The following is a 71,912-nucleotide window of genomic DNA, read 5'->3' as shown; positions in this document are numbered from 1 at the left end:
AATTGTTATTTTGTTGATTGAAATCATGATTTACAAAAGTCTATTGTAGCTCATGTAGTGAAGTCGGCTGCGCGACCTTTCAAGCGTTCAAATACGCCTGAATATTGCTAAATCTAAAATAAAGACACCGTACGCTGGAAAAAAATTGTCAAGTATGTTTCATTCGAAACAATAAAAGAAAATAGGCATTGTTGATTTTTTTAACATGAAAAAGCCTATGTCAAGAAATCGAGGAAGGTATTACTCATTTGATTTTACTTTTTTTTAGAATCAACGGAATATATTAATGATCCAAAGCAGTTACATCTGTGAAAAATTCAGGGAAGTGGCAAAACCACTCCTGATGACCTGAAATGGAACGGGCATACTGCGCAAGAACATGCGCTGCCTGATTCGCAGATCGCCTAACGATAACAAAAATAACATTACCGTACTGCTTAGCTAAAGACAAAGAATCATCAATAAGAACATTAGTTTCGGAAAGGTCCGGGTTTCTAATGTCAAGCACAACTTCCATCGCGTCAGACTCGACGATCAAATTTTTGCAATCTTTAAGCCAACTCAAAGCTTCTCGAATACCCATTGCTTCAGCTAATCTCGGAGATAAATTACCAGGGAACCTGATACTGCGAGCTTAAACTACTTGCCCCTGCCAGTCGCGAACAACAACACCGATGCCGGTACCAAGGCTGCCTGAAAAAGTGGCTGCATCAACATTATCCTTCAACCATCCTTGAGCTGGAGGAGACCACCGGATCTTTCCATCCTCCTTCAAAAGATTATCCAATCTTAAAGGGACCTCCGGAGACCTGGCCACTGACCAAGCTGCTGTTTGTGAGCTTGCTGCTGCCAGAATAGATTCCGGCGTACCTGGTTTTTGGTTCCAAACAGAGTTGTTTCTATTGAGCCATAGGTTCCAACAAGTGTAAGCTATCATGACTTTATCTTCCATTACCGGACCTGATGACCATTTAAAAATCCAGTCTGCTACACTCATATCATCTCTCAAAGCTGGAACCTTAATAATTTTCCAACAACTTGCAGCTGCCGAAGAAAAGAAGAGGAGGTCTGCAGCATTATCAATCCCATCACCGCAGACTGAGCACCGGTCATACACAAACACATGCTTACCAGCGAGAGCTTCGGACGTTGGAAGAAAGTCTTTGAATACCCGCCAAAGAAAGTTGCGGATATGGAGCGGGATAGACATCTTCCAAATATAACTCCATGCACCATCCGGATCGCCATCAAATTCTCCGATTACAGCTCTATAGCAGCTTTTAACTGTGAATTTCCCCTTTAAGTCAAACTTCCATAGCCAAATATCATTGACATCTCTGATGCTAATAGGGATGCTAAGGATATTAACTAAATCACTGCCAATGAACACGTCTCTAACAAGTCCCACGTCCCAAGAGTGACCATCTACTTCAAGAAGAGAGTTTACCTTTGCGTTAATAAGACTTTCTGGCATTGGAGTTAAAATCCGACCACTGTTGTTGCCAGGAACCCATGGACTGCCCCACACATCGGTACTCTTACCATTGCCGATCTTTATTCTAGAGCCCTTTTCCATTACCGATTGCGTTTCGAAGATACTACGCCATGTATAACTCGGATTCGAGCCCAACTTTGCCTCTAGAAATGTAGAATTTGTAAAATACTTTGCTTTTAGAACTCTTGTCATTAAATTATTTTCCTCATTAATCAAACGCCAAGCTTGACGGGCTAACATAGAGATATTAAAATCGTGAATTTTTGTGAAGCCCATACCGCCAAACTTCTTAGGAACGCAAAGACGATTCCAACTTGCCCAATTAATTCCTTTCTTCTTTACTTGGTCTCTACCCCACCAAAAAGAGTTTAGCATTCTCTCTATTTCCTCACAAAGCCGTAAAGGAATTAAGAAGACATTCATGACGTAATTAGGCATAGATTGGGCAACCGTTTTAATCAAAATCTCTTTACCCCCTCTCGACAAACACTTTGAATTCCAACCTTTCACTTTGTTCCACACTCTATCTTTGATAAAGCTAAAAATAGAGGTCTTATTTTTCCCTACCAACGAAGGGAGGCCCAAGTATTCGCCGCTATCATTCACCTCCACCACACCCAAAATATCACTAATAGCCGCTCTATCATCTAACTGGACATTCGCACTATACATGATATTGGATTTATTGTAGTTAACCTGTTGGCCCGAATAATGTTCATACAAATCAAGGACATTTTAAACCACATTCATCTCCAATTCCGAAGCTCTAAAGAACAAAAAGCAATCATCCGCAAAGAAGAGGTGACTTATAGAAGGGGCACCTCGACAAATAGACACTCCATGCAAATTACTCTCCGACTCTTCATGGGCAAGCAAAAGGCTAAGGCCTTCCGCACAAATAATAAAGAGATAGGGTGAGAGGGGATCGCCTTGTCTCAAACCGCGACTAGGAATAATGGGGTCCATACTCGCACAATCACCAATACTAGTATATTTGACCGATTGTAAGCAAAACATAATCAAGTTAACCCAAGCATCGCAAAAACCCAATTTCTTAAGCATAAATTTGACAAACTCCCAACGAATCCTATCAAAAGCTTTACTCATATCAATTTTAAGAGCCTCCATCCCGAACTTGCCTCTACGCTTACACCTCAAGTAATGCCTATCTCATAAGCAATAAGGAAATTATCGGTAATTAACCTATTCTCAACAAAAGCACTTTGATTCTCTGAGATAATTTTAGGCATTAAGTTCTTCATTCTATTCGCCAAGACTTTAGAGATGATTTTATACGCCACATTACAAAGGGAGATGGGTGTGAGATCGAAAACAGTTTCCGGATTATTAACTTTAGGAGTTAAAGCTATATTTTTATTATTCAAACCATCTTTAAACGAACCAGTGGCAAAAAAAATCTCTACACAACTTTATCACATCCTTACCCACCACACCCCAATATTTCTTATAGAAAGCGGGATTAAAACCGTCAGGCCCAGGCGATATTATGCATACTAAAAGTTGCATTTCTAACCTCAAGATTAGACAAAGGACTCAACGAGAATTCATTATCCAAATCAGAAATACAAGTTTCAACATTCAATAGATCAATACTGCCAACATGTGGTTCTGTGAACAAAGTTTCAAAATACCTCAAAATGATGTCGTCAACCTCCTGCTTCGTGTCTCTCCAAATACCTTGCTCATCACGCAACCGGTCGACTCTATTGACTCTCTTCCTGCCTGTTGCAAAGTTTTTAAAATATCTAGTATTGGAGTCCCCTTCTGAGAGCCAAAATCTCTTTGCCCTCTGTTTCCAATAAACTTCTTCCTCCCCAAGCAAATTATTATACTCCTTCACCAAGTTGTTATACTGCTGCAAACCCCTAGTATCAGTTCTTTTTTGGAATCTTCTCATACGATCCCGAATGCCCTTCAATCGAGATCTGAACTTAGGAGCACAGTCACCGCTCCAACTTTTGAGACCCTCCATTGTAAAGGACAACTTTTCGAGAAAATCAGCCTCAGGCCTGCATCTCCACGAATTTTCGATGACTTCCGCACTATCTTTTTTAACAAGCCAGACGTTATTGAAACAAAATTTTGTCGTTCTTGTCTCTCCTACCTACTGTTTCAGGTGTAATAAAATAGGTAAGTGTTCTGAAGTGGTGGATTCTAGATTCACGACTCCAGCTTAAGGAAAAAGTTCAGACCACATATTTGAGCACAAAACCCTATCAAGACGCTCCTCTACTTTGCCCTGATTACCTCTACCACGGGACCAAGTATATTTGTAACTTGTGGCTCCCATATCGCTGAGACCACTGTTTAAGATAGCTTCTCGAAACCCATTTACTAACCAGCTAGGCTGACGAGCACCTCCACGCTTTTCATCATGCGAAAGAATATCGTTAAAATCCCCTATAATACACCAAGGCAGGGAATTTACTAAGCTTAGATCTTGAATGATCTTCCACGAATCACGCCTTCTATTCCTCTCTGGGCAACCATAAAAAACTGTTAAACGCCACACTTGCTCTACTACGGACTTTACATGCAAATCAATGAAGTTACAGGACGATCCAATGACTTCTACTTCAAACTCCGCCTTCCAAATAAAAGTCAGACCTCCTTTCCGACCTATGCTGTCGACCGAAAAAGAATTATCATAACCCATAGCTTTTTAAAGAGCTGCTATTCTAACACCAGACACCATCGTTTCACACAAGAAAATAAAAGAAGGATTCATCCTTCTAGCCATGTCGCGGAGGAACCTTAATGTACGAGGGTTGGCCATACCTCTGCAGTTCCAACCCAAACAACTCATTGTTTTGGGCCGGCCTGATTACCAAGGCCCGTCGGTCTGTAGCATTTAGGATCAATAATCATGTCTGAAACATGAAAACTTGGCCCATTAGAATTCTGTCCTCCACTTGACCCATCAGTAGTTATCTTCCTTTTAGGGTCCAATGCCACCTCATCGTTTAACTCATTAGGCAAGTTGACAATATTGAATTTTAAATTGGCAGTATTAGATCTTCCAGCTCCTCTAACCACCAAATCAGTATTCTGCCTATCTTCCTCCCCCTTATCACTCCTTTTCCTCATTTGAAATTCAAAATTTGTGCTGGAATTAGCAAGAGTAAGATTCTCAGAGATTTTCGCATTCAAATGTGCCACCTCATCACCATCATCAACCCCTGCACTTCTTACTGAACTTGATCCTCGAAGCCACCTTTCATCCATGGTTACCGGCTGTTTTTTGAAAACGTATCTCAATAATAAATCATATGGGAGTAACTCCCTCGGGATTGGATTGTCAAAGTACTTTTCGCAGAATTTGTCCGAATGACCCATGATTCCACAGTAGAAACAGAACATAGGGATCCTTTCGTATTGGAAACTAATCCAATTCCATGCATTAACACTTCTTTTGAACTTCATTCTTCTCTTTAAAGGTTCCTGACATCAATGCTGGCTCTTATTCTCATAGAGCTCCCTTCACCTGGCTTTAAAACTCGATTATCATAACATATAAATTTTCCAAGAAAATTTCCAACATCCTCTCCAAGCCTCCTAGAAACCATACCCAGCGGGATGTCTATGACATCAACCCATAGAGCAGCATCCCATAGCTCAATTTCTGTCATTGTTTCTCCTACTACCAACTGACGGCAGATAAACAGGTGGGACTCGAAAGTCCACGGACCATCATCCAAAACACGCTTCATGTCCAGTTCATGGAAGAATTGAAACAAAAATAAATTTGGCGCCGCCTGCGTAATGCACACTCCCTTCACTGGCTTCCAAATAGGCGGAAGGACTGACTTAACCGCGATACAGTTTACTGTTTTGTCTGTTAAGAATCTCCCAGCCAGACATAGTTTGTAATCATCATTCTCGTCGTTCAAATCCACCCCAGAAAAATCTAGGCCAATTTCATCCTCTTCCTCAACAACCAACCGTGAATCATAATCAACAGTACCTTTATGACCCGCCATAAGAACTAGAAAAACAGAAAAAGGTAAGAAGGGAGAAGAAAAGAAGGAGAAGAGAGAAAGAATAGAAGAAGAAGAGAGAAAACCCTAAGTTCACTTACTTGGGTTAAAGAACGTGAAAGCAGAATAGAGAAAAAACTTTGCAGCCAATTAGGAAATGAGTGGGGAACAAATCTTGCTGGTATTAAAGGAAAATGTAGGGGACTAGAAACCTATAGAAAATAGTGAAGCAGAAGTAAATGATTGATACTGACAGAATTAAAGCACCATGAGAGATTCACACCACTTGTCGCTAGAAAGCACAAGACATCAACTTGCCAATATGCAAGACTTTTCTCTACATTGTTTAAAAACACTCAATTCAGATCAATTAATAAGCATAAAAACATATTTTTTTATTATTTTAAACTGTGGGTAATATATTTGATTTTACTTTGTATAGTTAATTTTGTTTAATTTGTAGTCATTGTTATCTGGTCTATTATTGTATGTATTTTGTATTTTATTTTGTTATATTTTCAAAGACTTATTAATTTTTGTCTTTTCACTTGTTGACATGTTGTTGATATGATGTTGATTGTAATAGTCACGTAAGATTAGGTCAACTTTTAGTTTTTCGAAGAAGAAACGTTCTAATGAACCTGAAAAGGATTTGGATGATGCCTTTATTAAGTTATTTCATCTTTGCTATTTTGTGAAATAGAATTGTATCGTACTCGAGTTTGTCAAAACTTGATTAAGTGTGAGAGATGTTGAAGGAACTGTGCAGCTGCGAAAAGAATTGAGTAAGCAAAATGTTTTGAAATAGATTTTTTAATTTACGAACTATTTGTGTTGATTGTATGTATAATATATATTTTGTTATATGTAAGGATGATTATAATTTTTTATTTGAATTATTGTTGTTTTTTTTTTCATATTGTTTTGAGTACTTACTCTGATAATTTTTTTGTATCTATTCATTTATTTTGAATTTTTTGTACTTCTATTGTTTTTTAATAAAATTACAATTATCATATTAACAAGTTATCAACATTATGTCAACATCATATCAACAGTTAATGCTAATTTAGTTAAGATGTTTGTACAATGAAAACATTGATTGATTTAAGTCAAAAACAATCAACATATTAGCAAAAGCATGTCGACAGCTCATCAACACAATAATTTAAGACTAACTTTATTTTTCTTTCAGTGATTGAAAAATCACCATGTTATCAACAGTATATCAACAACATGTCAACATAAAACTGAAAATGAAAAAAAATCGAAATACTTATTAACATAGTGTCAATAGTAAATCAACAACGAATCAACATAAAGAATAAAATAAAACATATATTTTTGAAAAACTGTGACAATCAATAAAATATCAACAAGAAATCAACAACATGTCAACATGATAATGCTAACATATAATTATCTAGTCTCATTTAACATCTTATCAACATAATGTCAACAATAAATCAACAACGAATTAACATAAAGAATAAAATAAAATATAAATATTTGAAAACTGTGACAATCAATAAAATATCAACAAAACATCAACAACATGTCAACATAATAATGCTAACATATCATTATTTGGTCTCAGTTAAATTTTATTTTATTAGGTTTATTTCACGGACAAAATTATCTGATTTGTCAATATTGTTTTTAGAATAAAAAATTTCAATATTAAAATCAAGAATATACCGAATGATTACCAACAGAAAATCAACAACACTATAACATTATAATATTTCAGCAATCAACCATCATCAACAAATCAAGCTGCAGAATAAAAAAACACAAAAATACAACCAAACACAAAAATGCAGAAATAACAAAAATATTATTGCATATAACCATAAATTTATATTACATAACATGAAATTCGTATTACATTCTTTAAATATAATCTTTATACATGTTTAATGGTGAAAAATCAGTAAAAAATTGTAGATCTGAAAATAAAAAAGAAGAAGAAGAATAAATAAATTGTAGATCTGAAATTAAATAGATGACGACGACGAGCAGAGGAGATGATGGCGTTGGCGAAGATGACAACAGAGACGATGATGAGAACGATGACGGAGGAACAGAGGACGACGCAGCGGAAGACGGCGGAACAGAAAAATGAAGAACGGTTAAAAAGAGAGAGGAAGATGAGCTGAGAGAAAGAGAGAGAAATATGAGTTGAGAGGAAGAGAGAATTCAATAATGAGGAGAGAGAAAATAAATGAAACTATGATAGTTGTGCTATTAGGATTGAATATATAAGATCCATAGAAAAGTTATAATTAGCTCCGTGTATGGTAGTTTAGTAAGTGAAAAGTAAGACATTTATAAAAATAAATAATTAGCCAATGTAGGTTGTTCGTGTAAAAAGCCCAAAAATAAACGATGAAAATTGGATAATGTTAACAAAAATGGGATTTCGCTACGTTGAGCAAAATCGGTCAAATCAATTGAATAATATGTTAGCTAAAATGATATGAAAATATAGGAATGAAAGAAATACATATGAATCGAGGAATAAAGTTTCATCGTGTATGTGTTTGGTTAAACATATGTATTTTACTTATGATTTTTATGTTTTGTAAATTTAATATGTATTAGTAGTAATATGTAACACCTCGTGATTTTTAATGGTCAGAATAGGCCACATGTCAAGATATTTTTATTAGCTGGGAGTATATAAATTAATAAACGGATTAATTGGGACTAAGAAAATGCTTATATATTAAAATAAAATAATGTATAAGTCCCGAGCGAATATTTTGGTGTCAATATTCGCGATATAATTTTAAGAAGGTATCGTCAAATTTTCATGAAATTTGGATGTAGTTTTTATTTCAAGCGAGACTGATTTAGACCTAATAAATCTTCCGGGTTTTATTGAAAATAATATATAAATCAGATGCGAATAAAAATTATATTTTTATTAGTTTTATATCTAAATGAATTTTTGGGTAAAGTTTCGCAAAATTTGAAATTCGTTTCCATTTTAGCTACGGACGGATATTTAAGAATTTGAGTTAGATTTTAGCTAATTAAGTATAAAAGAAGGACATTTGATTTCAAATGTAAGCAGTAATTTCATTTCTCATAAATCACACATTTTCTTCACCTGCTTCCTTTGTCCAGAGGCACACAAAAAAACTAGGTTTTCCGCGGTTCGATCCGTTTCTCGATTCCAACTCAACTTTCTTCGATAACCCGCCAGTATTCAAGGTAATAACCGTTAATTTGAATTCAGGTTTTTATAATTTAGATTATAAGTGAGTTTATAACAGTAATTGTATCGAATCGATCGAATTCGAATTCGAATTGATTCTACATTCTAATGTGGAAATTTGGAGCCGGAGCACGCGGGAATGCCTGGAAATGGGCTGAGCACAGACTGCACATACGTGCAGCAACCTACCGTGGCTTACATGGAAGGTTGGTTGTAAGATAAATCGGCTGTTTTTTGGGCTTTTGCCCTATTAGTTCGACGTATTTTCTTTTTGTCCGAAAACTTTTTAAAACAGAACTTTTAAGTTTGAATTTAACGGACCGTTAGCTGTTAACGGGGGTGTTCAGAAAGTTAAACGGGATATCTAACGCTGAGCCGAGTTTAGATTTTATTTGATTAAAGAAAAGAGTATATTAAGTTATATCGAGGAATGTGATTAGAATTTTAAAAGGGTCGTCTATAGACGAGACTTGTTTAAGTCTATAAGATATATGATACGAGCAAAGTTTGAGATTCGATGTTTGATTTTACTTTGACGTTTGAATCCTAATTTGATCCAACAAGTAGTCGATCTATCGAGTCAAGACACCGAGATGTTTGACTAACGAACTATCAAGAGCATACGCTTTAGGGGATATCGGTTTTGTGAGTTTACAGTTTACTTTTGCGTATTAATATTAAAAGTTTTTTTATTACATTATTATAATAAATGCATCGCTTTATTATCTGATATTATCTATTTTGATTGTTATATTATGATTTTGTATAATAGTATGAAAACCAGCATAGAGATTTGAGGGAACAAGCTACCTATTGTGTGTCAATAGGACTGTGTGTTCACCGATGATAGGTCTATGACTTATGTGTCTATATCTTGTTATTCGTGAGAGTATAAGTTGGACATCTTTTGTTAGATATGAGGTAACTCGATAGAAGTTATCGGGACTGAGATCTCGGTGGAAATGAAATTATCGGGACCTGTAATTAGTGAGTAAACTCGGTGGTATTCTCGGGACTCACAATTTTGAATTAAGTAGTGGTATCAGTAACTCGGTGGAAATTCTTGGGACTGTGCTACATGGTTTAGTAACTCGGTTGATATTTTCGGGACCGTACCACTTGGATTAATTTTGAATTTGATTTGATTTGATTCGATATGGTCTGGTATGAGTATAGAGTGTGTACTTTGGATTAGGGTGTCGATCAGATTGAATATTTGGCTATGGTTATAATGATTTTGGTATATTCTATCTTATTTCATTTAATATGCATTAGTAAAGTGAACTCACTAAGAAATATATATATTTCTAACCCCCCCCCCCCTCCCCCCACTATTTTCCCTTTCAGGTTATAAAGCTATGAATTCAGGCTTCCATGATAATTCAGGAAGTCAATGTAAACCATACCTCTAGATTTGTAAGTAGTTGGGTACCGGGAAGTCCGTCTTTGTGTTTACAGTAGTTCACCCTATCTTTCTAAACTCTAATTTAAACTATTGTATATGATATATGTTTGAAAAGTTGTGCATTTGTCTAAAATGCTTGACCAATTGTTCAAAGAGGTACGATGGTCTTCTGTTAATAGCATTTTAGTATTGTATTAGAAATAGAGCATGTACGTCATAAGTAGGGCTGAGCTCGGTTCGGTTTGCAAAATTATGAAACCAAATCATCCTAATAAATTAAAAACTAAATTTTAGGGCTTCGATTGTCGGTTATTTTAGTTTAGTTAACAAATTATCGGTTTTTGACGGTTCAATTTGGTCAGAATCGAAATTCTGAACTCAAAATTCAATTATCTATATCTACAAAATTAAATCAAAACAATCTAAACCAAAAGACATATTAACATTTAAATAATCATATATTTAATTAATTAATTTATATTAAATGAGTAAATTTGTATACATTATTTTAACATGTGAAATGAAGAACACTGCTAATTTCTTCTATTCTGCAGGTATTCATCATAATTTCTCCATCAAAATTTGTAGACTTAAACAAATCAAAAACATCATAAACCAAAGTTAAATTAAAATCAATAAGTAAAATCTGATATATAAACATTCATTAAAATCAGTAAATAAAACTTAAAACTAATTAAAATTATTGAATCTCAGAATTATCTTGAGAAGACAAGAAATTCATCCGAAATTGTGATAAATTTAGATCAACCATAAACAAGAAAAAAAAATACAAAAGTTAGATTTAAAAGAAAATAGTTATCTTATCTTATAACTTTTTTATTTTCTTCCGCAAATCACAATAATCTGATATACCTTTACAAATAAATAACTAAGAATTGATGAGAGGCACTTAGGATTTTTATGATAGAAATAAAAAATGAGAGGGGAAAGAAAGGGGATGAGTATGGGTGAGGGAGTGAGGCGGCAGTGAGAAAAAAACAGAGAGAGGGAAAATTAGGGTTTTAAGATAAAACTAATGAATATACATTATAGATAAATGACCAAAATAGCCCCTTATTAATTTGGTTTTTTTGATTCAGTTCAGTGACTGAATCCTAAAACCAAACCAAAACCAAAAACCAAAACTTTTTCTAAATTCTAAACCAAACCAACCCATATTAACCACATTTCACTTCGGTTTGGTTTTTTGATCTGGTTAGATTCCTTGGTCTGGTTCGGTTTTTGCTCACCCCTAGTCATAAGATATTGATGTTTACACTCTGGTTTTTTGAAATACGATAATGGTTTTACGATCGCATTTTCAATAAAGGTTTTAACGTGTTTCTGCAAGGAGGTTGTGAACCATTTTATGATTTCAAAACGAGAAAAATGTGTAAAGGTTTTTAGGCTTGATAAGGGTTTCAGAGCAACCACTCTCATTCTCTAGCACCGGTCTCGGCTCGAGATTTCGGGTGAAATTCAGGTCATGACAATGGTGATATCAGAGTAAGGAAACAAGGTAACTCGGTGGAGCGGAACTCCCGGGACGTATATCTAATTCTAGGGAACTCTCACTCATGATCATGTGACAAAGTGAACATCTCTGTCATAGAGCATATGGGATGAGTGCTTTTATAAATACCTATGGATGTCACCCTATGGAATAGGACTGAGTCCACATTGGTTTACAACCTCACATTAGAAATGTTGGTAGTAGAGCAATGGTTTAGTGTTTCTAGGCCATTATTATTTTGTAATAGGAGTATGGAGTATGTGTCATAGGTACTCATAGAAACTAATGCAGCACATAGGATTCAAGTCATGTCTTCTACACATATTCTTACGTTTCATAGGTTCTCAGCCTTCATTTTGGGGATATAAGATTGCGATATACATATGCATGAGGTCTAGACGACTCAATATCGACGCTTGAATATTAAGCATAGACTAATGTGAAGACATTTTCGAAGTCATTCTACAGGAGTAATAAAAGACAATTAACGGAAGAAGTATGAATTCAGAGAAGTGGAGTAGTTATGGAGGAAATCTTACTGGTTACAGAGTTTAGGGTCTGAAGAACTTACAAAACAAATGTTTATAACCCATTGAGGTTATTTCTTTGAATGATTTTGAAAGCCCTAGACTCGAGATAGTTATATATATATATATATGATTGCACCAACATTGATAGAAATGCATGCATCATTACATACATGAATCAATGCATCATGTTCATTTGTTCAGATAAAAAGGTGAGTTGTGGCAACTCTTTGGAGATGAGAGACGTCATCACCCTAGTGCACAATTATACTGATATTTAAAGGGTTTCAAAAGTGTATTTTTCAAAGAGTCATTTCATTCAAAGATAGTTGAAATGTTTTGAATCATATTTGTTTTTTATGTAAGTATACCAGGTCCAGAACTCTATACCAAAAGTAAACACTTGAGATCAATATATAAGTGATCCTCGAGGGAGCAACGAAAGAGTACAAAAATAGAAGTTGGAGAATAAAATTATGGTCTAGGAAGTATGAAGCGAGTTTGAAATGATGTCTCAAAACCGACAGGGTGTAGTAAACCCCTGATAACTTTTGATTGAACTGATGGATCGGTTTGATTTTAGAATATGGTATCCTTGAGACGGTTACTTAAATTTTAACAGTTGTGATCGTCGAACAGAGAATTAGACAATATTGTTTTGTGAATGTATTGGTAGAAGATTTGCGTGAATTTTGGCAATGAGCTAAAAGTACAAGTAACAAAAAAAGAGAGTAAGGACTTTAATCAACTTAGATTTGTCAGCGTATGCTCCATATAAAGGTAAATGTTTTGATATATATGGTAAATGAAATTTGAAATGTTTTGTGAAAACTGGTTTCAAAATGTGAAAATTCTGATAACCGGGCATTGTGATTATGAAGTCTTGGGCGACTGGTGACGGAATATATATATATATATATATGGTAGATTCATTTTGAATATCGAGCCAAAAATAAGTAAAGTCTGGCCGACAAAAAAGTATTATTTTCATATGAAATATTTTGAAAGCGGAGCTAAAATTGATAGTCAATTAATTAAATCTGGTATAGTGATTGTGGCAATTAATAATGACTCGTAGTTGTGACATGGAGAGGTGAGACGTGTTTGATAGTGGCGATTAGATCAGATGTATGTAAGGTTTAAGAGTGATGATCATCGGGACAAATGAAGAAATTCTGAGTAAGCTAGCATTTGAGATAGATGGCATGTTAAGAGCGGTATCCCGAGAAGGACTCCAAGATAACGACAAGGAGAGGAAGAGTACAACAAAAGGAATGAAGTGAATAGTATTATGGAGTTATTTGAATCACATGGCTTAGATTTGAAATTCGATGACGGATTTTTATAAGATGGAGAAAATGTAACACCCTGTAATTTTTAATGGTCAGAATAAGCCACATGTCAAGATATTTTTATTATCCGAGAGTATATAAATTAAATTTAAGGATAAATTTAATTTATTAGAGTCTCTAAAAATGTATTGAGGCTATAGGGACTAAGAAAATGCTTATAAATTAAAAACAAATTATAAATTCCGAGCGAATATTTTTGGTGTCAACATTCGTGGTATATTTTTAAGAAGGTATCGTCAAATTTTCATGAAATTTTGACGTAGTTTTTATTTCAAGCAAGACTGGTTTAGACCCAATAAATCTTCCGGAATTTATTAAAAATGAAAAATAAGTCAGATGCGAATAAAAATTATATTTTTATTCGTTTTATATTTTATTGGATTTTTAAATAAAGTTTTGCGAAATTTGAAATTTGTTTTCATTTTAGTTACGGACGAATATTTGAGAATTTGAATTAAAGTGGCATTTTAGCCAATTGAGTATAAAAGGAGGACATTTGATTTCAAATGAAGACAGTAACTTCATTTCTCGGAAATCAAACATTTCCTTCACCTGTTTCCTTTGTCCTAAGGCACGAAAAAATTAGGGTTCGTGCAGTTCGATCCGTTTCGCGATTCCGACTCAAATTTATTCAATAATCCGCTAGTATTTAGGTAATAATCGTTAATTTGGATTCGGTTATTTATAATTCTGATTATATTTGAGTTTATAACGATAATCGTATCGAGTAGATCGAATTCGAATCGTTTCTATGTTCCGATTGCGGAATTGGATTGTATGGAGAGTTATTTAGTGTTCGGGGCAAAATTTTGGAGCCGAAGCACGTCATAATTCCTAAAAATGGACTGAGCACAGACTGCACATACGTGTAGCCCTTGCTGCACAGACGTGCAACAACCTGCCATAAGTTACACGGCAGGTCGGCAGTAAGACGTGTTAGTAGCATGTGTCCTAGGGCCACTTGATCGTGTATATTTGTAGAACTAATCCCAATGACAAAGATATATATGTTTTATTTGAACTAAATGTCTCATCAGCTAAGTGTTCATTTATTACGTATTTTCCTCATCACATTGTGATAGGATCTAAGCTTAAGGTGTTAAGAATATGAGTGACAGATTCTATTATACAAGTGATCTAAATAATTGTTCACGATTGATGGGGGTCCTATGAATAAGGGCATTGCATTATCCCGAAAATATCGTCACCTCTGTTTATTTTCCTGATTAGTAACGAGTTACTAATTATAGGAAGTAGTGAGTCTCATACTACTTAATGGGGATCATAATAAACATGTGGACACTCAAAGGGTTAAATGAGTCGAACAAGTGATGTTGAATGACTTATACATGGTATTTCATTAAAGTCAATTTAATGTCATCTAGTTCATAATTGTATATGTCCTTTGACTTGCGGTGACACTATCTTGTATATAGGTGATTAGAGTTTGATACTCCTTATCCCTAGATCTTTCATGAGCTAGGATCGCAGGATGTGTTGGCTCTGTTTAGTTGTATATGGAGATAGGGGTTTAACCTAGAGAGGATTCATCACTACGGATGAATGGAGATAAGATTCTAAGTTATCTTGAATTGTTCTTAATGGATGATAAAACATGCACAGGTGTATATGACTTATTTAGAAAAATATTTCTGGTGGAAGTCATATTTATCAAAAATAAGAACTGATAGATAAGGTAATATGATCAAGACAAACAGTGTTTGACTTAACCGTGACACTAGTCGAGATCGGATCTTAGATCAAGGGAATTTAGAGTGTACATTAATTATGATAATTGGTTCATAAAGAATGCATCGAAACATTCATCTCTATTGGGGGGCAGTGATATGTTGCTAAACGTCACTCATGATCCACGAGAATTAATAATTAATGAGATTTAATAATTTAATATAAGAAAGGTGTTTCTTATGACTCTCTTGCCATATAGAAGTAAACCTAGTTAGTCACACAGAATAGGGTATGCAACCGATTGAGTTTATGAAAGATCGATTTCATATAGATATCTCGGAAATTAATCTAAGATGAAAAACAAGTACATATTAGGGACTAATTTATAAGAGTCATAAATTAGTAGGAACCTAATAATACTTTATCCAAGTTAATTAGGAAGTAATTTGTAAGAGTCATAATTTTTTTGTTAATCACCAAAAGAAGAAAATTTATTGCTAAAAAAAACGGCCCAGGTACAACAAGCCTGAGAGGTTAAGACAGAATCGAGACTGGCAGGCTAAGCTAGGAACAAGCCAACAAAACAACACAGACTAAAGGACTCTGATCAAAGCCTATTCCTAATAATCAGCAATAATTCTATTGAAAACATAGTTTGTAAACTGGGCTTCCTGGGCAAAGATGAGCTTGTTTCTAGCCATCCAAAAATGATAAACAGTTGCATTAAAACACAACTTTTTTCATCTTATCCCTAATGGATTTCCCTTAGCTCTTCTAACAATATAGCTGACTTCTCCTCTCCAAGTGAACTTCTGTCTAGAGCCATCATAAACCTGCAAAACCTTCTCCCAAACACTGGCAAAAAAACTACAGGCAAAGAACAGGTGCTCTGTATCTTAAGTCTGCTGATTACACAAAGAGCATGTACTACTAGGAACTACTCCCCATTTCAAAAGCATGTCCTTAGTATTAAGTCTTCCCATCAAAGGAATCCAAGTAATGAAAGCATGTCTAGGAATCTGACCTGAAAACCAGACAATTTGATTCCAGGATTTCTATACACCGAAAAAGTACCAATTCTATGAGCCTTCCAAATGGCCAAATCATTCTCATTAACATTAACCTTGCAATTCTGCTTCAAATACTCCCAAGCTGCAGCTGTTCTATCATCCAAAGGGTCAGGCAAAGACCAGTTATTATTCCTCTAAATACTAGCCACGTTAACAGATTTAGACACATTAGAATCCTTAATGTTGATACAAGGAAATTTGTCAGTAAGGGATAAACCATCTACCCAAGGGTCATGCCAGAATGAAAACATCTCACCAAATCCCAACTTATAGTCAAACAGCTTCTTAATATTAGTTTCGAGCTTTAAGAGTTGTCTCCACACCCAGGAACAATCATAGGGCTTGTTAATTCCCTAAAACTTAACCTCTTAAGCTTATTTGCTGAAACCCAAGTGGCATATAACGAAGGCTTATGAAAGATTAAACCCCATATATGCTTAACTAAGGCTGCTTTGTTCCAAACAAATACAGATTTAATCCCTAAACCCCCCAAAGCACTTGCCAATACAAACATTCTTCTGACCAACTAGCCCACTTTTCCTGTTTGAATTATGATTATTCTAGAGGGAGTCCCTACAAATAGCTCCAACCCCCTTAATTACTGCTTTGGATTACTGACAAGGATTCACTATTTAGGAAGCAGGAACACATAACACTAATAGATCTGCATGCTTAGCAACACATAATTAATTAAGTGAAGCCTTCTAGAAAAGGACAGACTTTTAGAAGACTAATTACTAACTCTAGCAGTAATTCTTTGGATTAACCCATTGTAGTGAGCTTTTGACAATTTTAAAGAGACCAAAGGTAACCCCAAATACTTTACTGGTAACACCCCTTCTTGGAACCCTATTAGCCTAAGGATTTCACTCTTACTCGTATCAGATGCACCATTGAAAAAGATAGTGCTCTTTCTGTGATTTGGATACAAACCAGAACACTCAGCAAAGCCCTTAAGGGTCTCTTTTAACAATCTTAATAGAATTGTTATCAGCATTGAAAAAATAAACATGTCATCTGCAAAACAGAAATGATTTAGAGAAATCACCTTGCAACCCTGATGGAAAATAAAACTAGTACCAGGTCTAGTATTCTGCAGCATCAGTCTGGAGAAATACTCCATATAAAGGACAAAGAGCAAGGGGGAGATAGGGTCCCCTTGCCTAAGCCCTTTTCCACCAGGAAAATAGCATGTCACTTCACCATTGACCATAATCGAGAACATAGAAGTTCAAATGCAGACCATGACTAGCTTAATGAACTTAGCAGGAAATTCGAGACCAAACAGAACATCTTCAATAAAATCCAAGGCTAATGAATCATAGGCTTTCTGAATATCTACTTTGATAGCACAATTGTTTCCCTTCCTCCTATAATAGTTTATGACAACTTCATGAGCCAAAACAATGTTGTCTGCAATACATCTATTGGGCACAAATGCAGACTGACAAGGATTCACTATTTTATTCAACACCAGAATCATCCTTTTCGCAAAAATCTTTAAAATGCACTTGTACAAGATATTGCAGCATGCAATTGGTCTATATTCACTAATGGAAGCAAGACAATCAACTTTAGGGATCAAGGTAATTATGGTCTCATTGGTCTGAGCATGCTACTAGTAGAGAAGAAGTCCATAACTGCCAGAGAAATATCTTCTCCTAAAATATGCCAATAGTTCTTAAAAAGGCACTACTGAAGCCATGCAGGCCAAGGGCCTTGTCAATATTTATAGAGAAAATTGCATCCATAATTTCCTCCAGGGATACATCTCTATTGAGCTTACTTTTATCAGTCTCATTCAGCACAGGACCTTCATTAAAAAGGAGATGATCTGCAAACTCTCTATTAGCAACTTTAGTCCCAATAAAACCTTCAAAGTGACTCACAATCTCAGCTTTAATACTCTCCAAACCATTACAAATACTTCCATCACTGAGTTTCAAGGATATAATTTCTTTCTAGTGTTTCTTTGAGATAAGCTTCTGTGAAAAAATTTAGAGTTATAATCACCTTGCTTAATCCAAATCATTTTGGATTTTTGTCTCAAGATGCTCTCCTCCCAATACATAATCTTATGAAGATACCTGCAGACAGATCTTTCTTCACCCTGTAAATTCTCATTGAAAGGGTTACTCACCAAATCTGTTTGCAAACTATTTATAAGAAGAAGAGATCACTTTTGCAGTAATGTCACTAAATTCTTATTTACTAAGGAGTCTAAGGTCTTTCCTAAGCCTCTTCATCTTTTGATAGACCTTAAACATTTTAGAACCATGGCTATGACAGCCTGAGTTCCAGCACTACAACACCACCTCTATAAACTTAGGATGCTTGCACCAGATATTAAAGAATCTACAACAGCTCTTCCTTTTAGTATGATTGTTTCCCATCTTAATCACCAGAGGGGAATGATCAGAGATACCAGGGCTTAAAATATCACAGTAGGAATCTCCCTACTGATTAAGCCAAGCTTCATTCACAAAACACCAATCCAACTTCCTCATGATCATGTTCTCACCCCTTTGATTGTTACACCAAGTATAAGCCATTCCTTGATGCTTGATTTCCACAACATTAGATTGACAATTCTAGAGTCTAAATCCATCAGCTGCTTCGTAATCAACTACATTACCCCCAATCCTATTTGCATCAACCATAACTGCATTGAAGTCTCCAAGAATAATCTAACTCTCCATCATATTCATGCTTAAGCTATTCAACTGATCCCATAACACTTTTCTTTGTTCTGAGATCTAAGACCCATACACCATAGTACAACATACAATTTATTAGCAAACTCCAAACTGCAATGAATAAATTGACTGTGAACAGACAGCAACTTAACTATCAAATCACTTTTTTGTAAAGAAACCAAACTCTCCCCATAAGAGAGCAATTATAGTTATGAATAACTTCCCACCCTTTCAACTTCTTGCTAAGGGAACACCACACCTTATCAAAACTATCACTATTGACTCTAGTCTCCATTAAACCCAGGACTTTCAATCTATTATTACTAATCAGAGAAAACACCTCTGATTACTTGAGGGTATTTACCCCTCTCACATTCCAGCACCCTATCATACAATCAAATTTGAAGGCTTAGTAGGTCTCATCCTACCCTCACCAATCACACCAACATCCAATTTATTACCATAAGAACAACCAGATCTCAAAACAACTTTCTCACTGCCAATTATTAAAGCATTGAAAGGATTTGAGGTAACTTTTATACAATCAGCAAGCACCTCCTTCTTCCCTTTATCAACAGGTTGAATCGACGTGATCTGAGATTCATTCCCATCTTCGTGGAAAGGATCAGATCCCATAACTTCTATAATATCCCCTTTAATAGCCTTCTATATACTCTTTCCTTTATCCTCTAAGTCAGCCTCATTATTATTGGTCATCTTTTGCTCATGACCCCTCAAGACTACTCTACATAATTTCTTAGTATGCCCCAACTGCTTGCAATTTTCACAAAATAAAGTTTTACATTCATACACTATTCTCTGTTTGAAACTGCATTCCTTCTCATTTATCAAAGTTACAGACTCAGGGAAGGATCCAAAAACATCCATTTCCAATAGGATTCTGACAAATCCTAGTTTAGTCCTATGAATGGTGCATTGATCACAGTAAAAAAGGGAGCCACAAATGCTTCCTATCTTACTCAAAATCTCAGGGGACCAAAATATCCCAAGGTAATCCAGGTAACTGAATTTTGATTGGGATTGTTTTGATCTCATATGGGTCCATAGTCATTCTAGGATGCCACTTCTTAAGCATTAGAGCCTTATGATCATAAGTGTATGGCCCGGACCCTATAACCTATTTACAATCTTCTTTAGACTTGAATTCAAATAGGAGCACCGAGGCATTGATCCTAACAACTTTCACAAGCCGAGAGTTACCCCGTCTATTCTTCACAAAGGACTCAATTCTTTCGAATCTTGGAAAGGTTCTAAAAACACACCCAACCAGAGCATTTTTCCTCTTCTTTGATTGTTTCATTATAATTAAAACTAACAACGCGTTCATCATCTATAATTTAAGAGGGAATAAAACTGAATTCTCCATTAACGCTTCTTGATCTATTATCAGCAAACAGATCCCTCCAATTCCTATGCTCCACCACATTATGTGTATCAACTTCATCAATCACCGCATTACTATCATCAATTCCAGAAGAATCCCCCAATTTAGTTTCATCATGAAAAAAATTAAGGTTACTCTCAATAGGCTCTTTTTCCTCATTCGCAACTTTCACAAATCCCAATTGTTCCAACGAGATATCAATTATTGTATCCTCTGCTACTATAGGAGAAGAAATCACCAGAGAACTAACTTTTTTTGAGCTTTATTTCTCGCCAATGAAGCAAGAACGTGATCTAAATGGAGAAAACTGTTATTGACATGCATTCAGAGAAAAAAACAGGAGAGAGAAAAAAAGTTATGTAAGAGTTATAAATTAGTAGGAACCTAATTATATTTTAACCAAGTTTTATAATTCTAAATCTTAACTAATTAATTAGTGTAATTAATGATACTTAAAACACTAATCATAAGTTAGTGGTATGAAGATATCATATGTTGATGTCATGTGAATGATGTCATGGTGATGATGTCATAAGTGATACATATGTAGCTAGGTGTCACATGGTGGCAACACCTAAACTACATATGCAACACTTGTCTTGACATGTTTCTTAAGGACACTAAACATCCAAGCCTATATATAGAACATGGATGTTAATGCAAAAGACACAACACACAATAACTACAACACCAAGTTGTGGAGCGAGAAAATGCTAGAAAGAGTTCAACTAGTCATCAATAATGGGAAAAACTTGGCGACATTTTTCATACATCTGAGCAAGGATGTAATCGCGGCGAGAGTTTGAGCTTAGGATTGCTAGGCAAAAGGAGCTCTTGCAGATTACTTCAAGGCAAGGATTCAATCGGACGCATACTCGTATGGACGAGCTTGAGGTCGCTGTACTTTTGGGACCATAAGAATCGTTGGAGAATCGACATAGTATTCTTCTTACGATTCCTAGATGCGTGCTATAATTACTAAATGATACGACGATCCATTTGTTATTGATATGATCAATTTTTGGATCCTGATTGTTGGAATTTTGATTTTGAATTGAAATATACGATTCAGATACTCGTGTCCCGCTGTGCCAACAGTGGTATCAAAGCAAAGGATAATGTGTATAGAGATGCAATACATGGAGATGTGTCGATTATCCAATTCTAGAGAACTCTCACTCATGATCGTGTGACGAAATGAGGCTCTCCTCCCTAGAGCATATGTGATGCGTGCTTTGATAGGTACATATGGATTTCACCCTATGAGATAGGATAGAGTCCATATTGGTTCACAATCTCACTGTCACCAACACTGGTATCAGAGCCACCGTATCATCGAGTATTAACGCTTTACAATATAATGGATGTTTGCATGAATAGATGATCATGGACTTAGGAATTATTATTGGTCATGTAATTTATAATTCTTAGGGCTTAGATCTTGTTTGTAAAAATGAGCAAACTCTATTGTGACATTAATTATATTTGATTAAATTTTGTATAGGAGATTGGCACTTAAGTGGTCCGCTTGTGGCCCTCCAATCTTTCTTGAGAATGTTTCTAATGTGATTATTTAACACAATATGTGACTTGCTTGTGCATTATATTGTCGTCAACGGAACGTGCAGAACTAGCAAAACAAAAAAGTTTCTTTTTTATAAAATCGAACTGAAAAGAGGTGTCTCACACCTGTGACAAAGTTTCTGCCTCGAAAAAATGTTCTTTTTTTATAAAAATGGGAATACTAAAAAGAGGGGTATCACACCCGTGACAAAGTTTTTACCTCGAAAAAAACAAAAAATTTGTTTTTTTTTGGTTCAGCGATTGATCAAGGCTTTTGGAAGTTCTAGGATAATCCCTTGATACCTAAAGAAAGCTAAGGTTACATAGTAAATGATTACAGAATTATTTTCGAAATATATAATAGTTTGCTCATTATTTTGTGGCTAAAGAATTAAACCTAGGAAGTCCATGATTATACATGTGTGATTACATGATCCATTTTAGTTTTAATATATATGAGATGCATGCTAAAATGTGTTGTGTGCTTAGTGAGACTAGAATAACTTAAAACCTAAGGAATCTTCCTAAAAGTTGAAAGATTAAGTTTATATTATTAAATTGATTTATTAATGGCTCTCCATTAGAGTAATAAAGTAACACGCTTTAAGTTATCATCTAGTCGACTATAGATACATTGGGGTGAGATGATATCGTCAAGAGGATGTTGTTGAGTTTATTGTTAAGAATGAGATGTTGCAGATGTATCAAAATAGTATACAGCAATATCGGCAATTAGGCGTACCTGAGTCGTATATTATTCAAATTGATGCATCTTAATTGATTCAATGGGCTAAAATTAACTAATGGCGGAAACCCAATATAGGCAATTAGGTGTACCTGAGGGTGAAAGCATTAGGAGCCAGAAATGATTGAACCTCATATGAGATTAAGTTATATTCACGATAGCAATCGGCTAGTGGTTAAATGCCATTTTTGATTGATTAAGATGCCTCTAAGGCTATTGTGAAAAACAAATGCATATCGGTTAATAAAGAAAAGTGTTTTCATTATTAAAATGTAGAACACTCGTTGCCAGAAATATTTGGAATATTTGAAATGCGGTTTAATCAATAAAAGAAAGTATTTTTTTTTAAACTGAAAGACATTGAAATGGAAATTGCGTTAAGTATTGGGAATACTTAAAGGGAAAGTGTTTCTTTTATCAAACCGGAAAACATTAAAATGGAAATTGCATTAAGTATTGGGAATACTTAAAGGACAATGACGAGAGGAATGACCATTCAATTGACAATGTGTCTATCTCGTGTTCCAATGTCGATAACTCATTTAAAAGTTTGGTTATTGAATACCGATGTTAATCCTCACATTTGTTTATCCTTTCCGGATTTAGTAAAAGTGAGAAATATATAAAAAAAAAAGATGAAATAATCTTAAAGCTCAGAAATGACGCAAGCGTTGAGACGAGAGCTATATGATCAACTTCTATTTTTTAAAATAAACATAAGTTGTTCTTAAACAGGTTTGTTATACTTACCCAATATATATAAATATCATGTCTGAATTTGTATGACATAATAGTTGATTTCTATCTTCAAAGAAAGTTTGTAGTATGATGTTTGATAATATGGAGTTGGAGTTGGATATGGATATGTATAAAATGGTCTTTATTGTTTGAATAAAGATGTTTACATATAAAAGATGTTTTGAAAATTAATACTATAAAATATCAAACCACTAAACAACTTTGAGACTTATGACTAGGACAAATTGCGCAAAATAGACTTAACAAGTTAGATTAGATGGGAATCTTGTGCAATCACTATTTCGCATCGCTTTCGGCTTGTAAGTCATATCTTAGGTAAAATGACATGATCATATTTTGTGGGACAAAGTGGAAGAGCCAAAGACGTTTAAGAAATCATACATAGTGTTAATTCCATATCACATCACCACTTTTACAGGTTTTTTCATTTTAATCATGTCCTTTAAAAAGTGTCAAATAAAATCACCATCTTTCTTTTTTTTGCAAATCTATCACGAATGTGAAAATTCGGTGTATCTTTCTTGGCTCGACAACCAGAATCAACAAGAAAAGAGTAAAATGAAGGTATTTTTTGTGTTAATTAGGACATTAGTCAGATTAAGACATTTATTTGGAAGGAAAAAGATACAGGATTTTCTCATCGGTGATAGATTTACAAAAAAATGAAAGGTGATGATTTTATTTGACACTTTTTAAAGGACGTGATTAAAATGAGAAAAACATGTAAAGTGGTGATTTTATATGGAATTAACTTTTTATAGAAAAGCACCAAGGTAGATACTTGTACTTCATTACCTACATCGATGTGTTATCACGATATGGTTAAGTTTGTCTTGTGAAGAACAAACTTGAAGATTTCAAAATGTTCAAAGACTTTAAGAATGAAGTAGAAAACCAACTTGAAAAAGGTATTAAGACTTTATGATGTAATCGAAAAGAGAAAAATACTTGAGTACGGAATTTGGTACGTTCCTAAAAGGAATATGGTATTGTTTCTCAACTTACTCATCGGGATCACCGTGATTGAATGGTGTGTCTATCAAGAAGTAGGGATCGTACATTGTGGGACATGATACAGTTAATAATGAGTTATATACTGACTTATCAATATTGTTATAGGGTCATGTACTTTTTACCGCAAATGAAATTATAAATTGAATTCCAAATAAATCTGCTCCATAAATATCTTATGAGATATGGTATGGAATTAAGTCTTGAGGATGTTATGATTTGAGGATGTTCAGAAAATATCAAGACACTGATATCCGATAAAGTTGGAATCAAAAGCCAATCATGAAAAGGTTTGTTGGATATCCTAAAGAAAGGTTAGGATATTATTTTTATATTCCAACCGAACAAACAATCGTTGTTAGTTGATGGTAGTCTTTGTGAGATGTGAAGGTTGTGATATGTGAGTAGGGTGTAACTGATGGCTGGCATGAGGTAGGAGACCGTCGGACCTTCTGGACTGACTATCCAGCAGGCGCTACCAGCGTGCCGTAGCACGGTGGAGTTGAACCTCAACAGCTCTGGTGCGCCAGTCCCTCCCTTTGTTGAACAGGGGAGGGAAATCCGAAGGGAGAAGGGGTTGAGCCATCCCTTCCCTCTTGGTATAACGCACTCGGTTTTATGTTAAACGCCAATCTATGAAGCTAGAAACCGATTGTAACGTAAAATAGTTTTTGAATCAAACATTTTTATTAAGGCATTATCAAATCAAAATTGATGGAATGTTAATATATATGGGTTGTTTTAAACTTTTAAAATGCTAAGGACTATGAGTTACAGATTAAGCGTTTTAAGTTTAGAACGTAAAGTACGATATTAACATAAAAATGTGATGGAATGAGTTTGAATGTTTAAAATGAGTTTGGTTGCTATAACCATTAAAATGTGATAAATATTGGATATTGAGACTCGAGCTAGACGTATTTAAAATATTAAATAGGTAATCGACTTTAAAATATGGATATAAAATTTGAAAGGTTAAAGTCGATATTCAAAGAATATCAGGTTAAAGTATTTAAAAGATATCTATCACTTAGGATTTTATTGTCAGTTATACGTTTATAAAACTTAAACGTTTTTAAATTGTGATAGTGATAGACATATTGACAAGCTACGGGATTGACGATATCGGCTTAATGAGATTCGGCCGAGGCATTAGTATCCTGATATAATTTGGATAGCAAGACGTGAATTATATTTTACTTACGTGTATTATCTTATTAAAATTATTTAATGTACTATATGACTAATAGTAAATGCATCGCATAAAGTATACGCCTTGATTGAATTGTATTAGATTGGATTGTTTGTATATGTGTCACGACCCAAATTATTGAGTCGAGACCGGAAATAGGGAATAGGAGTGGTAGCTCCAAATCCCGTAGCAAGCCTAAAACCACTATGAATTTTTCGCGAATTAAATATATTGTTTTATATAAAACATTTTCAGAAAACCTTTTTAACATTATTATTATAAATATCAAAATATCTTTATTGCTTTCTGAAAACTATTGCGAATCACTCTTATAGACGAGGGTCTTACTGAGCGACATCTCATGTCCAGCACTGCCCTGTCTCTAATCATAATCGTAACCAATTCCACTAATGGTAATTGGTTAAAGAAATCAAACGGTTAAAATATGATCTTTATAAACAAATAATATATATACTTTTATATCAAATCAGAGTTGTCCATTTAAATATACCATTTGAATTGAAATCTCACATTACATACAGACATCTACCGACTACTGCAGCTCTACGAAGAAAATGTTCCTTGACATGGCCTTTCACTATTGTGGACTTCCGGAACAAGAAAATGAAGTCCTTCCTTCAAAATGCTTTAACCTGAAAGAAAGACTGTGAGGGGTCAGTATATAGGAATATACTAAGTGAGTTCATACGTTTACTAATAAGTATTCATATAAAATATAAAACAATGCAATAACGTTCAAACCTCGTGCAGCCAAGTACAAGATCCGATTGAAACCCTAATTCTCGAATATGTTAAACGTATGTACTCAGAGAAAACTTATCCAATAGTCCGACCCGGGAGTATTCACACTCAACCACGTCAGTCGCGACAAATTTCTTAATTCCAATGGTGGGTCCAACCCACTGGTAGGTCCAACCTACTAGATACGGGGCTCAGGTTACACCGTAACCGAGTTCACTCTCGCATCGCATTCGTATATCCAACTTCAAAATTCTTATTCTTAATCGTATTCATAGCTGTATCAAATCAAAACCGGTGATCACGCAGTCCTATTTCCACTCAATAGGTAGCACGTTCCATCGGATCAATACTGGTTTCAAATAAAGCGTATATGCAATTCATATAAATATTTCGCACTATAAACATGCAAATCAAACATAAAGCAATATAAAATAATTGCTTGTGTAAATACTTTAAAGGTAAACTTGTATAAACTCACAGTGACCGCTTATTCCAAAAATACTCTGATGCTAAGAAACGTCTACCTTCTCGAGCTCCTGGTCCAGCGGCTCCTTACCTCGCCGGATCTAAAACTATTTTGAAATAATTGACTCACATCAGAATCCTATTCTAGGATTGATTCCAGACTCGAGACACGACGCATTACTCTTATCGAATATTGTGCTTCTCACGTGCATCCCAATAAACGGTTTCTAACTCGTTTACGGATCGAATTTCCCTTTTAAATAAATTCTCTTTTAACCTCGTTAGGTTAAATAATTTGAACTAATCGATTATTAGTCGTTAAACTAATCAATCCCGATAATTTTACGCAAAAACGGGCAAATTCCCCAAAACATATCGATCGGCCAAACACTGTGCGAGCGCACGTCTCACTGTGCGTTCGCACAGTGGATTGTGCTTTCGCACACAGGACTGTGCGTTCGCACAGTCGCACAGTTGGACCGTGCGGCGCACAGCTGCGGGGTTTCACTCTGGCTCCGTTTCCGACGTGCTTTCGATATAAAAACGATCCTAACGCATCCAAAACGCTTAATCTATATTCAAAACGCTATAATTCAATTCCAATATCGTTTAAAACGATATAATCGTTTCGTGGCCTAAAACTTTGACTCAATATAACTCCAAAAATATTCATTCAAACGGAAAACCGTCAAGCTTACCGTGATTACCCGTCGAAATACGATCAATTCGAGCTATAGAACGTCGAAAACGGACGAGAAACGGAATCAAGCGACGGAACCGTTCAAAACCAACGAGAGAAATGAAAGAAGGAGAAGATGATCTGATATAAGGTTCTGGAGCTTTCCTTTCCTATTTCATTTCTTATACATATATGGCTAAAGTACACTTTTAATCCTTCATCTCTTTAACTTAAACCAATTTTCCTTTAAACTTTCTATTTTAACTTAACGTTTAACTATTTACTTTAACTCAATTACATACATACTCCCTCCATTTTTTTTAGCTGTCCATTTAGCTAAAATTGTACATATTAAGAAAGTGGAGTTTTTATCTTAAATTATGAGAGTAGATACTTAAATAACTCTACTATGTAGTAAATGCTTTTGTAAGTTGAGTCATAGAGTCATTTATTAGGGAGAAATAAATTTGGAAGATAATAGCTAATGTTATCTTGAATTCCTAAAAAGACAACTATTGATGGAAAAATACATTTGCCTAAAGTGACAATCAAAAAAATGGAGTATTATTTATACCCAAATAAATAATACGACTCCAAAATTATTATTTTCCATCAATAATCTTTTAATCGCTATTCTCGGGCTTAATTGGCTAATTTTTGTTTTGGTCCTTAAACTTTTCCAAATTTACAATTTAGTCCAAAACGCATCCGCGTCCAAATTTTAAAAGGTCTCTAATCGACTCGCAACTTTTTCCATAAATATTATAAAATATTTCGCAGACCTTGGCGAAATAATTATTATCTCGGAATTTATATTTTATATTATATACATTCTCTCCGTTATTTCTTTAATTCCCGATATTCCGCTCAATAAATATTATTCTTTATTCCCGATATAATTAAATTAAATCCTTCTTAATTTAATTTATCGGAATTCACAACACGTGGCACGACTTAATTATTCTAAAATATTTGGGGTATTACAATATGATTGAATTGGATTGTATTAATTTATATACAACTTGATTGTATTATTTTGTATATGAATTTGGTGATTAATTGTAAATGTGGTGATTTGTATGTGATCCGAAGAAACGTACTAGTTGTGTGATCACAGAGTCGAGTCAGTCATAGACAATAAAAAGTAGAAGTATACGAACTCTTCTATGACAGACATGAGTTTTTTTGTGACAGACACGAGGTTGAACTCGGTAGAACTATCTCGGGACCTGTGTCTAGGGAGTTTAACTCGGTGGAACTATCCCGGGACTTACCTCGATTCGAATGGATATTGAGTGTGAGAGGAGTTGAACTCGATGGAACTATCATGGGACTGTATCACTTGGTATAGGTTGAACTCGATCGAACTATCCCGTGACCTTACCTAAAAGGATAAGAGAAAATTGTACTCTCGATAAATCAAGGAAGATACCTAGGTTAAGATTTGTTTCAAGATTAAGGTTTTGATCGGAACAAATACTTGTCGTATATACTGTGGTTGTATATGTGTGAAATGTTTTAAAATGCGATGTTATTTTGATAATATCTCAAGTAACGTATATCTCACTCAGCTTAAGTTGACCCTGTTGTTAAAAATGTTTTTCAGGTACCTAGACTCTGGACTAACTAGAAGTCCATCTTTTAACCGGAAGTCAATTTTGCAATGTACAGTCGTAACTTCCATGTCTGTTGCAATAGTATAATGTTCAGACCAAAATTTTGGCCTAGTACAACAATATGATTTTATATTATTTATAGTTGCTGTCATTGTGTATATGTTTTGTTGGCTACGATAAACATATTTTATACCACGAAGGTAGATGCTCGTGATGTGACCTTAACACTAGTATGTGTGGGGCTAGCACGCACGTGATACGGAAATAATATGCGTTTGTATTTTATATTATGCTTCCGTTTGTAAGGTCAATGTTTATATGATAAATGCCGAAAAAAGTTATAGTGAGTTTTAGGAATCTTGAAGATCCTTGGCTCCCTTCTAATGAGTCTTTCATCCACATGGTAAAAGAAAATGTAGATCTTGCTTTGATTCCTGTCTAGGTCAATAATTTGATTTGTGACTGATGGATATGCAGTTGACTTAGATTCAGAAAGTCAACCACATAGAAGGTAATGGATGTCAGTACACAAACACTTGATGGTATAACCAGTCAGCAGATTCAGAATAGCAAGATAAAGCTTATAACTGAAGTACTCTTCAGAATCCGGAAAGATAAGGATTACTCTAATCCATATCGTTCCATCAAAGTCCGTATTAAACACTACCACAGGAAAATGACTACAAGTCAATAACTTGGACAAGAATTCTATAAATAAAGATTGAAGGTCAAGGTAAACCCTAATTCATTCTCTTTAAACTACGTCATTTATCTTTAACCTTACAAGGTATCTGACTTAGGCATCGGAGTCTGGTCGGACAAAACATGTACAACTCATTCTGACCTGTGTTCGTGATCTCAGGTCATCAAGAGAAGATCCTACCACTCGGAGAACCATCAGTGACCAAACTCAAAATTGGAATGAGACTTTAATTAGAGATCTATTTACTGAAGGAGATGCTCAAATTATTCTGTCTCCCTTTGCTTCGCTCTAGAGTTCAAGACCAGAGAATGTGATACAAAGTCTGGTAAATACAATGTGAAATCAGGCTATTATATTGCCCTCAACAACACCAACACATCATCTCAGGCTGAAGATAATTTTCTAACCAACCAGCAGTGGAAGCAGCTCTGGGGAATGGCCATCTCAAATAAGTTGAAAGCATTCCTCTGGAGGTTGCTGTTAAATGGAATCCCCACAGCCAAACTTAAACTCAAGAATCAATGGTGGGCTCTTATGCCCTCGGTGTGAGACTAATGAAGATAGAAATCATCTATCTTTTCAGTGTGATTTTGCAAAGAGAGTATGGTTTGCTCTCCACTATTACTTCAATTAGGTACAATTGCAGAAAGTCTTTGTCACCATACATGGTCCAAGATTATGGATGACCTTCATAGCCTAGACGGGTCCAACTCTAGTGCCAATTTGTTTTGTTACTTGCTCTAGGCAATCTAGAAAACGAGAAACTCAGCCATGTTTAAAGATAAGGGCTTTTTATCCAATATACTGAAAAGTGGCTCAAGTTTATTTTTATACAGACCAAAGTCAAAGTTTACATTTCATACAATCCAAAATTAAAATTGTAACCTAATTTCTTTGAATTCTTACTTTCCTACTGTTTCTTCTTTTTCTCTTGAATTTTGGCGGCTCCTTCTTCTTCTCTACGATTCCAGCACAGTTTCTCCACGTTCTTATTCCTTCGCTTCCGTCGTTCCGCCTCCGCCGTTCCCCTTTGTCTCGCCGCGCCATCTTTCTTTTATCTTTTTGATTTTAGATCTGAAATTTTTTGTTCATTTTTTTTATTTTCAGAGTTGTAATTTGTTTATCTTTTACTGTTTATTCACCATTGAACATATATAAAGAGTATCTTTAAATAATCTAATACTTATTTCATGTTATGTAGGATAATGTTTTGATTTTATGTAATAAAATTCTGTTATTTCATCATTTTTTTGTGTTTTGTTGTATTTCTGCGTTTTTTATTCTGCAGAACGATTTATTGATGATTATTGATTGCTGAATTATTGTAATATTACAGTGTTGTTGATTTTATGTTAACTTGATGTTGATGTTGGATATTGCATTTTCAAGCTTATGTTTATCTTTTTTGTATGTTTTATTTATAGTAATTTATGTTTTAAATTAGTTATTAAATTTGTATATTTTTTATTTTGAAATGGTTTGATTTTATATGCAGGTTGCTGATTTTGAAAGACTTATTAATCTTTTATATTTTCACTTGTTGACATGTTGTTGATATGATGTTGACTGTAACAGTCACTTAAGACTAGGTCAACTTCTAGTTCTTCGAAGAAGAAACCTTATAGTTTACCTGAAAAGGATTTGGATGATGTCTTTATTAAGGTATTTCATCTTTTCTATTTTGTGAAATGGAATTGTATCTTATCCGAATTTGTCAAAGTTCCGTTAAGTATGAGAGATGGAAGACGAAAAATAATTACACAAGTGAAGTTGAAGGAACTGCTCAGCTGCGAAGGGAATTGAGGAAGCAAAATATTTTAAAATAGATTTTTTAATTTACGAACTATAGTGTTGGTTGTATGTATAATATTGTTTTATTTTTATGTGTAAGGATGATTTTAATTTTTTATTTGAATTATTGTTGTTTTTTTATATTGTTTTGAGTAATTACTCTGATAATTTTGGTTCATTTATTTTGAACTTTTATTCTTTTTTAATAAAATTACTATTAACAAGTTATCAGCATAATGTCAACATGATATCAACAATTAATGCTAATTTAGTCAAGATGTTTATAAAATGAGAACATTGATTAATTTAAGTCAAAAACAATCAACATATTATTAAAAACATGTCAATAACTCATTAATACAACAATTTAAGACTAATTTTATTTTTCTTTCAATAATTGAAAAATTAACATGTTATCAACAGTATATCAACAACATGTCAACATAAAATAAAAAATCAAAAAAAGTTGAAATACATATCAACATAATGTCAATAATAAATCAACAACGAATCAACATAAGAAATAAAGTAAAACATAATTTTTTGAAAAACTGTGACAATCAACAAAATATCAACAAGAAGTCAATAACATGTCAACATGATAATGCTAACATATAATTATTTATTCTCGGTTAAATTTTATTTTATTTAGTTTATTTCATGGATAAAGTTATCTAATTTGTCAAAAAAAATTAAAAAAATAAAATTTTCCGATGTTAAAATCAAGGAAATACCAACTGATTATCAACACAAAATCAACAACAAATCAACAACACTGTAACATTATAATAATTTAGCAATCAACCATCATCAAAAAAAACGAGCTGCATAATAAATAAACACAGAAATACAACCATACACAAAAACAAAATACATAAATAATAAAAAATTATTTCATATACTCATAAATTTATTTTACATACCATGAAATTAGCAATATATTCTTTAAATATAATACGTACACATGTTTAATCGTGAAAAAACAGTAAAAAAATTGTAGATCTGGAAAAAAAAGAACAATAAATAAATTGTAGATCTGAAATCAACTAGATGACGACGATGAGCGGAGGAGATGATGGCGTTGGCAAAAATGACGACGGAGACGATGATGAGAACGATTAGCCGTTGATCGTGAAATTGAGCGCTGGTGAATGAGGAGAGAACGGGAGCTGAGAGAAAGAGGAGAGAGAAAATAATTAAATTGTGATTTTTTTAATCTTATTAGGGTAGCTTATATAGAAACCGTATTAAAGTAATAATTTATAGCGTGTACAGTAGTTTTGATATGTTAAAATAGACACTGTATAAAAGTAATATATTAGAGAAAGTATGTTGTTTGTGTAAAAAGCCCTAAAGATAATGTTCGGTCCGTTGAGGACACACTACCAAATGCCTTTTAATATCGTGAACAATTTGACATTGCCAGAGATTTAGTCAAGAAATCAAGAGGAAATCAAGAGCTCCAGAGACGAAACTTGCAACCCTATATTAGTATTATCCAATCGGCCATTCCAGAGTATCAAAACATGGTCACTATCTGGTATGATGCAGGAACCTGCAAGGAGTTGAGGTTTGGCTCAATTAAAGGTGTAGCTTTCAATGGTCAAGGGCAGTGTTTAGGCAAGTTCACTTCTATTTTCATAAACAATTGGTATCTGGGCATATTAGCATTCTAGCCTTGAGAGAAGTGATGTTATGAAGTCTGAATTCAAACTGGAATCGGGTAATTTTCGAATGCAATGCCATTCTGGTATGCCAATCAATTAACTCGAGGTATTGCACCTCGATTAATAATTGAGGTACCTATCAAGATATATGACAACTTGTACCGCTCTTCATTTATTGTGTGACCCGTCACATCCCTAGGAAGAATAATGTGAAAGCTCATAGCCTAGCTCAGCAGGCAAAAACCGAGTTTTCTTTTTTATTAATCCTGTTTTGCCTCTGTAAACGTTTCTTCCCTATCTATCTAACTCAATCTGAGAAAAACAAAATCACAGCGCTGCCTAAATTAGAAGTCCATCAGTAGAACTGAAAGTATAAAAATATAGATATCCTAAACTGTACCACAAAGACGAGTAAAAGAAAAAAGATTATAAAACTGAAGCTAATACTATCTGTAGAAATCATTATATAATCTCTCGCAAAAGTGCATATATTCAAAATTGATCATTTGTATCAAACTAGAAGCTGATATAATCAAAACTAATTTCTGCAATTATACAGTAGGCCTGCCGCAATGAAGCAAAATTTCCGTCGGCTGAATTCAAATCTCAAGCACCTTCTGATGGAAGCGTGCTCTGAATGTTTGAAGGCATCAAAATATTGAAACCATCCGCTGCAGTAGACACAATCATACCTGGAATCTGATCGTGCCAATGAAGTTCCTTCAAATCCTGTTGCCCCTGTTTCAAGTTGCACGCAAGTTAAAACGAGTGAGGGAAGCATTTTGAAATTGAATAATCTTAACGGAAAGAAAAAGGTTTGAAAAGAAACAAGAAATACCTGATGAACAAACAGAAGTTGCGGAGGCAAATCAGTTGGGGCATTTACTATCTCATTTGTTTTAGCTTTAAACTCTGCTTCTTCTTCCTCGTCCTTCTCTAACGAAAGATCCCATATTCTGTCAATGTCGAGGGAGTTGCACAGTTAGTTTCAAACACAGGAAACTCAATGGGAATTGGCAATTTTAGACTCCAACATATAAAATTTTGATCTTTAGATTGGATTATATATCGATATCCTTAAACATTACTTACGTTAGCTGATTGTCAGCTGATGAAACGGCCAATACAGAAGCTTCATGCGGACTCCATTCAATAGATGTGATCGGATGTTTATGATATTCAAAGTGTGCTACCAAAGGTTTATCTTCTTTCTGCCAGGACAAAAACAAAACTTTAAAATCAATAATTTGCAGTTAGCAGATAGCACATGCTTTGACGAAAATACAATTTTCGCACTGCTCAACACCACCATGTATACCACCAGCCTTAACCATCCACAGATAATCTCTCTTAGCTCTCCTTAGGAGATAAAAATTCTATTTGAACATACCGCCACTTCATCAGCATTTCCAGTTCATAAAATTGGACATAAAATTTGATAACAGCTGGACAAGCCAATGGTTCAATCATACCACCAGACTAAGCACAATAATCAATTCCTATCATTTCATTTAAAATGAACTCTATACTTCACTATTTAGCATATCAAATACAAGAAATCCTTTATAAATAAATTGAATTTAAAATTCATTTAGAAATGAAACGGATTCTAAAGTAGAATTAGACAGGACGCTGTGTTAAGTTCATTTAGAAAAAAAATCTCACAATTCCAATAGAATTAATTTGAACCAAACAAAGAGCAGCATGAGTACATACAGTGGTAAATTAGGTCGTCTCGATGTATTGCTCTTGATTCTTTGCAATTTATTTTAAAAAGCAGAGTATAACCCTAGAAACCATTCTCATTGACCTAAAATTTGGCTATGTACACCATTCAAGAATAGAGCGGTTTGAAAAATTCATTTTTCTCAAAATTTTGGTTCAATTTTCAAAAATAGAGTAATTTCGGTTTGATTCGGTTCGATTTAACCGAATGCAACACACCCCAGGCTGGACAGGGATGTGTGTTGCATCCATCGGTTCGCTCCACACAGTAAGATTAAGGGCTTCTTGGTTCGACATACTAATTTTCTCTTGGCAGTTCACAATTTCCTTGTTTACTATGTTCAAACAGCTTAATTATGTATGTATATTTAAAGACGGCCTTGCAGAATATCATCAATCCTTTTAGGAAGACTTCACTAAGGCATACAGATCAAATTAAAATATCTAGCATCTTCTTATGAAGAACAAACTGTAATTTTATCTGCTGACAAAAATTAAAGCTACCTGGTCTTGAGATATTAATCGAAGATCATGAATAGAAAATGTCCCATCGTCGCTTCCAGATGCCAGCATAACGCTAGCCAACCTATCACAACCAATGAAAAGAAAATGAGAGATCAGAAAGTAACAGATAAGCAACATAATGCTAACGCAATGAATAAGACTTCACGAAGATGGAAATACCTATTCCATGAAATAACATTCACATCGGCATTATGTGCCTTGAAAGAAATTACAGGAGTCTTTCCCATGCGGATATCCCATATTGCAATTTTTCCATCCACAGAGCAAGAGGCAAACACATCAGCCTCAGTAGGACTCCACTGTGTAGGCAGAAGACAACAAAAATTACTAAAATTGAAAAAAAATAAAAAAACTTAAAGAGCCATTCTTATGGATTTCCAGTAAGTCCAATACTTGTAGATCTTCCACACTAGCATCATGTCCCACATATGGGGCCGCACCAACATTCCATGTTGCATCAGATGGCTCCCATAAGTGAATACAATTCTTGCAGTCACCTTCAAACAAGTAAACTCTTATTGGTCATCAAGCAAGTAAGCATTGAAGTTATTTAAGAATTGCAGGAAAAGGACTGACATATACAAAGTACTATTCAGCAGTACCAGATACCAGCCTTCCAGTGACACGAGGACTCCAATCAATTGCATAACCTTCATCTTTGTGTCCTCCAAACTTGACCAAGGGAGCTTGATTAATAGCTGCAGGGACTCCCTGGTGCCCTGTTTCTGACTCAGCTAAAGAATTCAGATGGGAGCTAAAATCCCATATCTGCATAAAAAAAAAAGATACAATTTATAACATGTGAGAGAGGAACCTTATGTCCATAATTTTACCTACTTGTATGATATGTAATGTTCCTAATTTAAAGCTAACCATCCCATAAGAAAGGAAACATGTATACATAGAAACAATTGGATTCACAAAATTTATATAGTAAGAAAAGTTTAACCTGAACATGACCAGTATCAGACCAAGAAGCAGATATATGGGGATTTTGTGGCATTGAACGTATACGATTCACACATCCTTCATGCGCTACATTACGTATCTGCACAAGTACACATGGGAATGAAAATGAACAGAAAGAAAAGGCGCAACAGGAATAGACCAACTAAGAAATTAAGGAAACGAAACATTGCCTGCAAAACCAGCGACTTAGATCCACCATCTTCCTCATCTTCACTGTCTTCATCACTATCGCTGCTATCAGTATCCATTTCAGAGTCACCATTTGTAGTTTTGGTTGGTACCAATTCTCGCCTTTTACCAGAAATATTAGATATTTTAAATATTCCTATTGTGTTAGAAGAAGCTTTATCCGCCTGTAGATTATCAAAAAACAAGTGTATATAAATGTGATAGGATGAACAAGCTAGATGAGAGGGTCATGTAACACGATTTCGTTTCCTTAAACTCTCCTCAGTCCTCATACTTTTGAGACATTTTGCTAATTGCACCTTATAGAAAAAATAAAATGGGGTTAAAGTCCAGCAATAAGTTAGAGATATAGTTTGACTTAACTTGCCATCTTTCCTATTGTTATGTTAATAAAATCAGTTAAAGGACTTAATTGATATAAATAAAGTACAATCTAATCGCTTAACTTATTTTCAGTTCAAATTAGTATAAATATAAAATAAAAACAAGAAAATTCATTTACAAATCGTAGTATTTTCAAATAATTTAATACATAAAAACAATTCTAAATAAATAATTATTATAATTTATTCACATGCTTTTATATTTCTATTTATATTCGGACTAATTTAGACTTAAAATAAGCTAAGCGATTAAATTCTAATCTATTTATATCAATTAATTCGTTTTTACCATATATGTATTATTTATTATCGTTTTTGCTAAAAAAATATTTCACAAGATCTTTTGTGATGTCAAATTCATAATATCCTTTGTCTCTAAAGTCGAAACCACATAATAGTTAAAACTTTCCCTTATCCCTGCTAGTAATAGGTATTTGAGTTGACATAAACAATCATAGGAATCCCTGGACTTTATCCACACATCACAAAATTATGTTCACTAGGTAACTATCCAATTTCAATTGTGAAATGAATTCTACCTGAGTGCCAGCGACGAAGTACACTGTGTGGGGAAATTCTGTTCGAAGCAAGCCCAATTTATCACGCGCTATATCAAAACTGTCAAAAGTTGAGCAATTAAAAAATTCAATAAAAACTCGCAATCTTAGAGCTGTGGTTTTGGACTTTATAACGAAAAACAATAACCCGAAAAAACAAAGCTGTTCTTTTGCGTCTTCACAATCACAAACAAAGAAATTGTAACCAAGAAAATCACTATTTCTAGGTATAATTTCAAATATAAATTTGCTTGCTAACCAAGTTAATCCGAAAGCAAACTGAATCAGTCCTTGGCATTGGGCTTATCGCTTTTGTAAGACAAAATTGAAAGTTTCGGATCTACTTGAGAGCCCAATAAACAAGGGACAATGATGTGCTATTGACTTATAAATTCAAAGAGCAGACTTGTAATTTAAACTCAATTAACCATAACAAAGGATCCTGAATAGTGTGAATTTTTGTTCTAGCTTCATAAGAGGTTCAAAAATAAGAAAGAAAACAACTGAACAAGCAAAGGTTAAAACATTTCTTTTTTTTTTCTTATCATCAGATCAGTAATATCCTTCTAAGCTAATTGAACAATTCCTAAGCTTCCAAATTACCAACAGGAAAAAAAAAGCATCCAATCCAAACAAAAAGAATACAGCTTCATATTAAGTTAGCCTTCTAGCAACCAAAAATACAATCTTAACAATATCACTTTTGAAGTATGTATACGTGTATATATGTTCTAGGTAGCACGGACACTTCATTTCATCAATGTATCCCGTTTCGGACACTTGACGTCGTTTTGGACACGAAACTTCATTTTTACATAGGGAACCTTAAAATAACACCGTTTCGCCGTGTCCGAGTGTCCCGTTTCCCCATATAATATGTTCATTTATCAGAGACCCAGAAGAGAGAAGAATTAAATAACCTCAAGCAGGGCCAGCCAATGTTAAAGCCATGAAGAGAGTTGTAAGCAGATGGGTCACACGCAAGCTCCTCGCCTTCTTCGAGCTTGTCAACTCCTGGTTGCCACACCTTTGTGGGCATTGTTGGAATTGACGAAGAAGATGATCCATCTCCCTTGTTTGAACCCTGTCACGCGTGATTTTGCAGCATAAATGATAGTTAATTGGCATCATAATAACTTATAAAGAACAGAGTAAAATTAACCAGTGATTAATTACAAACCTTGTTCTTTCTCTTGGCTTTCTTAGGATTCTTAATGCTGCGAACCATTTTTCTTGTTTGTGTTTGGTGTAAGAGCTGCTGATGATGATGCTGCTAGGGTTTTAGCAATTTGCTAAATAAATTCAATTTATGTTAGAGTCGACCTTCTAATAGTTAATATTCTATAAATTAATAATTCTAATAATTAATAGAAAATTGAGAGAACCAACTTAGTTCCACGTCGGATAATTAATAATTCTATTATTTAATAATTAATAAAATTTTAAATATATTCTACATGAATATTAATTATTAGAGAGATTTTTATTAAAAAATATATAACAATTGATGATTTATTAGTGGCAATATTAACCTTAATTCATAAAGTGGAAGTCAAAATACCATCAAATTATAACTTTTTTATTCTTTTGAGAAATTTTAAAAGAAGTTATTAAATAAACAAATTAAAGTAATTAAAGTATCTCTAGTATAAAAAATATTAAAAATTATTTTATTTTATGAATACAACTTCTTAATAAATATTTTTTAATTTGATATCAATTGATATTTTTTAAATTGAATATAAAATTATTTCTTTTAAATTGAGTGATTGTAAAATGTATTTAGTTAGTTTTTTTATAATATAATATTAATATTAGGTCTATTAATGTAGATGCTTTAAAATATCTTTTATAATTTTTTTTATATAAATTCAATAAATTAATAATTCTAATAATTAATAAATTTTTGATCCACCATGTGTATTAATTATCAGAGGGTCGACTGTATTTCAAATTTTTTAATAAAGCTTTAGATAATTAAATAAATAAAGGTTCATTTTGGCCCTTCAATTTGGAATAAATGATCAAATAAGGCTAAATTTGCAGCTTTGAATAAAAACACCTTCAAAAATTAATAATAAAAAATTAAATAATAATTACTATCGCAAATTCTCATCGGCTTGTTGTAAAAATAACATGGCACAACCAATGTATGGAATAAACACTCGAATTTTAACTTAATACATTTTACGCATATTCTTATATTCTTCCTCAATTGATCGATTATTATTCCTTATATCCATTTTATGTCTTTAAATTACAAGTACAGATTTGGGTCACATTAAAATCTCGACGGATCACATTCACATGCCAAATGCTTTTATCACGACTATACGAGATATTACATATTTTTACACATATTTTTTCATTATGGTTTTTTGCAAATTTTAAATCCACTTTGTACTTTCATATTAAAAACTAATTATGCAAATATTTTCAATATTTGCGCAAGAACCCAAAGCAAATAAAAAAACAAGTCCATGAAATGACCAATACAAAGTATACTTTTATTGAAGGTGATCAAATGATCAGTATAATTCTTCCGTTAATGTTTTCTTCAACAAAATGAATGCATAAAAGCAGAAGAAAAAAAAAGCAGAGTCCCATTTAAGAAATGACACCGCTACCGTGGGTCTAGTTTTATCAACTGCAAGTTAAATGTGAAGTGCAGAAACATCTGCTGCAATTTTCTTAATTCTGGGATCACCGCTTTCTAAACAAACGCCATTAGGATCTTCTCTAACCAACAATGCTAGAACATTGCGCTCACTCCACATTTTCGTTACCATACTGCTAGAGTTCCCCAGCGTAATAGCAAACACTGCGTCGAAACCACCTGCTCCAGGAACTCCACCCATTACAACTCCCTCCATTTCCATTGTAGCGTCTAAAAGTTGTGTCTGTGATTCCGGCTCTATCTGCAACGGATCATTCATGCCCATTGACAATCGCTATAAGCACTTTATATGGAAACAAAATATAAGTGTTTAGTTGAGCAAAGCACAACTTACTGGGACACCTGCTGCCTCACCCATGTAGCGCATATGGTGTCTGATTTGAAGCATGGCATCTCTTGCTCCTAGTAGCGCTTTGACAACTGCTTCTTGGCTGGGTTGAGTTACCACCTCAATCCACTAGTCATGCAATTATTAGATTGTCCATTAATAAAATGTTAAGAGAAAATAGAGAAAAACACGTAAGAAATCTGGGCATCAAGAAATGGCAGAGCCAACCATTTGTTTTAGGTGGAGAACTTGAACTGAAACTTAAAATACTTTCTTCTGTCTAACTGTTTATTACCATATTGAATATTAAAATGAAGGAGCTTTAATTGCGATGATACAGTTAACGATCAAATGTTCGTATTTAAAAGAACTAATTGACATGACACATGTTACTCTAGTGTAGGAAGCATCTGCACAAGGCACTAAAAGCTTTATAATTTGATTACTACTCCAGATTTAAAAATTCAATTTGTAGTTGTCTATATTGAAATACTCTTCAAATTGGAGATAGGGAATATAGTCAGATGAAAAATGAAATTCATTTTTCTCGACATAAATTGATCTTCCATCTTTAACAGAACAGGCCTCTAAAGTAATGATGTAAATCAATTAATTTTAATTGTTGGCAAGCTTCGTATGATCTTATCTCACAATTCCACAGAAATGTTCTTACTAATCAAGATTGTTTGTTTCATTATGATAAGAGATTAACTAGCAATTATTTCTTAACATTACCATCAACATAGAAATGAAAATCTGAAGAACCAGAAATACCTTCTCTGGTTTTCGCATGCTACAGCTGTCTATCGTGCATTTATATGCCTCCCAATGTTCTTCTGCAAGCTTGCTTAAAACTTTGAATTGTGTTTCTAGTGCTGAATTTGCCTCCGACAACTTTCTCCATGTTTCTTGGGAATTTATAGGGTCAGATTTCTGCCATCTCTTTACAGCACCTACCATTGATGGTGTGGAGGAGCCCCCTGTTCCCGGTTCTCCTAGTAACTTCAGAAAGAATTATATCTTCATCAGCAAACAGCTATTATGGTTTCTATAGATGATGAAAACACTACATAAAAATTAGATATGCTGTTTATTTTTTTTTTAATTTATCAAGAATAGCTGTTCTCTAGGGGTTTCTTTGGTTTCCTTCTTGGCCAATGCATGTTCATTTCGTTAATGAAACATATCATATCATCTTTGGTTTCCTCCACAATGCAGAACAAGAAAAGGGAGAAAGCTTACGGAAAATAACGTATTTTAAGAATTTTATTTTTCACTAAGAGGTAAATTGCTAATAAAAAATAGGTGAATGGATTGGACCATCATAATGTAATTGTCGTGCTTGTTAAACACATATGGGAATAACAGTAAATAAGAATTCATATACGGCCCATCAGATGGTATATGCTCAGATGTTTACCAGGCTCATCAGTGGTGGCAAAGAGACGATAGCCCTTTCATGGTCCCAGTTTCCCTTTAGTATGCCACCGATAATATCTGGTAATGGCACTCCTCTAGTAGCATCCTGCAATTTTTAACAGGAAGAGAGAAAATAAATATTGGTGGAAGTTTCCATATTTACTCTTGAAACTTTGCATAACAATTGTAAGAATTTCAATAGCAAAATCTAGCATCTGATGCCAGTTGCCACACAAAACTCGAGAAACAACAAAAAGGAAAATATTTGTGTACGTCTTTTTAAAATCCACTATTTTCTTACCTTCATACATCACACAATAGTCATACCTTGGATAAAATGTTCAAATGTGAAACCGAAATGAGGACTGTAATTATTTTTTTCTTTTTTAATAAAGATTGAAAGGAAAGTCGATGAAACATGCAGTAGAACATGGGTTAGTTAATTAATAACTAGACATCCGGTGCATGATAAGGGAAAATTAAATATAATTTGTGGTTTTAATCCATTTGATACAGTTGACTGAGACGATCATAATGGATCTATAGCTGCTAAGTTCATTTCACAAATTTTGGGATGGGGAAAGCAAGAGAGTTCATGAGTAAAAGAAGGGAAGCAAAACCTGAGAAGAGGAAAGCACTTCTGGTGAAAAGCGGACATAGCGATGACTGCCATAAACTGCAGAACTGACATCAAAACCACTGCCAACTTTTCCTTGGGCAATACAGTGGGCAGTTTGAGCGATAATATGGACGACATCAAGATCATGGGATTCCTTATCTCTGCAAAGGGTTGAAAGATCAACCACTCCAAGGTAATGAAGTAAAGCAGCAACCACAGCAGTGGTCATTGCTGCCGATGAACCCAATCCAGTTTTAGCTACCTCAGGTTTGCAGTTTTCTCCATTTCCTTCCACTGCGTTGAAGGTGATTGAGGCAAAAGGAGGAAGTGTAGCCAATGTTTCTGGTGTCAGAGGGAGTCCACGAGCTTCAATCTGGGAACAAGGGCAATCACAATAACAATGTTAAGACAATCAAGATAATCAAATTTTTGAATCAAATTCCTGAAATTCCTTTAGCAATTCATAAATCATTAAGCAGTAAAAGTAATTTGTTTGACCAATTCTTACAGTCAAGCTCATGAAAGAAAATTGTCTGACAACATTGTAAGGAATTATAAAATGTCAAATGAATAGGGATTTTCATACTAAGAAAATGACATAAAACGTAAGCACAAAACAAATAATAAAGGAGATGCACAACCAACACTGCACTGCTGAGACCATGTATTGCAAAAGAGTATGAGTACCTGGTTTCGGTAAGAGTAGAAGTCATTGCAACCTAAAATCGTAATATCGAGACCTGCATGACTAACCCAATTTACACATCAGATTCTTAAGCTCTTAGTTCTCTATTCTTCAAAATGGAACAAGAAAACATGAACATGAAATATTACCTTGCAAGAGTAACTTGTTTAACGAATCCTGCTTATCTTTATCAAGTGTAGCATGAGCAGCTGCGACAGCATATTGCACAGCTAGTTCCACAAAAGGGTTCCTCGATTCACTAAAATATCCAGTAAGAATCACATCATAAACTATTTAACCATATGCTTCTCCAACGATTTGTAATGCAGCTCAGCTGAACTGGGCATAGTTATCACTTAAAATGTATAAATCAACTATCCGAGACCTCAATTTATAATCAAAACTTACGTTGAAGAAACACACTGAAGAGTCGAATTCTTGAGTGACAATTTGTAAGCGGTTTCCCTAGAAAGTTGCGGAGAAGTTAATTTGACATCAGTCCATGCCTGAAAGTATATGGAACAAACAATAAAAAGAAATCAATTAATAACCTTAGAGTCCAAGAGACAATCATCAAGATCAGTTCCACGGACTTATTTGTTGCCCAATAATACAACAATTAACAAGCCATTAACACAACTAACATTAACAAACACACAGATCACATGAAAGTGAGAAGAATCGAAAAGAACATACGCACCCAGGCCCAGCTATCGGGTTTAAGTTCATCAGTAAGAGGCTTAACAATGGCGTAAAATCGAGCATTAGTGCTGAGTACAATCCCTGCATTGGGTCTTTCTAAGATAAGGTAACCCCCAGTGATCAACACCTTACCGGGAGCAGAAGCAACAACTCTGCATCAGATTACATTAATCAACAAAACAATAAAATAAATCTCTACCAAGTTGCAGTCTTTTCCAATTAACAACAAAAGGAACTATTTTTCTACCAAAAGATCAAAGTAATAGAAACATTAAAAACAAAGTGATCAGATTGGGAAATGGAACTTACTCAGACATTGGTCTCTTCTGATTCAGTCTGCTAAAATCTCAGGGAAAAAATGGTCAAAGAAGTGAAGTTGTTGAGACAGAACAGAACAGAAGCAGCATGAACTAGTTCAATTGAGCGACTTCGTCTCGTTAGTTTTGACGATCCTACATTTTAAAAAGTCCAAAACTTTTACATTCTTGGACTGGACCAAACAGCATATGTACTCTTGAAATTGCATTTGGCTGTGGGCAATTTCGTCTTTTTGAGTTTGAGTTAGAAAAAAAAAAAAAAAAAACAAATCCTCTCTCCTTACATTCTTCATTGTTTTTGTGACGAATTTGCTGCTAAAAAGTTTGTTTTCGTGTGTTGAATTTACAGTGATGTGAAGAAGTTGATTGTTCTAGTGATAAAGATGCAGAATTTGGGTGAATTCAAATTGCCCCACTTTTTTAATTACCCTCCTTACTTCACGTAATTTCTCTCTGCTACTGCTAGATTTTATTTGAATTTTTGATTCTTATATGTTTTTTTTAATTGGGGTTTTATGGTTTTGTTAGTTTGCAGACAGTTAGGGACACTCGAGAGAAACAAATACAGCTCTGGAAAGAACTTATCATTGACTATTGTAGAGCTCACAACATATTTATTATTGAATTGGACCAAGATTTTCCTTTGTTCTCCAATCCTGTTATTGAAAGTGAGTGAACCCTTATATTTTTAGTTTATAGGTTGTAATTTACATATTCTATGTGTAATTACAATTTGTACTTTGACCTTCATGATCTGAAATTTGCTTGAGGTTGAGTTTCGGGAACTATCGGACCGGAGTTTGTGTTGAAATGGTGAAGCCTTTAAGCCATTACTAATTGAGTCTTACAACGAATGCATGACATTGAACTGCTCAGTGAAAGCTAGTGAAATTACACTTCTTTTAGAATAAATTGTATTTAGATGTGTATTAGTCTAGCGTCTACTTTTTAATCCTGCTCACCACAAGATTGTGTCGTAAACATGCATCACCCACATGTTTGTGTCCTTTATCTGAGGCTAAGTAACCAGAAAGATATAACTTAATCATCATGGGAACTAGTCAATTGTTGTTGTTAAGGTTCTGTCTTCTGTGGTACTATGTTCTTACAATGAGTTTGCTTTCTAAGGGAATGGCTAACTTTAGAGGACTTTGAGCGTCCCCTTTTCTGCTGTTATGTGGATGTGTTAGCTAGAGTTTGTTCATTTTCCTGTAACAGTATTTCGTACTGAATTGTGCCATTTTATGTAAGTGATCAGTGGACGTATTTGAGTTCAACAACTGTTCATAGGACCATCTCTTTCGTTTTCCCAAATAGTTATTGTTGCTTGGATAAGCTACTCTATTTAAAGCTAAACAATTTTATGAATTTTGTTTCCATCTACTTGGTCATTTATCTGTTCTTTTTCCTCTACATTTGCTGCAGGATCTCTCAGTCATGAAGCCAGGGAAGTGTTTCTTTCTGCATTAGTTTCAGAAGGTTAGTGTCTTGCTGGCCTCAACCTTCATTGTCTTTCTTCAAGACTTGGAAAATAGACTACATGGTTAATTGGTTATCCTCATAGACAGTGAAAAGACCCTTATTGTTTGTCTTTATTTCATATGTTGTATCCCCAGTTGAGTCCTGTTTATTTGGAAATAGTTCTAAATGTTCTGTACAAAGTGATAATAAAGAATTAATAATGGGGCATTAATGAAGATAAATAATAGAGGTTGTATTTGTTGGTTGCCTGGGAGCTTTTTCATAACCTGTGCTTAAACATTTGCGATGGTTTTTGAATGGTGGCTATGATAATGGTAGTCAGCTGTGAGCATCAGAGCATCCCTTGCTTTCTGTGTCCCGGTGAATCATTGCTAATCTTTCTATGTTGTTTTAACAGGACGTGCAGAATGGTTAGATAAAGGACATCGGAAGTGCCTCCTTCTGTGGCACCGTATTCAAGAGTGGGCGGACCTTATCTTACGTTTTGTGAGTTGTGTTTTTCAGACTGAACCTTAAACTGGATTTGTGTCCTCAGAAATCAGTTTAACATGTATGCTTACCTCAATAGGTTAAGGACAACGGCTTAGAGAACGACGTCATGACTATTGAGGAAATACGCTCTGGAACTGAAACTCGAGGAACAGGTAATGTTTGTAATCCCTTGCACGTGAAGTTGAAAATAATTTAACATGCTTGAATGTTGTTCATTGAGCATCATGTTGTACCTCAGAGCTTCATGGAATTGATCGGACGATCTTGATGCGAGCATTGAAACTACTAGAACACAAAGGGAAGCTTGCAATTTTTAAGGGAACCTCAGCTGATGATGAAGGTGTGAAATTCTCCATATAATGTTTCGACTATACGTAGAGGATAGTCTTTCTGATCATGTTTTATCAAATGTACTACAACTGTGCTGTCCATTCATATTATGAACTCAATTGAATACATTTTCTTCACATAGACTGAGTGTTGACTGTTTGCATAGTTTCCCTTTGAACCCACATGATCTCTAAAGTCAGACTTTTATTTCTAGCTCCTTGTCGTTCCGATTTATTTTAAACTTCTTCAGATATTATGAGGAACTCATTATTATTTTCAGAAAATAGTCGGAGACTCGGATGAACTTGCCTCTTAATTTCTACATTTTTTCTGTTCTACCTCTTTACCGCGCTAGATTGAACAACATTCTTTATGTTCATTTATGCTGATAATTAGGAAAAAAAATGGTAAATGAGAAATAAAATAACTGAGATGCAATGCAATCACAAATACGGATTAAAGCGACTTTGGACCGATGTTAGAGAACCTGTGAATTCTGCGGGTTCATTTTTATTGCAGTAATCAATATGAACTGCTGTTATCATTCTTCAACTAATTCAAATCCGGTTTTGATCAAATTACTTATCAACTACCGCCATATTAAATATGGAAGAGAGTTTATCCCGAACCCATTTTTAAAGCTGTCTTTCACAATTACAGATTTATTTTTCTTTCCGCTTCGTTTTATGAATTTCTTTATATAACAAAATAGAAAACTATCATGTGATATTGTATTGTTTTCACATGCATAAATAAATAGAGAAATAAAAACATCTTGTGCTAAAGTGAAATAGCTTGATATGCAAATCAGAACAAGGCAGTCTTTATTAAGAAATAATGATCTTCTTACAGTTGCATAGTTTCCCATCTTATTCACTAAAAAACTTGTTAGTCCCTAATATTTTCATCTGGATAGAAACTTTTTCTATGAACCGTCTAAAAATTCTTCACGCACTTCCCAGAGCATGAATCTATAATTGCTTCCAATTTGTTTAAATTCTCTGGTTTGCTCACATCTGCAAAACAAACAAATCGTGTATTAAAAATGAGCGTATGAGTAGTGGTTAAATAAAAAAGATAATATTTGTTGATGGGCGGATGAGTGTCTGTATGTACCTGCACCCAAATCCTTCACCTTGGAGTCGGCACAAGTGTACGTGCAACTATTAGTAGTTGCAGAGGAGGGTGAACGCTTGCATCGTATGGCGCACATGATAATACATGGTGCGACAACGACCGGAAACCTCTTACTGGCGCACTTAAACGCACATTGCGCCATGCAAAGCGCGCGAGAACCACGCTTGGGAGGAGGAAGCGCAGGAGGTAACACAATTACAGGAGGGGCAATAACGGGAGGAGGTAACACAATTTCAGGAGGAGGGAGAGCGGGAGGAGGTAGCACAACTTCCGGAGGGGGGAGAGCTGGAGGAGGTAATGCCACTTCCGGAGGAGGGAAAGCGGGAGGAGGTAGCACGACTTCCGGAGGGGGGAGTGCGGGAGGAGGTAGTATGACTTCCGGAGGGGGAAGTGCGGGAGGAGTTAATGAAACCTCAGGAGGGGGAAGCGTGGGAGGAGGTAATGCAACTTCAGGAGGCGGAAGCGCAGGAGGAGGTAATGCAACTTCAGGAGGCGGAAGCGCAGGAGGAGGTAATGCAACTTCCGGAGGGGGAAGCGCAGGAGGTAAAACAGGTAAGGCAGGGGAAATGGGGAGGATAGGTGGTGGCAAAGCGACTACTGGAGGGGAAATGGGGAGGATGGGTGGTGGCAGAGCGATTACTGGAGGGGAAATGGGGAGGATGGGTGGCGGAAAAGCGACTAACGGAGGGGAAATGGGGAGGAGGACGACGGGAGGCGGCAGTGCAGGCAAAGGAGTTTCTACTACTGAAGGAGGCTGGGGTGCAAAATCTCCAACAGTAGGCGGAGGAGGGGAAAACTGGGGATGCACACTGCCAAACAAAAGCATAAATACTATAGCTATTGTTTGAAACTTTGATGCCATTTTTACTCCACACTCTCTCACTTGTTAATTTTTCTGTGATTCATCAATGAAAAGCAGTCTCCTATTTATTTAGTTTTTGGAATCATAAAATAAAATTGACTGATTGCTAAAATCATGGACATACCATATATTATATTTACTCTTACCTTATAGTTTTTAGTTTGTATAAATGGCACATACATACATGGACTTCAAGACTTAAATTTCTAGTTTGTATTAATGGTAATATCAAATTTAATGAATTGTTTGAGTTGATTCTGTTAAACTACTTACCATTATCAGAATTCAATGTTCTGAAAATTATGATTAATTTAGGAAAAAGCCAATAATTAATTCCCTAAATTATGCTCTAAGGACCTCAAAATTCTCTAATTTGGCATCGTGATTTTATTATATTAGGAATACAGATGAAGTTACTAATAAAAATTAGAAATTGATTTTTAATTATGGAATTTTGGAACTCCTACTTAGCACATAAAACAGGCACTCCATCACTAAATCCATCAATGCATGATTTCTATCTCTATACAATCAGTTACTAAGTTTATGACTTTATTTAATGTATGCAAAGCAACAGGCGGGATGGGGAAAAAACCGATTGAATCGATTAACCAAACCGAAACTAGAAAACCGAATCATAAAATATAATTAACTTGTCCAAAAGTTTAAGTTTAGGTTTGAATTTTTAAATTTTATGGTTAAGATATTTTAAAAATTGTGGTTAACCGATTAACTGATTTATAAGTTATACAAATACGATCTTTTATAAAAAAAATTAAAATAAATAATATTTTATTTTATTTTACATACATAAATATATCTAAATAAAATATACATTAAAGAAAGTTTTTAGGAAGATATTATTTTTAGGAAAATATACAAAATAAGTTTTTTTAGAAAAATAATGTTCCTTAACAAAATGTTTACCTGATAGAATTAGGAATAAAAACATTTATTAGACTATACCAAAAGAAATTTATTCAGGAAATGTTAAATGCTTTGAATTTGGCCTTTTGATGGTTAATATGGTTAAAAATTGCAAGACCAAAAACTCAAACCGTTTTAATGGTTAACCAATTAAATGATTAATTAGTTAAAATTTCAGGTTTAAATTTTTTTTTTTATAACCATTATATTATATTATGGATCGGTTTATAAACAAAACTTATGGACGATTAATTGATCTATGCCCACCTCTAGCAACAGCCAGAAAACATACTTATAATTTTTTTTATCAAAGGTAAAATTACACACACATTTAAGCCTAATGGATGCAACAATGTAAATCTTCTCTGATTTTTTTTTTCAAATGTAATCAAAAAATTTAATTTGGACAACTCAGCTCTATTTGAAAAGCCGACAGCAATCTCAATTTTTATTTTTTCAGAGAATATGTGTATAAAATTATGAAAACAATATATGCATAAATTTTCTTATTTCATGATTGAAAATATAAAGACATACTAAATTGAGCAATTAATGCAACATCACTGAAACACAAGATTAAGGGTTGCACTTGCCAGGAAATGATTTTAGGACTTCTTATTGTTATCATAAACTCATGGCAATGTGCAGAAGAATAGAAATGAATTCTTTGTATTCCACTTCCAGAAAAACTTGCTGCCTATTCAATTGACCATCGCACAAATATCAAATCGTAGCTCCTTCAAACAAAACTACACAAACAAAATGCATCAATTCTTCCCCCGCCAGCTCGGGAACAATCAGTATTCTATACAAAAATGTTCAAAACAAAAATCATAGCCCCGGAGAGATGATCGCCATCTTCACTAACTTTTATTTGCTATCATTTGCTGATTAATCTTGTTGCGTAAAAAGGTTTTCATAGCGGGCTTTGCCGGAAGCTTCACCCAGTTAGTTTATGGAAGTGCAACTCTAACTTCTTTTCTGTCTGCTCCAAATGACTGCAATTGGAACCGAGAGAGGAAATTAAAAAAAGGCAGCTATACTTTGAAACAGTGTTGTATGTTTATTCCTCAATTGAAAATCAAAAAACTTCACGTTTCGCTCTAATGCCACACTGGTTAAAAAGTAGTTGTACCAATATACAGACATCAGCATAGCAAACTGCCTTTAGTATTACATTGGTACATACTCTTCACTTTTGCCTCTTAAGACACCATGCAATGAAACCTAATCAGTAGCTATTTGACACATTAAAATAATCAAAGTTATCCTAAATACGAAGGTGTCAGAAAATATGTATTACCTCAGCTCCCAGACCTTTCACATACACATTAGTGAAAAGTTCTGAAGGTTCCGGCATTGGGCATTCCTGCAAACACAAATTAGAAGAGAACAGATGAAGGAACCGTAAAGATCACGATAAAAATAAAAAGATATGGCAGAGTTTTATACAATGGAGGACGAGGTAAAATAAATTGAAAATTAAACAGCATGATGTTTCTTACCTTGGCTTGAGCAATAGCTTCATCTACTTGTTTCCTAATTTCTTTCTCAATATCCTGAAAAGCAACAAAAAGAAATGAGTATTCACTAATCTCCTCAACACATCGATTATGATATTAGTGATACAGACATTTCAGATTTTTAAAATCTTAAACAAGGCTCGAGAGGAAAGGAATGAGCAAAATTAGAAAGGGGTTACTGGAAGTTGAAAACACTGTGACTGAGCAAAATAAGAAAAAACTCTTATGCAGAAACAATAAATTACCTTGAGCTCTTTCTCAGTAGCTATATCATGAGCAAATATCAGTTTTCTTATCCTTTCAATTGGATCTCGTTCCTGAATATTTACCAAAATGACAGAATTAAACATATGTAAAAAATCTTAAACAGAGAATTAACGTGCGGAGTTAGCCAAAAGAATTGACATGTTTATTATGTAATAACCTGTCTCACTCCACTAATCTCATCACGAGTACGGTACGTGCTTCCAGGATCAGACATAGAGTGACCATGATACCTGTAGGTATCCATTTCGAGTATCTGACACAAGCATCATAAATTTAAATAGACCATCAGTTTATAAAGCTAAAGTAAAGGTAAAATGTTCATCCATAAAGCAATTTGACTAATTATTCACTATATTCTATCAAATCAAGAGCACAAAATATCATTTTGGTTTTAGTTGGAACTCAAACAAGTTTTCTTTTTTAAATTTTTGATCAAGGGACTCTAAACAAAGAGATTTCGATTTAAGTAAGTCCACAAATAAACTTATTTGAAGAGCATTTTGAATTAGATCTTTATTTAAGCACTTCAAAACCATTTTTAATGCCATAAAAAGTCAAGTTAACTAATTAGTTTCACTAGAAGATTCAATCACTATTACATTCTTAGTTTTCTCAAAAAAAAAATAATTTACCCAACAATCAGCAACTTATCATGCAAACAGAAGTTAAAAAAAGAGACAGAAACACATAAAAAAAATTATTATAAAATGGAGCTCACCAGTGGACCATTCTTCAAGGCAAACTCCTTTGCAAATTTGCATGCTTGTTTCACAGCAAAAGCATCCATACCATCTACCTGAGGGAACAGAAAAACAAAAAGATTCACATCACAAACCCTACTAAGTAATGTCAGAAAGTGCCTCCAGCTAATAAGGAGGAGTTCATGTTAAGGTCCCAGTTCTTAGGATCTTCTTATGGGGCACTTCAACTGAAAATTAGGGCTTCTTGAAGGTAACCCTTCAATATCTTATTAAGGGCTCATAGCAGGAATATACTTAATTTCTTGGATTTTAGGAACTCAAAAAAACTCCTTTTTTTCATACAGTCCGTACGCTTAAATAGTAGTACACATACAAAATAAGAGCTTGATAACTATCTACTAACAAAGGAAACCTGTCCAATTATAAAATATTGACAGAATACATGACCATCATATATAGACTTTGATAAACACGACAGAGAAATTTTCTACCACTCTCCTTTTAATAAAGGTTGACAGTTCGCAGCGCACTTTTACAACTTGTAATAGTCCAGAATTAAATTCATCTGTGCAAGGAGAAGTTTGAAGCGCACTTTTACACCTTAAGGGGCAAGTTAGTAGGATCACTATTAATTTCCAAATTACGACTCAACTGGAAAAATAATAATACAAAGAGCCACCAACCAAGACAATTTTTTCAAACTAACCAATTGCATAAGATGCACAAAAATACTAAGATTCCCATCGGCAATTAAATTTCAAGGACATGCAGAAAGAGAGGTAAAGAGCGTATGATGGATGAGTGCAAATAACATATCGACAATAACAGATACACATGTTTGGAATCAAATACAGATAGAAACAATAATGAAGGCAACAGGCCAACAACATTTCTACAGTCTAATTTTTATCAGCCACAAATTATGTTATAAAATTCTATCATTTCTTTCCTGATATAACCAACAACAGTCAATGAGAGTTACTCCTGAAAGCCTAAAAGGTTAATCGAAAAAGGCAAAAATTGGATGGCTGTATCAAAATTACGAAAGCAAATAGGTGTTCTCAAAGTCAAATCCTAAACTTAAAAAGCTTCATACCAACATTACCAATCACCAAGAAGAATGCTATGCCAAAATCCATTCATTCATCTCAAAAGCAAGACTGGCAAAGCATCCATATCTCAGTATTTAAAAGTAATTCTTACTTATGCTAATCACCATTATATACCCGAATCAATAACCGCATTAAATAAGAAAAACCCTATTGAAATACTTGAAACAAAACGAAGCAATATCTAACCTTTAATCCAGGAACATAATCACCCCGCTTGTAGTAAGATGGACTTTTAGCAGCCCTCCACTCTGCTGTCCCCATACCATCTGCAGACACACACAAACACATTAAATCCAAAAGTCAACGAGCTCAAATAGTATAAGCCCTGGTCAGCATTCTGCCAAAGTTGTGGGTTCAATTCCTCCCACGAGCACTCACCTCCCCAATTATACATATAAACAAAAAAGTAAAAGCTTACAGTGATTGTTCTCGCAGACAAGAATAACAGGCAGATCCCAAAGAGCAGAAATATTAAGAGCCTCAAACAACTGCCCTTGATTAGCAGCACCATCTCCATAAAGAGCAAACGTCACCGTTTCATCCTTCTTATACTTCTGAGCAAACGCCAATCCACACCCTAACGGCACTTGAGCTCCAACAATCCCATGGCCGCCGTAAAATCCGGCATCCTTCTTATAAAAATGCATAGACCCACCTTTCCCATTCGAGCACCCGTCCTTTCTCCCCATCAACTCCGCAAAAATCTCCAGCATGGTCCCACCTCGCCCCAGAAATGTACAGTGGTCCCTGTACGCCGTGATGATGCAATCCTTCTTGGTAATCGCCGCCTCCATACCGACGGCGACCGCCTCTTGCCCGTCGTAAAGGTGGCAAAATCCGCGGATTAGCTTCGCCTTGTAGAGAGAATCCGCCGCGATTTCCATGCGGCGCATGGTCGCCATGTCGCGGAAGAAGGTGACAAGCTCCTCTGATGAGGTCTCGACGGTGCGCGACGGCGGTTCGCATTTATGCGATGTAAAGGGGATGGAGGTCTCGATTGTGATGGGATCTGTTGAGGTGGAGATCGAACGGCGGGAGATGGCGGTGAGGGATTTGATGAGATGGGATCTGGAGGTGGAAGCTAGGTATGAGAGAGCCATATCGACCGTCGGATTGAGATCGGCCGGAGATATGGGGTTTGTTTGGTGATGAATCAGAGAGGGGTGGGGTGGAGAAGAAATGAAAAGAAAAGTATAAAAAAATTGGCTGTTTTGGGGTTTGAAGAGGCGCTTAAAAGTTGAGCTTTAATTTTAATAGAAAGTCCTACTAATTTGGATCGGACAAATTAAAAGGGAGCTGAGTGCTATAATAGTAAAAGTTTAGCAGACGAATGGTTTGTTGGTAGAGTGTGTGTCCTCTTACTGCAATTTTCATTTCAATTCCACCTCTCCTAGGTGGCAACTGAGTGAATGTGGACGGATTTTTTTTGAGTTTGACTATTAGAATTTTAATAGTTTTAAATTGGACAATTTTTAATTAACTAGTTTCGCATTACGTGTTATGCACGTGGCTCGTAATGTAATTTGTCAATGAACATATTAGTAAATTTATTATAATTATATCAATTTTTATTTATAATTAATAGGCTAATCACCTTAAAAACTACTGACCTTTTTTTTTTCAATAACACCCCGACCTTGCAATTTCGTCAATAGCACCCTATTTCGTAATTTTACGTTTCAATAGCACCCTAATTTAGAAAAAACAGATGATTTTATAATAATAAGGATTAACTTTTATAAAATAATCAAATTTAAGGGTCATTTTATACCTTTTTTCACTCGGACAATTTCTAATAAGTTCCTTCACTTAAAAAACTTTCAAATAAATCCTAAATAAAAAAATTAATTAAAAACATATACAATTAATTATTTAATTCAAATTAAATAAATACCTAAAACGGAATCCGCCATCCCTGCCACCGGCCACCCGCCGCTCTCCGGTCTCCACCGGAGACGAGCTGCTCGTCTTCCATGGAAGACCAGATCGTCTTCCCCAAGAAAGACCATCAGATTTGTTGGTCTTCCTTGGGGAAGACGATCTCGTCTTCCCCATGGAAGACGAGGTCTGCTCGTCTTCCTCAGGAAGACCACGATCTCGTCTTCCCCACATGGAAAACCAGCAGCAGATCTGCTGGTCTTCCATGGGGAAGACCGGTGACGGAGAGTCCGAAGGCACCGGTGACGGAGGGTCCGAATGGAGGCGGTGGATTTTTATTTAATTTATTTATTTTATATATTTTTTGTTATTGAGAAGAGGGTTTGTGCGTATAATTTAAAACATTATATAACATTTTGAGCTTTTCAAAAATATGAAGGATTTGTTTTAAATTTTATCCAAATGAAAAGAGTTCAATTTAATACTATAGGGTGCTATTGAAACGTAAAAATTCGAAATAGGGTACAATTGACGAAATTAAAAGGTCAGGGTGTTATTGAAAAAAAAAATGAAAGGTCGGTAGTTTTTAAGGTGATTAGCCTAATTAATATTAAATTAGTTAAGAATTTTTGTAAAAGTAAATATAATATATTTGGTTATTAAATTTTTTTCCATACTGAATTTATTCTTTTTTTGGTTTTATAATAACCATAATTAAATAATTAACTTAATTTTATTAATAATATCTTTAAAAATAATAAGATAGAAATTTAAATAAATATATATTGACCAAATACAATATTTTAGTTTTGTAGTTTAATCAAACTAAAAAATAGGTATTCCTACTAATTTGGAGACAATTTGGTTATTTTTTACATACTAAAAATTAAATTGGAGATAATTTAGCTACCTATTCTAATTAGGACTTTTATTACAATAGTAATTAATTAGTTAATGACTATAAAATATTTATTTAGTAGTAAACTGAAAAGGATTATTCAGTAAATTTGTTTGTCCCCCCCCCCAATCCGTGCTTTTATATATAGTATAGATATATATAAAATACAAAGATAGTAATGTTTGATAAAAAAAATAAAAATTACGTTCTAAATTTTAAATATTGAAATAATCAATAATTATTGATTTTTGCTGAATTAAATTAGTCTGTTTGATAACTTCAATTATTAAAAATTATTGTATTTATATATCAAACCTTTTGTCATTAACTATATTAAAAATACTTTATATATTATTTAAATTCTTAAAATATTAATTAATAATATTTAAAAATATTATAAATACTATATATTATCATAAATATTATATATTATCGTAAATTTTAGTTTTATATGTTGATAATTAGTTCTTAAAAATTATAATAATCTTTTTTTTACTTTCAAAATTAGTTTTAAAATAAAATATTAATTTATAAAATTTCAAAAACCATTTAAATCTGATAATATATGTTGTATATTACAAACAGAAGTTCAGATAAAATATAAGAGTAAAATATTAAATAAATGACATATTTACTTTTAAAATAAAAAGGTGAAGATAGAGAAATAACAATATTTATAGTAAGAAAATATAATAATAAGACTTATGCGAATTGCATGAAAAAACGGTGCAGTTCGCATAAGTTTTATGCGAGTTGCATCAGATGTGCATTAAAGCAATTTGCAGAAGTGTTCTGTAAATTGCTTTAATGTCGTTGCAGGGAATCTTTGACTGATTTCCTGCATCGCCATGTCTGCTTGTGACCCTAATTCGCAAAAGACTTATGCGAATTAGGTTCTATAAATAAAAAAAATTGGATAACAAACCATAAATAATAATAAAAAAATTGAAACGAAATAGAAGACAAAAAGAAGGGAAAGGGGAAGAAGTAAAGGGCAGAAGGGAAAAAAATGTTCTAAATTGGGGAGTTTTAAATTTGGAAGGCTGTGTGTGCAGTGTTACGGCGTCGATCTACAACCGATCACTGCCCTTATTGAGAGATGGAGATCGGAGACACACACTTTTTATTTACTGGGTAGAGAGTGCACGATTACCTTAGAGGATGTCGCTATATAGAATGGTCTCCCCATAGAGGATCGTGCAGTGCCACGGGTGACTGGAGTGTTGTGTTCTGGAGACTTTTAGGGATCCCGCTCGATGACCCCTCTAAAAGAGAGGAGTCTTCTTACAGGATTCCACAGGATGCCACTGAGGAGTTTCCATGGGATGTCACTAAGGAGATAGTGCTTCTTCATTGACACTTACAAATACCATAAGAATGCTGGAATTTCCTACAAAGGAGTCGATGTCCACATCACAATAGATAAAAAAAAGAAATTTGTCTAAGCACGCATCTATGAGTGGAGCGGGATTCGGGGGCCAACTTGAGCAAAAAGCACAACTTGTAATAATCCGGAAGTCGGAATCGATCCCACGAGGAGTGAATCTAGAGCGATTGATGAGAATGAATTTTAGTTGCGATTCAATTCGTTTAGCGAAACTCGAATGGTTGAAGTTCAAGTAAGATTAACACTAAATAGGCACTAAACAACTAAACAATTAAACTAACAATTCAAGCAACTAAAATAAGAACGAGTTTAATCAATAAGTAAAAGATGTCTAGGGGTTGAAATCATTCCTAGGTCATGCATACATGGTAATGGATGAATTGGTATCTAGCAAGGGCCGAGTTATGCCTAGCGCACCGTTCCCGCTCTCTCGAGCCTCTAAGAACGACAAAATCAATCATCAAGTAATCAATTAATGCCTAACTCACTCTCGTGATACTAAACAAAACCAATTACCCAACATCAATTAATCAACAAACTCAAGGTCACCTAAATCCTAATCCACTCTCGTGGTATTACAATCTAGGCTTCTAATTCCAAAATCTATTCACCTAACCATTTCTCAATGAGTCAAGCAAACACTAAATCATGCGTTAGATAGCTAGGCTAACACAAGCATTAGGAACTAGAATTAGAACAAGCATTTAACCAATCACCATACCATTTAACATAACAAGAAGGAAATCATCGCAACCCCCAAACATGGGGGATTAGTTACACATTCCAAGAGCTAAATTAACAAAATGATAAATGGAGGGCATGGGTAAAGAGTACTTACAATAAGATGAAAAACTCACAAATAAGAATTGTAATAGAAAATAAAACTTGTTCATTCAATGAAGCTTCAAAGATCTCAACAATGGAGGAAATATAAAAATTTGGAAATTCTATTGAAGAAAAAGACTAAAATTTAGGGATTTCTAAAATTAGGAGAAGATTCAAAAGTACACTAATAGAATAAAGTCTAGGAAAATCTTCTATACCTAAAATAGAGATAAGGCCCCTTATATAGTATTTACAAAAGAAGGAAAAAGACAAACATTCATTTACACATGTGATGGGCCCAAAATAGCAAATTAATAAAGCCTTGTTGCATCTTGAACTAAGATTTCCCCATTCCAGCAAGCCCAAGCTCGAATAGAGCTCCTTGGGCTAAATGAGGAGCCCGATTCGAGCTGCCATTTTCTGCCCCGGATCTCGATCTTCAAACCTTCATAACTCGGTGTAGAAATGTCCGATTAAGTCGATTCTTGAGCCGTTGGAAAGCTTAGGACGTCTACTTTAACTTTCATGAAGATCACGAGTTCATTTGAGGCTTCTAGCTAGTCCAAATTGGTCAATTAGTTCCCAGGGGTCAGCTTTTCAGATTTGCAAATGAGCTTCCGCATCGCTTTTGTCGTCTTTTCCAACTTTTGCACCAAAATGCTTCCGCAATGCTCCTAAGTACCTGAAATACTAAAACACGTAATAAGGCATACGAAATACCATAAAACCGTGATAAAACGTTAATAAAGCATGCGGAAACGACGCTAAAGATAGGAGTAAAATACTCCTATCAAACCTCCTCACACTAAATCTTTGCTTGTCCCCAAGCAAGAAATGAACTTAGGCAAATCAAACGGTAACTAACCATGGCGATCTTGAACAAGCATCAACAAATGAACTCCTATTCAACAATGGCTCAAATGATCTCGCCTAAAGTCAACAACCGCTAATGATGCACACAAGAGATGAATGCACTTTTAAAGACAAAATGAGATGACAATTAGACTACACTTGCATTGGCTTAAGGTTCTTGTTGAACAAATCAAGCCATTAAGGTCATCTAAGGGACATGCACTACTTGGTCAAGTGATAAGAGGGCAATCAAGGCATAGCAAACATAGGCATCAATTTAAAAGCATATTAATTCTCACAAGATTCACTCTAACACACAAGTGTTTGCGGTGCACACAATTAAGCTCAAGAAAAATGCTAATTCACCATAGGCTTGCTTTTAGTCCGATTCTCCCCTACTTAGTTCGGTAATCAATTGCTATCATATGGTCTTTTGAATGGGTTGTAACTTGGCTAGGGGTTAGGGGGGTAGGTAGAGAAGGATAATTTGGCTACAAAAATTTAACTTGATAACTAGATATTTATTCACATTTATTTGTCTAACTTGGAATTTTCTTGCACATTTGAACTTCAATTTGATTTTCATGCCTTTTATTCAACTTTTCTTTTTACTTTTTTTTTTATTATTATTATTATTATTATTATTTTCTTGATCTTTTTTTTTTATTCTTTCTTTCTTTTGCTTTTCTTTCTTTTCTTTAGGCACATAATTACTTCTTTGCTCATGCTTTTCCTATTCGTCAAGTTAGACAAACTTCTTAATAGTTAAGAGTCATTCAAGTCACATTTTTGGGGTATTTTCAAAGGGTGAATTGTTGAAGGGGTGGTGTGTTAACATGTGTTGCAATTTGAAAGAAATGGTCTAAGGCTCAAAGGGGTGACCTAGTGGTAAGGGTAGACTTTTTAAGTGGTCTTAAACAAAATGGTGGTCCTAATGCCATAATCATTTAGCAATCGACACTCAACTATATAGTCTTAAATGGTCACCAAGCAAGTTCTAGGAATATAGCTACACAACACACAAGAATTATAATCAAGGCTCAACATTTTAGAAAAGAATGTGGTGTTATGCACTAATTTAATTCCTATGTTCTCATGCCAATCATGCCCAATTTTATTCACAAATGACCCAAAATTTTCAAAAATTTGCACATCATGCATCCATATCCCAAAACAACTATCATGCTCACAATTGTTTTCACCAAAGAACATTTTCACCCAATTTCCATCAAAATTTGTCACATAAAAGTATTTTCATCAATCAATCATCCTTGGAAGTTGCTCAAATTAGACAAAAACACAATCATGCCATTAAAGATCAGGAGATGTCACAAGTTGATAAATTTCCAAATTCCGCCACAATCACAAACATTCAAAACATTCACTATCATGCTTAGAAAAAAGATTTAGTGGAGGTGACTCAATAACTAGACTACTAACACAAACTAAAACAACAAAGTAAAATAAAACACACTAAAGCATAAAAACAAGATAAATTTCAACTAACGACATACAATTGACTAACCCTCCTCACACTATTTCGAACTTAGTCCCTAAGTAAGAAATATAAAGCAAAATTGTATGAGTGGAGTTAGAGAAATGCAAATCTTGTTTTAGTCGAATTCCGGTGGTTCGGGCGATGGAGTTGGAGATGGGTAGGCCGGCCCTCCTTGGGCATTGAAATAGTCACGTAATTTCTCTTCGTGACGCCTTTGTCGATCATGAAGCCTCTTTTGGCGATATTCCATACGTGCCCACATCTTGCGTTGATCCTCCATGAATCGGAGTTGGGCGGCTTCAAAGTCATTCCTTGTATCCACACTAGGAGCGGGAGGCTCCCATTGCACGCCCTCCGGTATTGCTCCTCCTTCGGCGCTTGTTCCGGCCGCATGTTTGTCTTTCCTCCTCACCGGCTCTTTAGCTCGCCTCAGCTCTACCTCTTGCCTTGGTGATGCGCACAACCTAGGCGGAATTGGTTCACCGGGATGTCCTTCCACCCAATTATCATACTTGTACTTTCCCACAACTCTTTCCTTCCGCACATACCCTCCGATGCTCAAGTGATCCATGTCTATCATTCGTGGCGGTTGAATTTGATACTTGCTTTCATCAAACTCCGGATCTTTTCGTGCCAAAAACAACACCAACCATCCAAATCCTTTCTTCTTTTGAGCTTTAGGAGTCTCTTGTATCGACTTCATCAAGCGGTATGCCAAATGCACTTGTTTGCCCGGTTCCGTTGGGTGATCCAACGCTTGCAAAAGGAATAAATCCGACTTCGCTATTTTGTTATGCTCATGGCGTCCATAAAAGGTGTGGCCATACCACTTGAGCAAGACTATGGTGGCAATATCCCGAACCTCTTTCAACTTGGAAACGTGTGAGTCGTAGCTCGGTTTACCCGATGCCTTGTTCCATATCTCGTTTGCCTCAAAGTCACCCATTTCCGTCAACACCTTCAATCCCTCATCATTCAATGCAAATCTTGAAACAAATTTTCCATGGTATATTCCCGCTCCTTGCCATCCAACCGAAATGTAATAGAAGTATTGTTGGTTGGGGCAAGAGTGGTGAAGAATTCAAATGTGAGTGCCTCGCATTGATCGTGCGGTATCCTTATCAACTTGTCAAGAAAAAGGAATTGAATATCCGCCTCCAACTTCTCATGAATGCCTAATTTCTTCATAGTCTCCCAACAAATGGCATACGCATCGGTGACACCCAATTCCTTAAGCTTCTCATAGCGTTCACCCTCACTAACCGAGCGGATTTCGAAGGGTGCCTTGTATTTCCGTGAGAGAGCCCCGAAGGTGGTTGTCTTCCTTGAAGAACGGATAGGTTGTGGTGGTAGCTCCTCTTGAAATTCTTGCTCACTAAGAGGTATGGATTTTTTCTTGGAGGCTCGGCTTGCTCTTGTATTCCGAGACATTGTAGAGGAAGGAAAAGGGTGTTTGAAAGTGTATTTAGTTTTGAGTTTGGCTTAAAAATGGTGGAGATAGAGCTTGGAGAATTTTTGCTAGAAGAAAGAGAATGGAGTTCTTGGCTATGGAGTTTTTGATAATTGTGAAAAAGAATTTGGAGAAGAAGATGTGTTGGAGTTCTTTTTATGGTAAGATTTGAAAAATAGGAGAAGAGGGGTGGAGATCTTGCCATGTCATTGATCCTTGTAGGGTGTGTTTTTAATTGAAGGGTCAAGATTTAAGCCACCTCATCAATCCAAGAGTGAAAAAAATCAACCAATCACAACATTTAAAAAAAAAATGTACTCCTTCTCATTAAAGGGGGGAGCTCGAATCGAGCTCCCCCTTTTAACAGCCATGCTCGAATCGAGCATGGCAATCTGGAATAACTTGTTGAGCAAAAAGCACAACTTGTAATAATCCGGAAGTCGGAATCGATCCCACGAGGAGTGAATCTAGAGCGATTGATGAGAATGAATTTTAGTTGCGATTCAATTCGTTTAGCGAAACTCGAATGGTTGAAGTTCAAGTAAGATTAACACTAAATAGGCACTAAACAACTAAACAATTAAACTAACAATTCAAGCAACTAAAATAAGAACGAGTTTAATCAATAAGTAAAAGATGTCTAGGGGTTGAAATCATTCCTAGGTCATGCATACATGGTAATGGATGAATTGGTATCTAGCAAGGGCCGAGTTATGCCTAGCGCACCGTTCCCGCTCTCTCGAGCCTCTAAGAACGACAAAATCAATCATCAAGTAATCAATTAATGCCTAACTCACTCTCGTGATACTAAACAAAACCAATTACCCAACATCAATTAATCAACAAACTCAAGGTCACCTAAATCCTAATCCACTCTCGTGGTATTACAATCTAGGCTTCTAATTCCAAAATCTATTCACCTAACCATTTCTCAATGAGTCAAGCAAACACTAAATCATGCGTTAGATAGCTAGGCTAACACAAGCATTAGGAACTAGAATTAGAACAAGCATTTAACCAATCACCATACCATTTAACATAACAAGAAGGAAATCATCTCAACCCCCAAACATGGGGGATTAGTTACACATTCCAAGAGCTAAATTAACAAAATGATAAATGGAGGGCATGGGTAAAGAGTACTTACAATAAGATGAAAAACCCACAAATAAGAATTGTAATAGAAAATAAAACTTGTTCATTCAATGAAGCTTCAAAGATCTCAACAATGGAGGAAATATAAAAATCTGGAAATTCTATTGAAGAAAAAGACTAAAATTTAGGGATTTCTAAAATTAGGAGAAGATTCAAAAGTACACTAATAGAATAAAGTCTAGGAAAATCTTCTATACCTAAAATAGAGATAAGGCCCCTTATATAGTATTTACAAAAGAAGGAAAAAGACAAACATTCATTTACACATGTGATGGGCCCAAAATAGCAAATTAATAAAGCCTTGTTGCATCTTGAACTAAGATTTCCCCATTCCAGCAAGCCCAAGATCGAATAGAGCTCCTTGGGCTAAATGAGGAGCCCGATTCGAGCTGCCATTTTCTGCCCCGGATCTCGATCTTCAAACCTTCGTAACTCGGTGTAGAAATGTCCGATTAAGTCGATTCTTGAGCCGTTGGAAAGCTTAGGACGTCTACTTTAACTTTCATGAAGATCACGAGTTCATTTGAGGCTTCTAGCTAGTCCAAATTGGTCAATTAGTGCCCAGGGGTCAGCTTTTCAGATTTGCAAATGAGCTTCCGCATCGCTTTTGTCGTCTTTTCCAACTTTTGCACCAAAATGCTTCCGCAATGCTCCTAAGTACCTGAAATACTAAAACACGTAATAAGGCATACGAAATACCATAAAACCGTGATAAAACGTTAATAAAGCATGCGGAAACGACGCTAAAGATAGGAGTAAAATACTCCTATCAAACCTCCTCACACTAAATCTTTGCTTGTCCCCAAGCAAGAAATGAACTTAGGCAAATCAAACGGTAACTAACCATGGCGATCTTGAACAAGCATCAACAAATGAACTCCTATTCAACAATGGCTCAAATGATCTCGCCTAAAGTCAACAACCGCTAATGATGCACACAAGAGATGAATGCACTTTTAAAGACAAAATGAGATGACAATTAGACTACACTTGCATTGGCTTAAGGTTCTTGTTGAACAAATCAAGCCATTAAGGTCATCTAAGGGACATGCACTACTTGGTCAAGTGATAAGAGGGCAATCAAGGCATAGCAAACATAGGCATCAATTTAAAAGCATATTAATTCTCACAAGATTCACTCTAACACACAAGTGTTTGCGGTGCACACAATTAAGCTCAAGAAAAATGCTAATTCACCATAGGCTTGCTTTTAGTCCGATTCTCCCCTACTTAGTTCGGTAATCAATTGTTATCATATGGTCTTTTGAATGGGTTGTAACTTGGCTAGGGGTTAGGGGGGTAGGTAGAGAAGGATAATTTGGCTACAAAAATTTGACTTGATAACTAGATATTTATTCACATTTATTTGTCTAACTTGGAATTTTCTTGCACATTTGAACTTCAATTTGATTTTCATGCCTTTTAGTCAACTTTTCTTTTTACTCTTTTTTTTTTTATTATTATTATTATTATTTTCTTGATCTTTTTTTTTTATTCTTTCTTTCTTTTGCTTTTCTTTCTTTTCTTTAGGCACATAATTACTTCTTTGCTCATGCTTTTCCTATTCGTCAAGTTAGACAAACTTCTTAATAGTTAAGAGTCATTCAAGTCACATTTTTGGGGTATTTTCAAAGGGTGAATTGTTGAAGGGGTGGTGTGTTAACATGTGTTGCAATTTGAAAGAAATGGTCTAAGGCTCAAAGGGGTGACCTAGTGGTAAGGGTAGGCTTTTTAAGTGGTCTTAAACAAAATGGTGGTCCTAATGCCATAATCATTTAGCAATCGACACTCAACTATATAGTCTTAAATGGTCACCAAGCAAGTTCTAGGAATATAGCTACACAACACACAAGAATTATAATCAAGGCTCAACATTTTAGAAAAGAATGTGGTGTTATGCACTAATTTAATTCCTATGTTCTCATGCCAATCATGCCCAATTTTATTCACAAATGACCCAAAATTTTCAAAAATTTGCACATCATGCATCCATATCCCAAAACAACTATCATGCTCACAATTGTTTTCACCAAAGAACATTTTCACCCAATTTCCATCAAAATTTGTCACATAAAAGTATTTTCATCAATCAATCATCCTTGGAAGTTGCTCAAATTAGACAAAAACACAATCATGCCATTAAAGATCAGGAGATGTCACAAGTTGATAAATTTCCAAATTCCGCCACAATCACAAACATTCAAAACATTCACTATCATGCTTAGAAAAAAGATTTAGTGGAGGTGACTCAATAACTAGACTACTAACACAAACTAAAACAACAAAGTAAAATAAAACACACTAAAGCATAAAAACAAGATAAATTTCAACTAACGATATACAATTGACTAACCCTCCTCACACTATTTCGAACTTAGTCCCTAAGTAAGAAATATAAAGCAAAATTGTATGAGTGGAGTTAGAGAAATGCAAATCTTGTTTAAGTCGAATTCCGGTGGTTCGGGCGATGGAGTTGGAGATGGGTAGGCCGGCCCTCCTTGGGCATTGAAATAGTCACGTAATTTCTCTTCGTGACGCCTTTGTCGATCATGAAGCCTCTTTTGGCGATATTCCATACGTGCCCACATCTTGCGTTGATCCTCCATGAATCGGAGTTGGGCGGCTTCAAAGTCATTCCTTGTATCCACACTAGGAGCGGGAGGCTCCCATTGCACGCCCTCCGGTATTGCTCCTCCTTCGGCGCTTGTTCCGGCCGCATGTTTGTCTTTCCTCCTCACCGGCTCTTTAGCTCGCCTCGGCTCTACCTCTTGCCTTGGTGATGCGCACAACCTAGGCGGAATTGGTTCACCGGGATGTCCTTCCACCCAATTATCATACTTGTACTTTCCCACAACTCTTTCCTTCCGCACATACCCTCCGATGCTCAAGTGATCCATGTCTATCATTCGTGGCGGTTGAATTTGATACTTGCTTTCATCAAACTCCGGATCTTTTCGTGCCAAAAACAACACCAACCATCCAAATCCTTTCTTCTTTTGAGCTTTAGGAGTCTCTTGTATCGACTTCATCAAGCGGTATGCCAAATGCACTTGTTTGCCCGGTTCCGTTGGGTGATCCAACGCTTGCAAAAGGAATAAATCCGACTTCGCTATTTTGTTATGCTCATGGCGTCCATAAAAGGTGTGGCCATACCACTTGAGCAAGACTATGGTGGCAATATCCCGAACCTCTTTCAACTTGGAAACGTGTGAGTCGTAGCTCGGTTTACCCGATGCCTTGTTCCATATCTCGTTTGCCTCAAAGTCACCCATTTCCGTCAACACCTTCAATCCCTCATCATTCAATGCAAATCTTGAAACAAATTTTCCATGGTATATTCCCGCTCCTTGCCATCCAACCGAAATGTAATAGAAGTATTGTTGGTTGGGGCAAGAGTGGTGAAGAATTCAAATGTGAGTGCCTCGCATTGATCGTGCGGTATCCTTATCAACTTGTCAAGAAAAAGGAATTGAATATCCGCCTCCAACTTCTCATGAATGCCTAATTTCTTCATAGTCTCCCAACAAATGGCATACGCATCGGTGACACCCAATTCCTTAAGCTTCTCATAGCGTTCACCCTCACTAACCGAGCGGATTTCGAAGGGTGCCTTGTATTTCCGTGAGAGAGCCCCGAAGGTGGTTGTCTTCCTTGAAGAACGGATAGGTTGTGGTGGTAGCTCCTCTTGAAATTCTTGCTCATTAAGAGGTATGGATTTTTTCTTGGAGGCTCGGCTTGCTCTTGTATTCCGAGACATTGTAGAGGAAGGAAAAGGGTGTTTGAAAGTGTATTTAGTTTTGAGTTTGGCTTAAAAATGGTGGAGATAGAGCTTGGAGAATTTTTGCTAGAAGAAAGAGAATGGAGTTCTTGGCTATGGAGTTTTTGATAATTGTGAAAAAGAATTTGGAGAAGAAGAAGTGTTGGAGTTCTTTTTGTGGTAAGATTTGAAAAATAGGAGAAGAGGGGTGGAGATCTTGCCATGTCATTGATCCTTGTAGGGTGTGTTTTTAATTGAAGGGTCAAGATTTAAGCCACCTCATCAATCCAAGAGTGAAAAAAATCAACCAATCACAACATTTAAAAAAAAATGTACTCCTTCTCATTAAAGGGGGGAGCTCGAATCGAGCTCCCCCTTTTAACAGCCATGCTCGAATCGAGCATGGCAATCTGGAATAACTTGTTGAGCAAAAAGCACAACTTGTAATAATCCAGAAGTCGGAATCGATCCCACGAGGAGTGAATCTAGAGCGATTGATGAGAATGAATTTTAGTTGCGATTCAATTCGTTTAGCGAAACTCGAATGGTTGAAGTTCAAGTAAGATTAACACTAAATAGGCACTAAACAACTAAACAATTAAACTAACAATTCAAGCAACTAAAATAAGAACGAGTTTAATCAATAAGTAAAAGATGTCTAGGGGTTGAAATCATTCCTAGGTCATGCATACATGGTAATGGATGAATTGGTATCTAGCAAGGGCCGAGTTATGCCTAGCGCACCGTTCCCGCTCTCTCGAGCCTCTAAGAACGACAAAATCAATCATCAAGTAATCAATTAATGCCTAACTCACTCTCGTGATACTAAACAAAACCAATTACCCAACATCAATTAATCAACAAACTCAAGGTCACCTAAATCCTAATCCACTCTCGTGGTATTACAATCTAGGCTTCTAATTCCAAAATCTATTCACCTAACCATTTCTCAATGAGTCAAGCAAACACTAAATCATGCGTTAGATAGCTAGGCTAACACAAGCATTAGGAACTAGAATTAGAACAAGCATTTAACCAATCACCATACCATTTAACATAACAAGAAGGAAATCATCTCAACCCCCAAACATGGGGGATTAGTTACACATTCCAAGAGCTAAATTAACAAAATGATAAATGGAGGGCATGGGTAAAGAGTACTTACAATAAGATGAAAAACCCACAAATAAGAATTGTAATAGAAAATAAAACTTGTTCATTCAATGAAGCTTCAAAGATCTCAACAATGGAGGAAATATAAAAATCTGGAAATTCTATTGAAGAAAAAGACTAAAATTTAGGGATTTCTAAAATTAGGAGAAGATTCAAAAGTACACTAATAGAATAAAGTCTAGGAAAATCTTCTATACCTAAAATAGAGATAAGGCCCCTTATATAGTATTTACAAAAGAAGGAAAAAGACAAACATTCATTTACACATGTGATGGGCCCAAAATAGCAAATTAATAAAGCCTTGTTGCATCTTGAACTAAGATTTCCCCATTCCAGCAAGCCCAAGCTCGAATAGAGCTCCTTGGGCTAAATGAGGAGCCCGATTCGAGCTGCCATTTTCTGCCCCGGATCTCGATCTTCAAACCTTCGTAACTCGGTGTAGAAATGTCCGATTAAGTCGATTCTTGAGCCGTTGGAAAGCTTAGGACGTCTACTTTAACTTTCATGAAGATCACGAGTTCATTTGAGGCTTCTAGCTAGTCCAAATTGGTCAATTAGTGCCCAGGGGTCAGCTTTTCAGATTTGCAAATGAGCTTCCGCATCGCTTTTGTCGTCTTTTCCAACTTTTGCACCAAAATGCTTCCGCAATGCTCCTAAGTACCTGAAATACTAAAACACGTAATAAGGCATACGAAATACCATAAAACCGTGATAAAACGTTAATAAAGCATGCGGAAACGACGCTAAAGATAGGAGTAAAATACTCCTATCAAACCTCCTCACACTAAATCTTTGCTTGTCCCCAAGCAAGAAATGAACTTAGGCAAATCAAACGGTAACTAACCATGGCGATCTTGAACAAGCATCAACAAATGAACTCCTATTCAACAATGGCTCAAATGATCTCGCCTAAAGTCAACAACCGCTAATGATGCACACAAGAGATGAATGCACTTTTAAAGACAAAATGAGATGACAATTAGACTACACTTGCATTGGCTTAAGGTTCTTGTTGAACAAATCAAGCCATTAAGGTCATCTAAGGGACATGCACTACTTGGTCAAGTGATAAGAGGGCAATCAAGGCATAGCAAACATAGGCATCAATTTAAAAGCATATTAATTCTCACAAGATTCACTCTAACACACAAGTGTTTGCGGTGCACACAATTAAGCTCAAGAAAAATGCTAATTCACCATAGGCTTGCTTTTAGTCCGATTCTCCCCTACTTAGTTCGGTAATCAATTGCTATCATATGGTCTTTTGAATGGGTTGTAACTTGGCTAGGGGTTAGGGGGGTAGGTAGAGAAGGATAATTTGGCTACAAAAATTTGACTTGATAACTAGATATTTATTCACATTTATTTGTCTAACTTGGAATTTTCTTGCACATTTGAACTTCAATTTGATTTTCATGCCTTTTATTCAACTTTTCTTTTTACTTTTTTTTTTATTATTATTATTATTATTATTATTTTCTTGATCTTTTTTTTTATTCTTTCTTTCTTTTGCTTTTCTTTCTTTTCTTTAGGCACATAATTACTTCTTTGCTCATGCTTTTCCTATTCGTCAAGTTAGACAAACTTCTTAATAGTTAAGAGTCATTCAAGTCACATTTTTGGGGTATTTTCAAAGGGTGAATTGTTGAAGGGGTGGTGTGTTAACATGTGTTGCAATTTGAAAGAAATGGTCTAAGGCTCAAAGGGGTGACCTAGTGGTAAGGGTAGGCTTTTTAAGTGGTCTTAAACAAAATGGTGGTCCTAATGCCATAATCATTTAGCAATCGACACTCAACTATATAGTCTTAAATGGTCACCAAGCAAGTTCTAGGAATATAGCTACACAACACACAAGAATTATAATCAAGGCTCAACATTTTAGAAAAGAATGTGGTGTTATGCACTAATTTAATTCCTATGTTCTCATGCCAATCATGCCCAATTTTATTCACAAATGACCCAAAATTTTCAAAAATTTGCACATCATGCATCCATATCCCAAAACAACTATCATGCTCACAATTGTTTTCACCAAAGAACATTTTCACCCAATTTCCATCAAAATTTGTCACATAAAAGTATTTTCATCAATCAATCATCCTTGGAAGTTGCTCAAATTAGACAAAAACACAATCATGCCATTAAAGATCAGGAGATGTCACAAGTTGATAAATTTCCAAATTCCGCCACAATCACAAACATTCAAAACATTCACTATCATGCTTAGAAAAAAGATTTAGTGGAGGTGACTCAATAACTAGACTACTAACACAAACTAAAACAACAAAGTAAAATAAAACACACTAAAGCATAAAAACAAGATAAATTTCAACTAACGACATACAATTGACTAACCCTCCTCACACTATTTCGAACTTAGTCCCTAAGTAAGAAATATAAAGCAAAATTGTATGAGTGGAGTTAGAGAAATGCAAATCTTGTTTTAGTCGAATTCCGGTGGTTCGGGCGATGGAGTTGGAGATGGGTAGGCCGGCCCTCCTTGGGCATTGAAATAGTCACGTAATTTCTCTTCGTGACGCCTTTGTCGATCATGAAGCCTCTTTTGGCGATATTCCATACGTGCCCACATCTTGCGTTGATCCTCCATGAATCGGAGTTGGGCGGCTTCAAAGTCATTCCTTGTATCCACACTAGGAGCGGGAGGCTCCCATTGCACGCCCTCCGGTATTGCTCCTCCTTCGGCGCTTGTTCCGGCCGCATGTTTGTCTTTCCTCCTCACCGGCTCTTTAGCTCGCCTCGGCTCTACCTCTTGCCTTGGTGATGCGCACAACCTAGGCGGAATTGGTTCACCGGGATGTCCTTCCACCCAATTATCATACTTGTACTTTCCCACAACTCTTTCCTTCCGCACATACCCTCCGATGCTCAAGTGATCCATGTCTATCATTCGTGGCGGTTGAATTTGATACTTGCTTTCATCAAACTCCGGATCTTTTCGTGCCAAAAACAACACCAACCATCCAAATCCTTTCTTTTTTTGAGCTTTAGGAGTCTCTTGTATCGACTTCATCAAGCGGTATGCCAAATGCACTTGTTTGCCCGGTTCCGTTGGGTGATCCAACGCTTGCAAAAGGAATAAATCCGACTTCGCTATTTTGTTATGCTCATTAAAAACCACCTAGGAAAAAAAACCACCTCTAAAACCTGAGAGTGTGTCTCACTCTCTTAGGTGAGAGTGGGGAGGGGGGTTTTGTACTAAACTTCACAAGTTCAGGGTAAAAGTGATCCCGTTTTGCTAACTTGGACGTTTTTGATACTTTGTGCCAAGTTCAGGAGGTAAAGTAATCCTTTGTTCCAAAAACGTGTTTCAAAGTCTGGATTGGAGTCTGGAAGATCTGGGAAGCAAATCAGGGAAAAAGGCGAGGAAGAACACGGTGTCGGCAGTCTAGGGTGGTGGCGCCGCCACTTTATTTTAGCGGCGTCGCTGGTCTGATTGGCAGCAACGGAGGCGTTGCGGACAGCAACAACAGTAGTTAGCAGAAGTTGTTCTTGAGAGTTTTCAGCTCGTTTTAGGTCCGTTTTTAAACAAAAGTAGTCAAAAACGCATAAAACGAAACAAAGAATGCAAATATGACCAACAAATAGTGTTTTAAAGCTGATTTGAAACACTAAAATAACAATTTACAGCAATTTCTTAGGTTAAGCATGTAACACCCACATTTAAATTGCATATAGTCATGCTCATACATTCCATGCATTTCGATAGTCAAGAGTAAGCGTCGTTCATTAGCATTTACGTGAGCATTTAAACTTATGATTGATAT

At 35.3% G+C, this 71,912-nt stretch overlaps 6 protein-coding genes across 6 annotated transcripts; 1 reads left to right on the top strand and 5 right to left on the bottom strand.

Annotated features, from left to right (window-relative positions):
* Positions 1–2,649: 2,649 nt before the first annotated feature.
* On the bottom strand, positions 2,650–4,172 carry LOC126687780 (uncharacterized). Its single transcript, XM_050382336.1, has 3 exons — positions 3,764–4,172; positions 3,011–3,562; positions 2,650–2,885 (listed from the first exon to the last, which is right to left on the bottom strand). Exons 1-3 carry the CDS (start codon positions 4,170–4,172, stop codon positions 2,650–2,652), a joined length of 1,197 nt encoding a protein of 398 aa, XP_050238293.1.
* Positions 4,173–33,738: 29,566 nt separating this feature from the next.
* On the bottom strand, positions 33,739–38,965 carry LOC126653668 (protein HEAT STRESS TOLERANT DWD 1). The gene is made up of 12 exons (XM_050347606.2): positions 38,855–38,965; positions 38,595–38,758; positions 37,657–37,735; positions 36,716–36,898; positions 36,526–36,624; positions 36,179–36,344; positions 35,970–36,073; positions 35,736–35,875; positions 35,556–35,637; positions 34,419–34,537; positions 34,165–34,282; positions 33,739–34,064 (listed from the first exon to the last, which is right to left on the bottom strand). The coding sequence occupies exons 1-12, from the start codon at positions 38,900–38,902 to the stop codon at positions 33,933–33,935; spliced, it is 1,434 nt and encodes a 477-aa protein (XP_050203563.1). The 5' UTR covers positions 38,903–38,965; the 3' UTR covers positions 33,739–33,932.
* Positions 38,966–40,160: 1,195 nt separating this feature from the next.
* Positions 40,161–44,549, bottom strand: LOC126687355 (phosphomevalonate kinase, peroxisomal). The gene is made up of 10 exons (XM_050381898.2): positions 44,414–44,549; positions 44,103–44,256; positions 43,811–43,908; positions 43,552–43,661; positions 43,405–43,457; positions 42,719–43,090; positions 42,100–42,204; positions 41,454–41,681; positions 40,686–40,808; positions 40,161–40,592 (listed from the first exon to the last, which is right to left on the bottom strand). The coding sequence occupies exons 1-10, from the start codon at positions 44,419–44,421 to the stop codon at positions 40,329–40,331; spliced, it is 1,515 nt and encodes a 504-aa protein (XP_050237855.1). The 5' UTR covers positions 44,422–44,549; the 3' UTR covers positions 40,161–40,328.
* A 125-nt stretch (positions 44,550–44,674) lies between these two features.
* LOC126687356 (vacuolar protein sorting-associated protein 25) lies at positions 44,675–46,866 on the top strand. The gene is made up of 6 exons (XM_050381899.2): positions 44,675–44,863; positions 44,950–45,089; positions 45,847–45,900; positions 46,301–46,389; positions 46,472–46,547; positions 46,634–46,866. The coding sequence occupies exons 1-6, from the start codon at positions 44,805–44,807 to the stop codon at positions 46,753–46,755; spliced, it is 540 nt and encodes a 179-aa protein (XP_050237856.1). The 5' UTR covers positions 44,675–44,804; the 3' UTR covers positions 46,756–46,866.
* A 673-nt stretch (positions 46,867–47,539) lies between these two features.
* LOC126688321 (pollen-specific leucine-rich repeat extensin-like protein 3) lies at positions 47,540–48,806 on the bottom strand. Its single transcript, XM_050382979.2, has 2 exons — positions 47,842–48,806; positions 47,540–47,741 (listed from the first exon to the last, which is right to left on the bottom strand). The coding sequence occupies exons 1-2, from the start codon at positions 48,722–48,724 to the stop codon at positions 47,662–47,664; spliced, it is 963 nt and encodes a 320-aa protein (XP_050238936.1). The 5' UTR covers positions 48,725–48,806; the 3' UTR covers positions 47,540–47,661.
* Positions 48,807–50,329: 1,523 nt separating this feature from the next.
* Positions 50,330–54,568, bottom strand: LOC126687176 (pyruvate dehydrogenase E1 component subunit alpha-1, mitochondrial). The gene is made up of 8 exons (XM_050381610.2): positions 53,673–54,568; positions 53,441–53,520; positions 52,160–52,237; positions 51,599–51,694; positions 51,420–51,491; positions 51,157–51,210; positions 50,955–51,020; positions 50,330–50,649 (listed from the first exon to the last, which is right to left on the bottom strand). Exons 1-8 carry the CDS (start codon positions 54,352–54,354, stop codon positions 50,605–50,607), a joined length of 1,173 nt encoding a protein of 390 aa, XP_050237567.1. The 5' UTR covers positions 54,355–54,568; the 3' UTR covers positions 50,330–50,604.
* Between the last annotated feature and the right edge of the window lie 17,344 nt (positions 54,569–71,912).

The sequence above is a fragment of the Mercurialis annua genome, linkage group LG6 (genome assembly GCF_937616625.2).
Source record: "Mercurialis annua linkage group LG6, ddMerAnnu1.2, whole genome shotgun sequence".
Lineage (NCBI taxonomy): Eukaryota > Viridiplantae > Streptophyta > Magnoliopsida > Malpighiales > Euphorbiaceae > Mercurialis > Mercurialis annua.
Note: the sequence above shows the minus strand (reverse complement) of the source record. Positions and strands in the feature narration are given on the sequence as shown.

Coding starts and splice junctions, on each gene's coding strand:
- LOC126687780 (XM_050382336.1), bottom strand. CDS start 4,172: ATGGGTTATGATAATTCTTTTTCGGTCGACAGCATAGGTCGGAAAGGA. Junction 3,563..3,763: donor TACTTGGTCCCGTGGTAGAG/GTAATCAGGGCA, acceptor TTGTTAAAAAAG/ATAGTGCGGAAGTCATCGAA. Junction 2,886..3,010: donor GGTTAGAAATGCAACTTTTA/GTATGCATAATA, acceptor GTTCGTTTAAAG/ATGGTTTGAATAATAAAAAT.
- LOC126687176 (XM_050381610.2), bottom strand. CDS start 54,354: ATGGCTCTCTCATACCTAGCTTCCACCTCCAGATCCCATCTCATCAAA. Junction 53,521..53,672: donor TGTCTGCGAGAACAATCACT/GTAAGCTTTTAC, acceptor GTGTGTCTGCAG/ATGGTATGGGGACAGCAGAG. Junction 51,211..51,419: donor CTACTGAGAAAGAGCTCAAG/GTAATTTATTGT, acceptor GTTGCTTTTCAG/GATATTGAGAAAGAAATTAG.
- LOC126687356 (XM_050381899.2), top strand. CDS start 44,805: ATGCAGAATTTGGGTGAATTCAAATTGCCCCACTTTTTTAATTACCCT. Junction 44,864..44,949: donor AATTACCCTCCTTACTTCAC/GTAATTTCTCTC, acceptor TGGTTTTGTTAG/TTTGCAGACAGTTAGGGACA. Junction 46,548..46,633: donor AACTGAAACTCGAGGAACAG/GTAATGTTTGTA, acceptor GTTGTACCTCAG/AGCTTCATGGAATTGATCGG.
- LOC126687355 (XM_050381898.2), bottom strand. Junction 43,458..43,551: donor AAACAAGTTACTCTTGCAAG/GTAATATTTCAT, acceptor TTAGTCATGCAG/GTCTCGATATTACGATTTTA. Junction 40,809..41,453: donor GCATGCGAAAACCAGAGAAG/GTATTTCTGGTT, acceptor TTGCATGACTAG/TGGATTGAGGTGGTAACTCA.
- LOC126688321 (XM_050382979.2), bottom strand. CDS start 48,724: ATGGCATCAAAGTTTCAAACAATAGCTATAGTATTTATGCTTTTGTTT. Junction 47,742..47,841: donor GGTGAAGGATTTGGGTGCAG/GTACATACAGAC, acceptor TTTGTTTTGCAG/ATGTGAGCAAACCAGAGAAT.
- LOC126653668 (XM_050347606.2), bottom strand. CDS start 38,902: ATGGTTCGCAGCATTAAGAATCCTAAGAAAGCCAAGAGAAAGAACAAG. Junction 38,759..38,854: donor AAGCCAAGAGAAAGAACAAG/GTTTGTAATTAA, acceptor CACGCGTGACAG/GGTTCAAACAAGGGAGATGG. Junction 36,345..36,525: donor CTGATACTGGTCATGTTCAG/GTTAAACTTTTC, acceptor TTTTTTATGCAG/ATATGGGATTTTAGCTCCCA.